Below are 72,089 nucleotides of genomic sequence, written 5' to 3'. Positions count from 1 at the left end.
AGTGACATAGTTTTTAAATTCCTTCAATTTACAGTTTTAAAATGCCAAATGCATTTTCTATTAGTATTCGACCTGACCCCAATTTCCAACTAAAATTCTTTTGTGCACGAGGAAGACGCCCGTTGCCTTTATATGGTGTCATGATGTGTTATGTGCAGGGATATGCGGAATCAGCCAGCAGATAATATTCTGTAAACTTAAGAGATATTAATAAATCTCATTTCTTTTTCCAAAGAAATTACCTCCATATTTCAATGGTAGTCGCATAAAAATAGGAGACTTTTGGAAGACCCAACTGTCATGACAAGAGCCTTGATATCCAACATATATGCTAATAAATTTTTTGAAATTGTGTTACCCAGAGTATTAAGACGTAACCCTATCAATGCTAACAAAATGTAAAAGTTTCAACTTAAGCCTTATGTTTAATACTTACTTTTCTTAAGAATCTTTTAAGTAATACCTATTTACGTTTAATTTAGAGAAAATAATTAACATAAAAGGGCGTGTGAGAAATTATTTCTTATTTTTGGCTTAAAATTCTTTATTAAAATTTTAAAAAATTACTTATATAAAAAATATGTTTTATTGTTTTAATGACTTAATATTATTTAATAATAATTGGGCTAATTGGTCAATAACGGGCTAATTGGTCAATAGTTAAATAATACACTATTTAAAATTTTTTGTTTTCTAAAAGATTTTATTTGACTACTATAAAATTTAAAATAATTGGTCCGTTCGATGATTAATTGTATTGAAGTTGAGATATTGAGTATATCGAAGGGAGATTATTCTGAAAATTATAAAATAATTCTTCCTTTAACTGACGTAGTTTTTACTCTACCTTTGATGTGTTCTTCGCGGACTCATTAAACACCACACATACTCAAAAGAAACCCCTGAAAAAATCCATCTTTAACCAGACTATTATATTTTGGTTAAGGAATCTTACAGTCAATGCAAAATGTCCGCGTTCCTCTTAAATGACCTAATGTGTGTAGAAATGAAATCCCTTGAGTTGAGAAGTTTCTTGTATTTAGTTACAAAAATTATTGCGTCTAAGCTAAACAACTTTTAAAGTAATTTCCTTTGTTATTGAAAACGTTTGATTCCATATATATTTTAATTGCGGAAGAAACGGAGTTACTGAAAAGAGGTGTGGCCCTTCGCTACGCTCATCTTTTCAAAATCGTTTGGGTGAAGGTGTTTTGTTGCAACTTCAGTACATAGAAATTTCAATTCCATTTGGGTGATGCAGAAGTATACAATGGAAACATGGTTTTATATTTCTTGATGATGTGGCATATATATTTATAAATATATGTATATGTATGAATGTATGTATGTATGTATAAACATATGTATAAATATAGGGTAATTAACTTAACTTACTTTATTTAAAACGTAATAAATTTTAATTAAAATGTTTTAAATCAAAGGTTTTTAAATTAGAAGTGTCTAAAAGCACAAAATCATATAATATTAAAATTATTTACACAATCACATATTAAAAATAACAATCACTCTCTCATTTAATTTCGGTTACTCATATAAGTGTAAGAAATGAAGCGAGCGTAGCTTGTAACTAAAGGCACGGTTGCCACTTGAAAATTTTTTTCTGTACCAAAATTGGTTTAAAAAGGTACCATTTCTGTAAAAAGGTCCAAAATTTTTTTGGAATTTCCTTCGAAATTCCATCAAAATTGAAGCACTTCATCTTGATATTCCGATGTTTGTGTGGCGCTCGTGCGATCCTGGAAAAATGTGTGTGATGGGACTGTTATTAATTTCTAATCGAAAAATCGGTTTTTGTATTATATTTCACAACAATAAATAAAGTCTGAAAGCAAAAAGTATATATTATGTGTTGGTATGTGCTGGAGTCAGAGTCACATAATATATTAAACCTATCAAAACAGTTAACGCAACCGATTATTTTGTATTTACATATTGTGGCGTTTTCGTTTCATTTTACAGAAAAGCAGCTTTTGACTTGTTTTCTATACTTCGCTTCAGTATGAATCATAAATCTGTAGTTATATAATATAAAAGTAAATCAAACTCAAAGACACAGATTAATAACCCAACTCAATTCTAGTCATTTTCACTATCGATCTCTTTTATAAATGACAGTGTCAATCAGAGTCAAATCGAAACAATCGGCTGATATCATCACAATTAATCAGCAAATGTACAATATAAACTTTATATTTTATTAACCTAAAATTATTAAAACCCATAAAGCATTGCTACTTGAATAGATCTATTGTGAATTAACATTATCTTTGGCTTAGTTTATACACAAACCGCATTCAGTGTTGTTCAAACTGTTGCTAATGGTTCATCTGTGAGAGACTAAACGGTGGACGCAAAAAAACTCAACAATAAGGGTATTCCCTAAGTCTTGCAAACTCATTGCAAGGTGCACGAAACGCACAGATTGCGTGAACTTGGAATGGACAACAATAAAATACATGCACAAAATTTCTTGCAATTGCTTAACATTTTGCTACACCAAAACCCATGTATATATGCTTGCCAAGAAATAAAAAAGGGAAAAACAGCTGTTTGACATCTGTTGCTTCTCACGTGTACGTAATATGGGTAGTATGCTGCAAAAACAGCTGTTTTATTTTGACGTTGCAATTCTGCAACATTTCGTGCACCTTGCAATGACTTTGCAAGACAGAGTGAATACTCCTAATAAGTGGAAATTGTCGTAACGGCAAATAATAAAAACGGAAAATCCAACTACTATAGAAAAGTAGTCAAGCACCAAAAGAAGTATCCTGGGATACAGAATTATTATAAAATAATAATAATAAAAAAGCAGCCAATGAAATAGCTACACCTAAACTTTCAAAATCGGGTGAAAAAATGTAGTCTACAATGATCTAAAATGATACTTCGGCTACTCTATGCAACCAATTCTGAAAGTGGAAATATTTAAGGAATCAACGTTTAACTAATGAGTGACAATATAAAATCAAACAAACCAGACCAAAAATATCTTCATGTGGACCTATGGTATATCACTTCTTGGAATTGTATCAAAACTTCTAGAAAATATGTTCATCAAGTGTTTTAATACGATAATAACACAATATTTATTTACTGACCACTTTTAGATCACCTCAAAACGCTTTTAACAAGGTCTTGTAATGAATGGAATAGTTGCAAATAAAATTCACTGAAACTAAAACTTTATACTTTGATTTCACATATTATATAAGATAATACAGCAGTTACCACAGTATTTTTGTAGTGTGCATACACCATACACTCAGACTAGAATTCCGCTAAAAAATTGGCTATGACACACGATTTTAAGCTTTGGTGGAAGAAGTACGTCAAGAAGAAGAACATGGCTTATGAGTAACAAATCAGCTTTATTAAAACAGACTGCACAATTAATACAGAATCGACTACTAAAAATAATACAGTGGTATGGAGAACAGCTGTAGGAATGTTTCACTCAGAGACGAAAAGCACAATTAAACAATTCCAGAATAAGGAACTTAGATGTGTTGGCAAAGTTCTGCGGTGCTGTTGAAGTACTGAAATTCTATAACTTTTGAATCAATGAAGATTTCTTAATGAGTTTTTTCAGGAACGATAGTCTAAATTATAATGTCCATATGATTCTGATATTTAAGCAAATAAGGAATAATATATCTTATATTATTTCAACTCTGCCGCATGATTCAAATTTATATTTTAAATAAAGAAATATGATTTTTAAAGGAATCTAATAACATACAATAAAATTCTTATCATTTTATCAAACGAAAATAGTGTTTAAAAAATTTTTTTATGAATTTTATTATATATATTATGATTCATATCAACTAATAAAATTATTACAAATATTAATTAATTAATACTGCAAAGCTTTTGAGACAGGTACCGAGTCGATTTTTAAGAGCGTTTTTGCTTCTTCTGATAAGTCTACGAAAATCGGAAAATATTAAATAAATTTTCATTAGTTGAAGTCCTGTTTGTCTTTGGCGCTATATTCTTGGAAACATTGGTAGACCTTTTTCGTTTGTTTTTTATATCTAGTCTCAAAGTTCCTATTAGTGGAAGTTTGTACGATTTAATAATTTATTTTCCAATAAATACAATTTCGTGTGATGTTGAGGTTATTTTTCTTCATCCATATAAAAATTAAAATATTTTTACTCTACCCCTTCGAGTTACATAAATTACATAGATTAGATTAGTCTATTTTTAGCGCTGCTATCAAGGTTTGCACATTGTAAGACGTAACACCACCTATTACATTTTTTATACATACAAAAAAATTGACTAGTTTTATATCTTGAGCTGCCGTTAAAGCTCGGATCACAACTGCTACTTCTAGGGATAAAACAGTACGGACGCATTTATCGCACTTATGTCTCGGAACTCACTCAACGAGACTCATTCAACATTCCAACGCAAGTGACTGTTCTAAACATCCCACCCATGTTTTCATCTTTGGGAAACAGTAAAAACATTGATCATGTCTGTAATGCATGATCGAAAATTTCCATTATTTTACTGCTATGTTAGTATGCAGAAAATAGAAAGTAAAATATTGACCTAATTACCTGTTGGTAACTGCCAATATTTGAAAACATGCATTTCTGCATAAAGAACTGAGTATTGAGTTAGATGGTCTATGTTGTATGCAGAAAATTATTAAAAATAAAATGGGTTATATTAACAATTTGCATTACGTTCCAAGAAATAGGTTCGTAACAAATTGTTAATAAAATACTAGTTGAAACTAGATACACAACACAACTAAGTGCTATGGATTCCAAAACAATTGCAGGAGCTAATGATAATTTTTTGAAAGAACAGGATCTGGATTATAACAAATGTGTAAGCCAAAGTTAATGGCGTTCAACAAATATTAAGAAATATAAGAAAATAATATGAAATACGATAGCAACAGTTAAAGATATAATTACTTTCTTTCGAGAGTTTAGTACACGAAGACTTTATATGTCAAACATTCCTCTTTTTTGCGATACTCGATGGTCACAAAAATACGGAAGCATTCGAGTTTTCAAAATGCGTTTCGTGGAAATTATTAAATCGTTAGAAAAATTGGAGGTTAAAGGCAATGGAAGCACCAGAAAATCAGCTTTTCAACTGCAGACAACATTGCCGCACTATCAATAGCTAAATATTAAACTCTGCTGGAGCTAATAGTGAATGCTTTGCAATTATCTTCAATTAACGTTATGCAATGCACTCAACATATACAAAATATCATTGAAGTCGTGCAGCCAAACTGATGAAGGACAGTGAGAAAAAATTAAAACAGTGCAAGCATTTTACGATATTGAAGGACTTGATTGGGCGATTGGGGAGGAAGGGAGGAACCTTAGCACACTTAAAAATATATGATAATATCACATCAGAACACCAGGATGTTCTTGTCAGGACATCCTAAATTATTAACTGACGGTTCCAGGAAATTTAAAGTAACACTATTGGTAGAGAACCCTTAATTCTAACCATATCTAGTACTTATTTAAAATTTTTGATGAAATAATCAACTTCTTTTAGAATAGTTTCAATGCTCGCCTGAGATCTCACAATTGATGAAACCTGGTACAAAAGATATAATGTACTTATTTTTTTTGTTAAAATAAGTAATAATAAATATAGTCACAAAAATAATTATTAATAATATTATTATAATTATTATTATTATTAATAATAGTTTTTATCAAAAATTCGGATCCAAAGTGCGATTAACCAGAGACGAGAAGAAAATTTCCATTGTTCGTGCCATCTGTTACGTTAAAATTGTTTTGGATTCTCAATTTATGAAGAAAGAAATGAAACAGTGCCATAATTGTCAGTTTGGATATGCGACAATTAATTGCACTCCCTTACAATGTAAGAAAGCCCAGAGCAAAAAGATGCAAGCACTAACTGCAACCTTATAGCAAAATTCGTAGGTATGTAACAATTCCTACATACATAATGTTTATTTTTTTTTATTTCAAACATTATTACATTGTAAGGTCTCATAAAGCTTATATGGATTGATACTACTACAATTAGTTACTTAATGTGCAGTTTAGTGTAATAAAAAAGACTTTTATTAGTGAAACTAAACTCTGAGAAGACCAAGGAGTTTAACTGTATTTCTTGTAACACTTTGATACTTTGAAGAACTTTGTATATTTAGTGACGGTTCCAAAAACTTTGTAGGAATGGGCTTTAGGTAATAATCACCTTATACTGAAGACTTTGTGGAAAACCTCAACGCATAAAACCATATTTGACGCACAAGCAACACTAGCAGAAAACGTATTACATATGCGTCAACACTCTATTATATATAATTTCACAAGCAATCGGATGTCTCTAGATATAAATATATACAAAAATCTATGTTTCAACGTTTATATCGACGTCCTGAGTGAAATGCCACCTGATCATTAGCAGATTATAGAGATATTAAAAATATGCCAAAGATATTAAAGACATCTTTAGGAAAAGAAACTAGATACGAAGTCATATCCAAGAAACTAATAGGTTAACAAACACAATAAAAAAGAAAATTGCAAATTTCAGCAATGAGACTGTGATGGTTTTATTGACACCCAAATTCTGGTGGTAAAGCGTTATGGAACCTGAGTAAATACTTCAGATTGAAGAACAAATTAATATTTTCATCCATTTATAGAAAAAAATCACAAAACAAACATTAAAACCTGTGAAAACAATAATAATACTAATATAAGAGTACTTAAATCACAGGATATTGGAAGTGGTATTTGCTATTCTCAAGATGCTGTATATGCAATTCATTTTTTGGAACTATTCAAATTTATTCATAATTTATTTTAATATAAATTTAATATATTTCATTGGTTTGTCTTCTAGTATTTTGAAATAGTATATTACGTTATGTTATACTTCACGAGACTGTTGTTGCTATGCTTATTAACGTATCTTAGCTACTAATATGGGACTATCAACTACCAGGAGTTTGATTTACTGGCTTCGGTATAGTATATTGTTTGTTTGCCAGTATAAGCAGTGACTGGCTTCGTTTCGAAGTTAACCACTATCGGACTTCTTCCATATATCAATCATAGCTTACCTAATACTTGCAGCAACGTTTTCTTTATTTAAACTCTCGCTATTACTTTCTTCCTAGATCTGGAAGATGCAGATATATTTAATTTTTTGCGACCCTTAATATGATATTAATCCGGTTGTTACAAGACAAAAATAAACTTGAGCTTAGATAAAACAACGAAAAAATTGAAGTGTGAATGATTAGAGAAACTCATTTCACTAATTGTTTTTTCTATAATATAAAATTCCGAAATCATTTCATAATCTTCCTTACTTATGCCAATACAATTTATCTGACTAACATTACAAACCGTAGGAGGGCAGTTATTATTAGAAATAGCATCCAGCATTAAAACAAAATATTAATTAAAATGAAATAATATTAAATAGCATTTAAATAAAATAACAAGAGATAGATTCAGACAACTCGTAGAATTCTACAAATGTTACTTTCTGCGAAGGTCGCCATCTATTTATAGAGTTTCCTGCGTTCATTTGTCTCTTTTTTTTTATTTTTTTATGAATATGTTTTTGCAGATGCAACTTCAAAAAGCATTGAAATGTCACGCCCGGAAAAGTGTAAAATCATTATTTTTTTTAATGATATCAACTTTACTCTGATGGAAGAGTTACTTGCATTCCATTGAACGGCTTCACTTAGTACAATATGTATTCGTAATTAAACCTTATCCAACATTATCATATTTCAACGATTAGTTTAAAAACTAAACCGACCTGATTAGGATGTTTGCAAAACACAACTGGAATTTTAAGCGGTCAGTAATAGAAGCTCCAGATTGACTATTATAGAAGGTGGATCCCTAGCATAAGCTTTGATTGATCACATTATGCGATACTGAATTTTTTTTCTTTTTTGATTGATTTTTTTCAGCTTTAGGCGAACTTGAAGCTGCCGAGCATAAATCTGCCATCGTTGGCAGTAATAGGTACAAAATAAAAACTTATATATCTAAATTTTCAATAAAATATTTTCGAAAACTGCGGAAACTGAACTACTTATAAAATCAATGAAGATAGTTGTGAAATTAATATACCTGCATTTTATTTTTCTATGTGTTATTTTACGGAATATATTCACCTGATAATAGATAGGATTACAATGCTTACGGTTTTTGTTATGAAATGTTCGCATGTGAATAAAATTGTTAAACCATAAGGCTGAAAATATCTTAACTCTGGCTTCACAAAAAAACGTATTATGTGAACGGGAGTAACTAAATCTACTTGAATACTGGAAAGCCCAAATATACATTCGGCAGTCAAGAAGAACACATCAAATTTGACGGTATCCTTAACCCTAGCAAATTAAAATCTACACTGAACTTCTTACAGGACACTGTGGACTCAATTACCACATGAAGAATATAGGTGCGGTAGATAGTAGTTCCTATCGACTCTATCATGAGAAGAAGGAAACATCAGAATATATTCTACGCAACTGTCCAGCGACGGCAAAATGTAAACTTGATTACTTTGTAAGCGGGACCTTAGTCCCAAATCAAAAAGGTAAAATTAAGCCCACAGCAATGACGAAATTTATAAATAGTGTTAAATTGTTTTAGTTGGGCCTTTAAGCCCATATTAGATATTTAGATATTTTATTATTTATTTAATAATAATAATCTTAACTCTATAGAAATAGAAATGTTGTACCCTTTCTTTTTCCAAATTAAGCTTAATAAAATTTGAATTGTTTACACATACATCACATACACATAGATCAAAATTTCTCTATTATAGTTTCCCACCCTCAAAGCGGATTTTTGGGGTTGATTGCAAATTAGTTTAAGCCTAAGGTAGAAAATATTTACAATCTATAAAACCAATGAGAGGCTGCGATGGTTTGTTTTTGAAATAATACTCGTATATTGAAAACAAAGCATTTAATAAGAAAAACATTCGCTTGTTTACTATTCGTTGCGCACCAGTTCCAATTAACCTACACAATCACCATTCCCCTATCTGATTCATCACATTGACTAGCATCAATCACTTCCTTGCTGCGTGATGTAAATATATTCACATATACTACCATATACTCTAAAATGTTGATATTCCAATTTTAATTCAAAATAATAAACTATTAACCGCATTTACGTTAAATACTTTATGAAATTCAGATTTCAGAAATTCATTCGTTGATCGAGTAATGGTAAAACCCTGACAAAGTGTCAATCTATACATTCCAAACTACACGAGTATATGGACACACTAATTTATGTATATAAATGGATTTAAATCATTAAATAAATATAAATCAACAAATGATAAGATTTGATTAGTGAGTAAAAAATAAGCGATTTTAAATTGTAAACAAAGTTGAAATGCTCTTAATTATGGAAAAAATAGCATTTCAAAGCACAAGGCCTAAATTGCAGACTTATAAAGAGTTCAAAATCATAACATATGGACGTGCTTCAGCGTGCCTACAAATATATATATGTGTAATCGAAAGAACTGCAACTTACTGCACTACGTTTAAAAATGTTCAATATTGACTGATGCTTTTCTGTCATAATTAAAGCAGGTACGCCAGGTTTTTGCTACGGCTAATGCAGTCTTATATACAAAGATAAGAGCTAATCGAGGAAGCACCATCCCCAAATGGCTGCTGATTGAAGCGCCATCACGAAGCGGCTTAGACTTCGCACACTCATTTCTGCGTTCCCCGACTCTTTTGCAATCAACATTTTGTGAATTCATGTGAACGAAGTGTATTGTTGGGACAATAGCACCCGGTAGGCAGAGAGAAGTTGCTATAGAAGCTTGATGCTTTCTTTCTTTTCATCGGCGTATTTTTTCTACCAATGAAAACTTAGCACTTCTCTTGAATTTTTTTTTTGCCCTACGCATGAGGGGAATACTTCAGCAGTATTTTATTTTCTTTAAATAGTCTTACAGTTGAAATGAATGTTTGTTTACATTAAACTAGAACACAAAACGAGTGTATTGCATCTGTTATCAGTAAATCTCTTCATATGACTATTTCAACTTCTTTCTTGAAGAACCGAGATTAATGAAGAATAACTACTACATGAAGCATATATAGTGTAAGCCAGAATCGAACACAGGTAAGAACAACAAAAATTCAACTGCACAATTTATTCATTTTCAACTTTTTGAACTGGAAATTTTTGAATGACCCTTTGAGTACTACAGCGACCTGAGGGAGAAATCACAGCAAATGTGTTTTTTAAAAGTGGCGCTACTTTCTTTCTTTACGTAGTGGTTTTGCTGAGATTTGTAGATGGAGTTATTACTCTACTTTCTTACTCCTACTTTAGGATTTTTGTATCGTTATCTAATTAATTAGTGTGATAGTGTAATTATATAGTTATTATTTCATGGACTATGGTTATATGTTTTTCATGTGTTTCATAGGTTATTCATACTTTATATTTATATGGTTTTAAAAATTATAAATAATACTATGAAATCTTACTATGTTGAACATTAAAATTAAGTTATAATTATTAAGATTATTAAATTCTTACATACTGTATATATACTATATGTTAATATACTATATATTAATTTTAGTACGTGGTTACAATAAGAGAGGAGTGCTACCTAGTAAGTATAGAAAATTGTTGAGGTATCATTTTACTCTTCATAAGCTTTTCTTACAAACCCTTATGGTCAGTACATATTTAAAAGATGAGAAGCAGCCTCAGTTATAGTCCAAATATTTGCTAGCGGTATATGTTGTTGCTAACGCTACTTATAACAATCACATCAACATTAAGGCAGTAATGTTGATTTTGGCCATATGATGGAAGTTTATAAATCATATAAAGATGAGATTCATTTTTTTATTTAAGTATGTGACAAAATAATAAATGTTATTTATAAAACTTATTAGCAAACCATACATTGTAATTATGAATATAAAAACTGGTGCGTTACATCTTCGTATATTTTGTTAAATATGGGACATGTGTATATGCATGATATATTGTATATATATATATATCACCATTGCTGTGGACATGGGTGGTTGCTTCTTCATACCTGAAGCTCTTTAATATATGAAAAATATCAAAGTGGCCGACTGAGACAGTGAACTTCTGATGTTACTTTGTGAGTTCATAATTAAGAAAATGTGGAAAAACCTCAACATTATCCCATATCAATGAATACAAAAAAGAGCGCATAGCTAATGGCATAAAGAAACAGTTACTTCAAATATGTTTATTGCGATGAATTGGGCAAGTAACAAAGATCGTGAAGACAAAAGAAGTTTAAGTGAAGCGACAAAAAACTTAAAGATACCCTTAAAGCGAAAACATTGAAGCATATCTGTCCGAATTGTCTCACAGTGAAACAACGCACTATTCATTATGACGGGCCATCACTCAAAATGTATAATACACAGTGATCTAGATCCAGAATAGAAAACAGTGAAATCTTTACAGAACATCTCCAAGTTGTGTTCCTACTATACGCGTCCAGAAATCACGAAAACGACGTTAAAATTGAAGCTTTCCTGCAAACACCTCATTAAATGAATTTTCCTGTCCCAAAAATCACAATATAAAAAATTAAATGGACAATTAAGACCAAAATTAAAATCAAAAAGGCTCCTGGGTACGATTTGATGACTAGCAAAATGTTGAAAGAGCTACTATAAATAGGTCTTATATTTATCAACCAACTTCTTAATGCTATTATTAGTCAAGAATACTATTCAAGCCAATGAAAATTAAGCCAAAATATTCTGATACAAAAACTAGGTAAGCCTTTATAATTAGTTTCATCATACAGACCTATAAACTTACTTTCAGTGCTCTTCTAAGTATTTAAAAACCTACTTCTAAATTGTCCTAACCATAGCACTCAAAGTCGCTCATTAATTCGTCCTCATCAATTTAGCTTTCGTGCTAAATTGACCGCCATTCGACCGTTGAACAAGCGAAGCTTCTATTCATTACTAAACTCTTATATCAATAACCGAAATTTCATTGTCAAAATATAAGACAATGATACGAAAATTTTCCCGATTAAAGCTGGAGTAGCACAATGGAATGTACTAGGCCCAACTCTCTACAGACTGTTCATAGCTGACTGACCACTCAATCCATTAACGTACACCGCAACCTTTGCTGATGATACAGTGATCATGGCTGAAAGAAAAACCCAACAGTCGCTACTAGTCAGTTGCAAACATATCTAGACAGCATTTAAGTGTGGCTAAACAAATGGCGCATTAAAGCTAACGAATACAAACATGCAAAACGCATGTTACTTCCTGTCGTAAGCACGCAGTGTATACGCAGCTGCGCCGTGCGCATGTGTGTTACTCAGTATGATCTAATGTATGATGCGAAAGAATGGCAATATTGAATATTTTTTGTCGTAGAATTCACAAAGCCGTTAGCTGTAGCAATATATATTCCTACTGTAAAAATCCAGCTGTACAATAGAGTGGCCGCAAAAAATTTTTTTTTGATTTTCATATGTTTCTGCTTGTTAAAATATTCCTTTTGATGATAAATTAAGGAAAATAAAATTTCAGGTCGATCGCATTGTGCCAACCCGTGCCGAGTTGAGCTCAAAGTCGTAAAAGTACCTCAATATAGAAAAAGTCATCAAAATTACTATTTTGCTCGTAAAATATATTACTTACAGTTTTTATTTCAGGAATATTTTTGACTAATTTACATTATTTAAATGTTTTTATGTTATGATATTAAATTCACTTACGTCTGCTTATATTTCCTACATAATTTTTGATACGAAGTAAAAATTGCAACACTGACACGAATTTCGTATTGCGAAAGCTGAGTAGTAACATATATTAGCTATTACAGTTGTTTATTGACTGTCGAATTGACAATGAGAAAAAACTTTAACGATAATTGATCATTTACGTTGCGAAAATTAATCTGAATTGATATGGATTCCGTTTCATCTTTGCAACCAAAATCATCTCTAAAGCGGCTTAGATCCGATGATGATAATATATTTTTAATAGGAAAATGTGAAAGTGAAATCTTTGGAGCAAAATTGCCGTCAATGAAGCAGGTACTTCAACTGCTTTTCTATAAAATTCGTGTTGAACACAAGACCTTGAAACAAAGTTTTAGAAATGTGATTGATTCCGTACTACCATTTTGGCAAAAGGCTCGTATTCCTACTCTAACTGAATCTAATTGCCAAAGAAAATTACAAAAATTGTACGATGAGTGGAGGTTATTACAAAAAAGTAGCAAATCTCCACACGAAAAATGCCGAACCAGAGAAAAAGAGTTCCGTGAAAAGATAGAACATTTTATATTCGATATCGCAGCACCTACAGCTGTTAAAACAATGAATATCCAAGAAGATAAAGATTTCTTGATTCAACAAAGAAAGAAAGGCTGACCAGGAACCATAGCAGGCATTGATAAAAAATTATTACAAAAAGAAAAGCGCAAGTTAGAATTATTGGAGAAACTTGATAAACGTAAACAGCAATATATGGAAGATTTATGTACAAGCGTTCCAGGTAATAACATATAAGAATCAATGATTGACGTTTCTTTATTTGATTTTAATAATCATACATGAAAATATATTTTTCGAATAGCAGCGACAGATTCTAGACTCGATATTGAGCATAGCGATAATAGTGAAGATCTTATGGAATATCCATCGTCCTCGGAAGTAGCAATAGAAGAAAATATTTCAATTGGAATACCAAATAGTAATTTACGAGGAAAAATACATTTCATTGATGATAGAATGCTTGCTTGCATGGATAAATCTAAAATTTCTACCAGAGATGCGATTCATTTCATAAGTGCAACAGCAGCTGCTTTAGGTCATCGCGTAGAAGATCTTGTTCTGAATCGTACAACTGTTCACCTGATGAGAAAAGAATACCGACGCAGAAAAGCGCATGATATTTTGAAGAATTTCGATGTAAATTAGTCAAAGTTTTTACTTTTTAAGTTTTATTTAAGATATTTAATTGCAGATCCCTCAAGTTTTTGTATTTCATTGGGATGGAAAACTTCTACCAGAAATGAAGGGTAAAGAAAAGGTTGATCGACTTGCTCTTGTCGTCACAGGAGAAAAAACCGAAAAAATACTTGGTATTCCGAAACTAGATAACAGCACTGGCAACAAAATCGCACATGCAATTCATCAATTTTTAATTACTTGGAAATTAGACAACTTAGTTGAATTTATTTGCTTTGATACAACAAGTTCTAATACTTGTATTCACAAGAGTGCCGCCTTTTTGCTCGAGCAGAAATTGGGGCGTGAATTACTTTTTCTGCCATGCCGCGATCATATCAGCGAAATATTTCTAGAAGCTGTTTTTGAACTGAATTTTGGTACCTCATCGACTCCAGAAATTTCAATTTTTGAGCGTTTTGCTCGGAAATGGAGAGATATCGATACTAAAAACTTCAAAAGTGGAATTCAAGATGAAATTTTGCAAAACGTGATAAGCATAAGTGACATCGAAATGCACAAAAAGTTTTGCCTTTCTAACTTGAAATCACATCATACTCGACTAGATTATAAAGAGTTATTACAGCTTTCTCTTCTTTTCATTGGTGGAGATGATCCAAATTTCAAACAGTTTCGCGTTCCTGGAGCAACTTCACATGCCAGATTCATGGCAAAAGGAATTTATGTTTATAAAATGTTTCTCTTTCGAGATGAATTCAAGCTGACGGCAAAAGAATTAAACGCCATACGCAATATTTGTATTTTTCTAACTCGCTATTACATACAGTATTGGTTTACATGCCAGCACGCAATTGAAGCGCCACGTAGGGATTTACAACTAATTAAAGATGCAATCCAGTATTTTGATAAACGAGTTTCAGCTGTTTTATTAGAAAAACTCAAAAATCACTTGTGGTATTTGTCAGAAGAAGCAGTTGGCTTAGCATTTTTCGACTCTGAAGTTCCACTGGATACTAAACGAAAGATGATTAAGGCTTTGGAAAAAACTAAAGATGACGATATTGCATGTTCAAAAAAATTCGAAACGACAATCGAAGACATAATGAAGCTCGAAGATAAGGATCTCAGCTATTTTGTTACTTGTAAGACGAAACGGTTTTTTCTTCGATTGGAAATTAGCTCCGATTTTTTAAAGTACGATCCGTCATCATGGGGTGAAAGAGATGATTATTCTTCTGGCCTGCAAATTTGTAAACACCTGACAGTTGTAAACGATCCAGCAGAAAGGGCTGTTAAGTTAATCACTGACTTCAACCGAGCCTTAACATATGACGAAAAAGACAAACAGTATTTATTGCAAGTTGTTGAATATTATCGGCACATGTATCCATCTCATACTAAATCGTCACTACTAAGCCGAAAACATGAAAAATTTTAAAAACTAGAACAGTAAAACAAACAAAATAGAGTACAATTAGGTGAAAACATATAAATAATGTAAATTAGTCAAAAATATTCCTGAAATAAAACTATTAGTAATATATTTTACGAGCAAAATAGTAATTTTGATGACTTTTTCTATATTGAGGTACTTTTACAACTTTGAGCTCAACTCGGCACGGGTTGGCACAATGCGATCGATCTGAAATTTTATTTTCCTTAATTTATCATCAAAAGGAATATTTTAACAAGCAGAAACATATGAAAATCAAAAAAAAATTTTTCCCATACAACTTATGGCCAGTCTACTGTACAACCATCATTGAAATGGTCAAGCAGCTTTATAACATAATCCAATTTTACAAAGACATTGTAGTTAATTATATGATTAATGAGCTTTTCAGTACAGATAATAGGTGTAGTAAAAATATTTATTTTTGAATGAAATTGAAAGCTTATTTACCATTATTATGACTTACAGCCATTTTGAAGGTAATTTCACCACGCTTCTCCCATAAAAGTTCTCGTCCTTACTGACAAAAATTAAGACAATCGATTTTCACAAGCCTCTATGGAAGCGAATTTTTCAAAACAAAAGTCGTTCGCCATGGACTGGAACAGATAGTTATCACAATTTCTTTCTTATTGCTCAAAACTGGCCGTTTCTAGGCGATTGCTTTATTCTAGACAATCCTTCAGATGGTCCAATTGCTGATAGTACAGTTCCAAGTTAAGAGTTTTGTTCATGGTAGATGATTTCCTCCCAGTCCCACTAAACATACAGCAAAACCTTCCTGGCTGCCAATCCCGAATTAGACACCATTTCAGTTGGCTAACCGTGATTTCACCACGACCGTTTTTACTGGTCGTTGTTTTAAGTGATCCAGTTTTCATTACCAGCTCCCAACCGCTTCAGAAATGGGTCGATTTTGTTGCTATTCAGTAGCGATTCGCAGATGGGAATCAAATGGTTTTTTGTACAGTCTTTAGCTCATAGGTCATCGAAACAGTGCTTAAATGACTCGGCAGGTCGGCACCCATACATCGAGCTTCTTTTTGTATCCAGCCAAACGGTTTTCAAATGGTTCCAAATTGTTTCTTGTACAGTCTTTAGCTCATGAATAATCGAAACAGTGCTTACATGACTCGATAAGTCGGACTCGACAATTTTCACGATTTTTTCGAAATTTCTGACAATTGACCTTCCAGTGGATGGTGCATCCTTGTCATTGAAATTATGAAAATACCTTAACGGATTCGGCGAAACCAAAATTGCGCTTGATTGGCTGTTACAGTATCAGGACCATAAACACTATTCGTCTAAAATGTAAAAATCTGGGGTCGATTCCTCAACTGTGAAAAAAATGTTGTGTACACGGAAACCAAAAACTCATTTCTCACCGCAGTTTACGCTTTCTTGTAAAATGCTACTCCTCAAGTTCTAGTGAGTTTTTCGTGTTGAATGTAAAATAAAGACGTGCTGAATGCATGTTTGTTAGTTGTCAGTGAAGAAACCTGTATGTACACTGAATAAACTCAGTTATTAAAAAAAAATAGGTAGACAAAATGGCACACATTATACAAATTATAATGCAATTTTATAATAATTATCATATTAAAATTTTGCTATCGTTCACCCAAAATTTCCCATGTTTTTTAAAAACTAACGACCAAATTTACGGTGAATAAAATTTTACAAAAGTGTTCACTTTTTGACAGATACAAATAACTAAAAACATATATTGCGAAAATAATGGATTTCTTTTTAGTACACCTAATATAAGCTTCCACATTCCTACACATTCCGCATTTGTGGCGATTATATAGACCAACGTCATCTTTTGAACTTTTCATTAATGGAAATGCTTAAAACATTAGAAAGAATTTTGTAAAGCCTGGGGCAAAGCCTTATGTAAAGCCTTTTAACAAGCGCGAGTCATAAATCCAACAACATACCTATAAATGCATACTATGTGCTTTCGTTTATCAGGTTATATACCTGAAATCTTCAACTGTGTACGAATTTGTTTATAAATAAGTAGCAGCTAAAAATATTGACCCAAACGAAAACATTTAACGAAAATAAATTAGTAATGTATATAAGTATGTTTGTGCATACTTTCAATGCTTTAAGCAATTAATCAAGAACGACGAACCGAGCTTCCAGAGCTTGTGGACTACATACATATGTTCGTAAAACAACAATGTTCAAAAACAAAGCCTCACATACACTCTGGAAGCAAAAGACGTTTAAAATCTGTTTTGTTACAATTTTTTCGAGGTTTTCTTATCGGGGCAGGCACTTTCAGTGCTCGCTTCGGAGCCCACGTCTTTTAATGCACAAGAAAAACCGATAAAACTGGGAATGGAAATGAAGCTTTCAGTAAACAACACTACCCAATACCAAACAAGAGTATAAATAATTCTTTTAGTATTTATACTCAAAACACAAACATTTCGAAATTGTTTACACAAAGTGAATATTTTTAAAGAAATTTGGCTTCCATTAAAATGTAGTGAGGTCACAAAGTGCCAATTTCACAAGCAAATGAAGCATTTGAGAATTCTGAGGGTACCGATGAAGGAAATGAAATTTCGTAAGAGACTTTCTATATACAATTCTATTTTGTTATCTCTCATGCACACAATTTAATCTTTTAATCATCATTTAATCATCATTTAATTCATTTGTTTGATTCATCAATACACCCCAAACTGTTTTAATTAATTGTTTCAATTAACTGTTTTTTATTAATAAAGCTGAATCGCAAAAATAATACCCAACCATAATTTATGATAAATATTTAATTAATTCTATAAGTTTTTCAAAGCTCTTTACACACAGTTCTTACAATAATTGTGGAAAGCTATGTGGTTCCAACGTGATCAAAGTTTTTATTAGTTTAGTATTATTTAAGGTTTCTATACTGTGTGATCTAGAACTGACAAATAGTATTAGGTAAATCTTGTTAATTTAGTACAATTTGTTCAGTCGCTGATTTATCTCAAAATTGTATCAAAATTGCATCAGTCACAAACTCATTTATAAAATTTGCCGTCCATTTTGTTAATATCGGTCAAACTTTATATCATTCACAAGGCACCTTTAATATAACTAACGTGAAGTGAAGAATGCCCTATCAAAGATTATTGACCACATCCATACTTCTGTTTCTTAATTTTTTGAAGTTGTTGTGAAAGAAACCTTCAAATTCAGTATAGCAATCCTCTTCTTCAAGAAACTAACTTAGATACTACAAATACTAATATATACTTGTGTCTATTGTAAATACATATGAACATATTATATACTTTAAGTGGTCCAACACGTAACACGTTAATGGTCCAAATATTTCTTATACTCGTATAAATGCTTGCTCACTATAAAATAGCTGAAACAGAGCACCACTGTTCACTGCTTTAGTTACGTCCGACTTATTATTTGAAAATATCGCAGTAGTGTAAGTGGTGATTTCCCAATCAATTGCAACTTGTTTAGGATATGACAAAATATTTCACTTCTATGAAGATCAGTCAACTCCTAACTTGCAATCATATAAAGGTGGACGAAATAGTTTCGGTTTTTGCAACGAAATGAATTACGAGTATTACAGCAATGTATTTATCGTCAATAAACTAAACATCAATGATGCTGTTATAGATCGAATGTTGTCCCTAATTTTGGCTAAGGCTTCACTATGCATTTTTAAACCAGTACCTATGACAATATGTTTCCAGTTCACAATTTGTAAGGAGAATGGGATATATCCTCAATAGAAAGTTGTTTATTAAGTTGCTGAACTTTGTAAGTTAGCTCTGTTCTAACATATAGACAGTGCTTTGTAGGTGATTTAAGAGAAAGTGCCATAAAAAGGGTTATGATTATTGATGAGGATGACTGTGAAATGATTGCTTATGATGGGAATGACACTGTTATTAATCTGGTTGAAGTTCTGATTTTCGATTGGAAAATTCTTTGTTCGATATTTTAAATTCATATGACGAGAAAACTAATGTGAGGACTTCCACCATAGGTAGATGTGGAACGACAACACATCACTACACGAGTTTAACAAATATTTTTCTTTTGAAAATTTTGCCTTTCTTCACGAATTTATATATTCAATTGTTCTGTTAGGTTGAAGACGCGCTACCGAGCTTTTCTTGAAACTTCTCGTTCGTTTTTATGGTAGAAAATCCCTTTAAAGCTATACAGATTCTAATGCTTTTTTATCAGATTAAATGACACTGATAAGTATTTACTAGGAAATTGCGCAATGATATCAGAGTTTGAAATTATTAGTATAAAGATGTACTTTCGATTCTTAGCTAGAATAACTATGTTTATTTTAAAAATTATTTTGAAGAATGATTTATTATAAATCTAACTAGATTTTTTATATATATACCAATACGAGGTGAACATTTTATAAATATAATAGCAATTTTATTTAATTAATGATTATGTATGATTTTAAGTAACATGATTTTGAAGTCAATTTTGGTTTGAAATTTCATAGAATTCCATTATTTTAAATATGGGTGATCATGTGTGGTGATTTTCACCAATTATTTGTAGAGGCCGATCAAGGGTTGCGTGTAATATCACATAGTTGCGAAATATGGATGCACTTTCAAAACAAATTGAATTCGTCAAATTTTGAAAGAAGTTAGGCAATGGAGAAGTCATTCAATTCTGACTATTCGTTGACAATAACGCGCCATTGAAGGTAATACATATGATATAATAAATGAGATATATGGGTATATAAATGGGAACTGTTAAAAAAATGAAGATTTGATATACTAATGAAGATCGTGCTTTAATATGTAATTAGGCACTAAATTGCATTATAATTTTATTTTTTTCAAATAATTTGCGATAATAAAAGTAAGATCAACAATTATCCAGTGGATTTCTTGAATTCTTTCGCAGTCCGTGGTTCGCCACCACACGACTTAAAATTAAAAATAAATTGTTTTGTTATATTGATAAGAAACTTAAATATAAAACAAACATTATAGTTACTGGGACAAGAATGCGTGTCAAGGCGTTAGGGGTCGTTCAAGTACAATATTATGTAATGCGTAAGGGAGGGGTTGCTTTATTTGTGATGAAATGTGAGAGAGAGAGACGTAACGGAATGTGTTCACATATATTTTATTATCTCTTATTACATGATATATATTTGTATTTCACTTCCATATCGAATTAATATTTATTTTGTATTTTATTTTTAACTTTTAATTTTACAAATATCTCATAATTCAAATATTTTTAATATTTATCAAATTTCATGTGGGATTGTTTGTACTTTTTAAATATATTATTGCAAAATCAGATTTGTATTAATATTTTTTATTTTTTGAAAGGCGACAAAATATTTATTTAATTACATGAAATATAATTAAATAACTTAAATGTATCTACACACATTTTGTGGATACAAATAAAGTCCTAAAAACGAGAAATTCTAAATTTTTAGCACCCATTGACGACCCTACCCAGACGACCCCTACCCGTTAAATTAGATATATCCTAAAACAATATTGTCATTTGATTTTTAGAGAGCTCATTTTCTCTTCCTGTTCTTACGCATAAAGTTAAATTTTTTGACTGCTTCAGATTTCACATTTCTTATGAACGCGGATATTTTCGTTCGATTCGTAAATCACGAATAATTATTTATGAAAAACGTCTATTGACAAATGTTAATTACATTTCAAAATAACAACAATAAAATGGATAACTGTTCAAGAAAACAGAAAAAATTCTACTTTTTAACGAAGCTTTAAATAAGAGGAACAAATAACAATTCAGTCACAATTTTTGCTCCCGGATTGTAATTTCAACTGGATTTTGTAACAAAGTTAGTCAGAGGAGCCGAACTACGATCACTTGTGCTGTGTGCCAATTCTACAGCATTTTACTTTTTTATTAACATCCTAGAGATGTTAATAAATTTGTAAACTGACATATTTTTCGATACTTTCCGCATATTTGCTTGTATTTGGGAAAGTGATATATATTCTCACATAAATTTTAAATTTACCCTGAAATATTATGTACAAACAAATTTATATACATTTATTGCAATTTGCGTCTGTCTCCAACTCACACACAATATACTGCATTTGACAAATCAACATAATTAAAGGATGTCTTTCTCTAAAACGACATATGATCTGTTATGTGGATTTGATCCACATATTTATCAATTTAAGTTTGTCTTACAAACCAATAGATAAAGCAACAAAAACGGCTTATAATGTTGTTTATTTTAAATAATAAATAATCTAAACTTAATGTCAACCGGATGTTGTTTGAAAAGGACATTGTTGATCATTTAAGTATCCAAAGGGAAATTCCATTATTTCATTAAATACTTTTGTATAGATAAATTGTATTATTGATTATAAATACAAGGCACCGTATCTAATTACAATTATGAAAATATATGTGAAAAAAAGACAATAGAAGAAAAAATCCCAAGTGTCGGGACTTTCGTCCTTGTATCCCTTTTTGAACCTTTCTGCAAACAACAATAAAATGTAATTAAAAATAATACAATCCACTAAAAATAGCGATAACTGACAACATATTATTTCAACCTTAATAGAAAATTAGTTAAGTTAGTTGTAAGATAATTTTATATAAATAAAGAAACAACTTTCTAGAAAAGTTAGTAATTTTAAACTACTCAATCTGTGTGCATTTATTGTCGAGGGACATTAGGCATAACAGATCACTGGCTCCAGAGTTAACGTAAAAAAAAATTGCGATTTTCACTTTCGGTTGATGAATTTTTATGCTGTTAGCTGGTTTTGACATTTCCTCATAATCCACTTTTCATACCAGGCTTTATACCAGGCCTTGCCAGGCATACCAGAAGGCTTTATATCGCATTCTCTTGCGCAATGGCCTTCTTTGTGGCCAAAGAAGCACAAATTGCCTTTACAATTTTTTTTGTCTTCATTTTTATCTGATGTTGCTTTATACGCAGATTTATATGCATTATTTCATCGAGTGTTGTCTAAATGCGAATTCAAAATCGCCTCTTTATCGACTAGATAATTTGCAGACAGGATTTATAATCTTGGCTGTTATTAGCGGCTCACTTTGTTCAAGATCCATTTCTTTTCAGATTTTATGCTAGTGATGTTATCATTGCGATAAAGTCAATCATTCTTTTTTTCCTTTGCCGTCTTAGATGTAATAAATATCTTTAAAAATATTTTCACTGATTGATCCCTTTTCTCGGAGTGGACAACTTGTATTTTAGATAACATTTAAGCAGATATGTCGCAGTAAGTCAAATATTTGAGTTAGTCTACCTTCAGCTTCGACATTTTTTTCATGCGAAATTTTTGCATTGGTTGCAATTGTGGTGTCGGCCTAAAGAATATACTTACTCGAGAACATCACTATCGCTTCTATTTTACATATTGTAGAAGAGAAATTAAACTAATACGGCGTTTACATTGGCCGAAAATGGCTCATTTTGGTCAAAAATCGAAAATGAGTATCGAATGGCTCATTCTTGCATATAAAATTTCAAGCACAAAAATGAGCAATTTTCTCACATTCTGTATGACGTTCGAATGCATTCCACATACGTTCCAAATGCAAAGGAATCCATTGAACATACCCTAAATGAAAGCTCTTCATGGCATTTTGACAGTTTGAAAAAACTGTTTTTAACATATTTACAAAAAAAGGTAAACAAATGTTTGGTGGTTGCATTTTCTTGAAAACGATGCACTGCTTTTTAGAACTTTTACTTCCCAAAAAGTAATTAATCGAAGTTAAAAATATGTTTTAAGTTTCTAATGTAAGGTTTGAAGGCATATTTAACCTTCATGCAACATTTTTTTGGCACAGGCCAAAAATCAAATCAACACGCAAGTTGAAAAATCAGCTGTTGAAATGAGAACAAATGAAATAGAACGAATGTAAACACTTTCAAATGGCTCATTCAAAATGAGCCATTTTCGGCCAATGTAAACGCCATATAAGTTACATTTAAGCCTATGAATGAAAACATTAAACTATTCTACATTACACATCTTTCTGGTTGTCAACGTTTTAATTAAAAACCAAGTTACAAATTAAAAGAAATTAAATTATATCAGTTTCCTGTTATGTTCAAAGCATGTCTTTGGAGATTTTTCGCATTGAATCACTCTGCCGAAATCTGATATGGCAAGAAGGACTTTAACCAAGGATATGCTCTGAGTTATAGTTTAGGTTCCTACTAATGGTGTTGAGCATAAAGCAAAACATTGGAATTCGTTCATAAATACTTCAATCAGCTTCTTGAAACAAACAGATACAGTTTGTTGAGATCCTGAAATGCATTACAAAATCCTATATTCGTTTCTGTTGTAAGTCTTTTGTTATGCTAAATTCAAAGATCTTCTATTACAAATCTGCTTTATTTACTTTTAATTTCTGATACTTTTTATATCAATAAAATATTTTCGGAAAAACCCTTTAGTGCTTAAAACTAGGCCTTGGAAAAATATTACAGATATAGTTCACTCATATTGAACTTCTATTTAATACTGGATTCACACGAGAGTCTTGTTTGCAATTTTAGCTGTCAAAAGGTTTCATTTTGCATTAAAAGCAACAACAATTGACAGCCAAAATTAAAATCAAAACTCTCGTGTGAATTCAGTATAATTGTATTTCTTAGAACAATGGTTAAATGGTTTGGTTCAGAGAGTGCATGAAAATGAAAAACGCCGCTGTTGAAATACACTCAAGTATGACTGACGCCTCAGCTCGAATCGGGAACTGAACTGAAAACAGAAAATCTATTTTTAAACTTATTTATCGTCTCGGTATACAGGCTTATCGCTTAATTCGAACATTAAGAAATGTTTAGTTTGCTGCATTTGCTGCGTTTGTAAAGCGCGATTAAAGCGCTGGGAATGTAAACAATTTGCTACGTATTGGTAAGGGAAAATTACTTGATATGATCAAAAATAACTATCGTTTTATGTACATGTTATATATTAAATAATCTTATTAAAACAAAATAACGTTCAATTATTCCGCTAAATTACAACAATTTGGATTTGTGTTCTTCTTAAAATTTAGGTGAACCACGTTTATAAATGCAGTATATGAATGCGAGATTCCTATATAAAAATGTACAAATCTGAGTGAATTTGAATAAAACTTTTTCAGATATATTTGTTGTGAATACGCGATGCAAATCTAATTACCAGTCCAGAATTTAAGGTTAAAATAAGCACATAGACTCATTTCTTTGCGCTCTGGGCTACCGCTGATTATTGCTGTTTTCTGAAAACAACATCAGAAGGTGTAGTGAAGATGTGGGCATCAAAATAGATGCAAGCGATCCATAGGAGGTACTGTACGCTCTTGCGTTATTTATAGTATCATTTGAACTGACTTTGCTAAAAGACTGCTCATTATTAATAAACTATCGGGTGAACGTGATTATTGCGTTTAAAAAACAATGATTTTTATATAATGTAAGTCTGGTAACTCTAAGACTTTGAAAATGATTGGCACTCTTATGCAACGGTAACAATAAATTGATTCCGAACTTATAGAGAAAATCTGTCCTCCTCCATCTAATCGTAGCGCACATGCATAATCTTCAGAGTCTTATTAATTTATAGCCAATAGTAATTCAAATATTTGATTTATGTTTGATTTATGTTTCTAGTTTCATTTTGTTGTATTTTAAAATGGAGCTTCATGGATCAGGCTGTCTCATAGTTACCAGCAGAAGAATTCAATTGGAGGAATTACATAACGCTGTCAATGTAGCTGAAGTGTTCTTATTTTTATTTTTAGTTATATATGGTAAAGCTTATTAAAAAGCTTAGACTTATACGTGTGGGGTATATAATTCTCTGTTTCATATACAAACGCACGTGCAGCCTTGAGTTGAAATCAGTGCTCCATTTTCTGTCCTATAAGTGTTATGCGTAATAAACTAAATGCTTTTAAATAAGAACGTATTTGATTCAACCTCATATGTTTTAAATATTACATTTACATTTACTACAAAATTTCAAAACAAACTAACATAGATAATTTATTAATATTTTACAACAAATATACGTTGCAGTTAGTGATGGGTTAATGCTAGAATACTTCGAAGAGAATTGTATTTCAATAATATTAGCAGCATTTCATATATTAAATTTCCTTTCTTCACAGAAAATAACCGTGGTGTTTCAACAGAGTAATGCATAAACGCGGTAATTTGTCGCAATTGCCACTATTATGCTACTGCCCTACCACCTATTGCATTATTAAGATTTTGTCCATTTTACTTTTGTGTAGTCGTTAGACAATATCAACAGATCATAATGGGTATTGAAAATTTCGTACCTACAGTTGTCTTCATACCACTCAGAAGTCAAAGCCAGATACGCCATAATAATTTGTTGCTTAAATCGCTGCGGGTTCTGTATTAAAAAGGTTTGGGAAGTCTGTTATATGCTTGCAGCTTATTTCTAATAATTCCTCCGAAGGAGGAACCACACATCCAAAATCAGTAATTTGACAATGTGCCTATTTACACTATCATGAACGTAACATGAACATGAACTTGAAAACCGGTTACTTATAGATGAGAGAGGGAAAATTTTCTGCATTTCTTCAGCTTGACACGCATACATATGCAATGTTATGTTTATGTTTACCTTTTAATCACGGTTGCCACTTGAAAATTTTTTTCTGTACCAAAATTGGTTTAAAAAGGTACCATTTCTGTAAAAAAAGGTCCAAAATTTTTCTATTGTCTTTTTATAAGAAAATACAATTTATAGAAAATGTACAAAAAGTATAAAACAATACAATATCCACAATAAAGTTGGGTCGCCGAAAATGTACCATTTTTTGAACATGAGTACCAGAGTGCCAAACGGAAAAAAAAGTACCAATTTTGGTACTAAAGTACCATAAGTGGCAACCGTGCTTTTAATACTGAGTACTCTCAATTTCTGTGCTCTACACTACTACACACAAGCATTTTATACGTTTACACAAAACAAAACAAATTTCACGCTCATGAGAGTTCACGATAGTGTGTACTGAACTGACAGTTCATGTTGTCATCAAGTTCATATCACGTTCATGATAGTGTAGATAGGCCCAATACTTCCATAAAATATAAATTATTTTGATATTTTGAGGTTATTTTGAGATACGCGCGTATTTCAAAGCGGAATACGAGGAAATTAGTTTTTGAAACTAGAAGAGCAATATCACAGGCCATCGAAAATGTATGTGACTTCAGTAAATTAAAATAAGAATAAAGTAATGTTGATATTTACGTTTTTGATGATGAACATAAAAATTTGATGAAAATTTCGTTGAAAGGCAATGAAATTGTGAGACAATAAACTCATGGAATATAGAACCGATGGAAAAAATCAGTGAGCGAACTGCGACCACGATTAAAATCATTATACTAGCGTTTCACAGTGGATAGAGCTTCATTGCCAAATGTGGAAATAAGTTGATCGATGTACTTTTGTCTTGATGATGCATGTTGAAAGTCATAATGATTTATAGATTTTTGTCGCTTAAATGTGCTCATCCAAAAAGAAGTTTTCACAGAATGTCTGTATAAAGCAATGCAATATAAATACTTCACTGTATTAGATCCTAACAAAAACTACTAGCAAATACCGCTTCATGAAAACACTCTCAAATTAACACCAATCATAACTTGTGCCGTTTTACGAGTTAAAACATATCATCGTTCAAGTTTCCTCAGCAGGCCAGAGTTAAGACATATGATGCTGGTATTCAAAAATAATCCAACTGTATTCCAATTTCTATTGGCGGAAATTAAATAAAGGTTAATGAAAAAATATATGACTACATTCATGTAATATTGAACGGTAGTATTTCATGATGAGATAATATAAATTAAAATATCTTTTTGCATATTACAAAATAAGACATTACATATAAGTAAATGTGAGGTTTTTAAAGAAACTTTAACGTTCCTTAAGGTCAGGTGGCATAAGTCACTAACCGCTATGATAATTGTTACGATTGGATAAAAATTTGCGGTAGACAGATCTACAAGAAAATCCATATTGAAGAATAAAGTTTGAATTACCATCTCATCTAGTAATAACGGCATATCGTGTTAATGGAGATTACGAGTTTCATACTAATGCTAGTATATTACTCTAAGCAGATGTGTTAATGCAGAACTAGAGTGATCATTGAAAACCTATAGTTTGTTATAATAGAGCTCCTGGAACTGATATGAAGAAATTCCATAGATACAAGTTGCGTAATAGTTGAGGCGCTGGAAAGATTTAAGTAGTAGGTTTATGGTAGGGAAGTAAAATTAGTAACAGATTTTAAAGCCATAATGTAATGCAAAGTAATGTAAAAGAAAGAATTAAGACCACGAATTACACGATAGTCTTTGTGTATTCAAGATTTAGACCATAAAGTTGTGCATCGTTTAAGTGGAAAACTGGAAAGTGTAATCGCTTTCCAGAGAAATAAAGAGAACGACGACTGTATAGTGCAGTATTCGCATCTTTTTTGTAAGGTAGATCGGACGTATCATATAAGTACAGATAAAATATACAAACGACTGAAATTATATGTGAATATCAAATAAAATCATATAAAGCCCACACCTATTAACATGAACTACTAGATAGTTATCGTAAATTTATTCACTCAAGTCTGTCATTTAACGAGCTGCTAAATTACTCAGTCTCGAAAAATTACTCACATCAACGAGTACCTCCTCTCACTCACTCGAAAGTGGTTGCACAACCCCCATCTGACATCTTAGTCTCTGGCACCCTCTCAGACCTTATCCTGGCCTTAGGCCATATACCCCCCTAATACCTATCCCATTACCTCGATGAGTGGGGCTTTAGTCCCTCCATCATCCCCTCTACAACAGCGGAGCTCATGGCCTCAGTCACAGAGTCTACTACTACCACCCCCAAGCTGCGCAATAATCCCACCCCCTTCAGTATAACTCTATCTCCTTAAATTATGCCCATGCTTTCTGGCTTATATGATTTTAGTTTCGCCTAAATATTAAGTTTCTCGTTCTAATCTCACTCACTTGATTACTAAAATTGCAGCCTCCGCTGCACGAGGCTGCAATTTTCCATGCTCATTCCTAAGAGGTGATTAAAGTCTCACACTGTGGCTTTCAATGCTTTCCACCTACTTCACAAAAACAAAACACTCCTTTTAGACTGGGAACGAGCAAGCATAACTATTATAAAGTTTCGTCAATTTTGAGTTAAAGTATGGAATTTGCTTATAGTTTACCGGTAGACAGGTAAACTATACGCTCAAAATTTCACTTTGTTTTTATTATTGCAAATTGTCGAAAGAACAGTTACATATCTTTTTTGTTAGGAATGACACTAAACTGCAAAACATTTTTTGCGTTTTCTGAAAATGGACGAATTTCGAGTTGTACCTTTTTTGAAGAGGGTGTGCGACATGTTTCTAAATATACGTATATATCTAAATATGTTTATTTATTTCTATATCCGTCTTATAGTTAAGCAAATCGAGAACCAGTTCAAAATTTGCAATTATATTATTAAAAATATTTATAAATATTGAATTATTTATGTATATATAAAATATTTAAAAAAAAAACTAATTTAATAACAATTAAATTACAAATATTTAATTGTAGGTTATAATTTAACATCAGTTATTTAACATCAGCCAAATTTGAAGCTCAGAGTGTGTTTTAGATGAAAGATAAATATAAACGTTAATTGTATATTTTTTATTTATCATCATTATTTATCAAAATTAGTTATTGGTATAAAATAATATTAATTAAGTTTTATTAGCTTTTCATAATATTTTGTTGTAATATAATATCAATTGAGTATTGAGTAGATTGAGTAGATCAATTGAGTAATTGTAGATTTTCCATTTATGTAGTTTCAAAAATATTTCGGTTGTTTTAATTTTTTGCGACTGCCTCTCCATACTTAGTGTTTTTGAGCACATTTTTTCTGTAGATCAAGTAAAAACCTTTGATCGTACAACTAACATTAGATCTAAAAATTTAATTGACTGAATATTTATTACGAAAAATATTTACTAATTATACTCACCACGAAAATTGCTGGCGTGCGTGTGCACCCTACCATATCAACGATCTATTTTTTTTTTTGTGAAACGCAAATTTTTAAAGAAAGTATTGCTGAAAATCTAAAAATTGTGATTATTTCTCAAAGAGAAGGGATGGAAGCGAAAACATCGTTTAAATACATGCATGATTTTATTTTCTAATATATTTTCTAGTATATTTTTCAAGTATATATTTGTTTTTTTCTAGGACGTATTTAAAATAGTGTGGACTTGTTTGATGTGTAATAGCAAGCGATGACAACAATTGTTGACAACAATTGTTGATGTGTAATAAGCGCTTCAGTTATGATAGAAGAGGGCGGAGTTTCAATTATTTAAAGGATATTCTGACTGCTCAACATTAGTTGAAAATCCTGAATAGTTTGAAGATGACTATGGACAACATAGGATGTAGTTATTTGGTTTGAAGATACCCGTTTTGCTCCCTAAAGATTGTCTACAGGTGAATGCAAAATTAAATGGACGAAATCTTAATAATTTTTTTGGTGCCATGCCACCAATGTTTATTGGATAAAAATTTCATTAATATATTCATTAATATTATATATTAAAATATATTAATATTAAAATATTAAAATATATTAATTCATTAATATATTTTGATTTCGGATTGAAATATCTTGGCTACTCTCTTACGATAAATTTATATTGTAATAATAAATAATAATAAAATATAAAATTTAAATTTACCGAAAGTTTAAAATTTAATTTACGATGTAGTTTTGTGATTCTATATAATAATGTTAAAGTTTTTTAACATATAACTTTAAGTTTGATACTTGCTTTATAAACAAATCATTTAGATAATCTTGATACTACTTTGGCATCCTCACAGTAGTAATAATGGGTACGTAATCATACAGTTCGCATACCAACACATTCAAACATGTCCTATTTTTAAAAATAAGTTTGGTTTCATAGACGCATAAACAATCCGTTTCTAAACAGTTATAAATCTGCTGAGTTTGTTGTATTATGAATTAGAGAGCAACTCCATTCATAATTACTCTCTTCTGTACTCTTCTGTACATATATGGTGTAGCTGATATCAGCCATACTCCTCACAGTAGTAATAATGGGTACGTAATCAACAGTTCCTACCAACACATTCAAACATGTCCTATTTTTAAAAATAAGTTTGGTTTCATAGACGCATAAACAATCCGTTTCTAAACAGTTATAAATCTGCTGAGTTTGTTGTATTATGAATTAGAGAGCAACTCCATTCATAATTACTCTCTTCTGTACTCTTCTGTACATATATGGTGTAGCTGATATCAGCCATACCATAGAAAAATTTGCGTCCATCTTAATTCTATTCTATAATATTTATATTCAATGCTTGTAGTGATGATTGCCACATTGGAATGTGTCGAAACAACATTTACTAAGGGAAAGCACCCTCTTACTTTTAAACTTGTTGCATTAATTTTGTATGTATTTTGTATTATAAATATGACTGCATTTACTAAGGGAAAGCACCCTCTTACTTTTAAACTTGTTGCATTAATTTTGTATGTATTTTGTATTATAAATATGACTAAACCCTACATGTTTATCGAGAATACCAGAGTTAATGATTTAAAAACAATAGTATGAACATGCTAAAATATATATCTCAGAACTGGTAAAAAGGCAGAGTGTCAGCAACTTGTACTTAACGTAAGGGTAAATTTAATTAAAAAAAATAGGATAAAATTTCAAAAAAAATGCACTCAGCGAATGAAGTCAATGGCTGTCAGTAATCATTTTGCGCAATTAGTTTCAACATTTTATTATAGACCTGAGTTTTATAAAGAAATATGAGAGCATGTGTCTATATTTTAGCTTCAAGCTATTGCTGTCGCGTGTACAGCAATATACACAAGTACAAACTACAATGCCTCTGTGACGATAGTGGGGTGGGTGCCCTTATCTATAGACTTTTACTTTCTCAACAAGTGATAATTTGTTTGAAATTATTTTTAGTTTACTGATTCGGAATTGTTGAAAGAGTGAGTAAATAATTTGTTTTTGTTTCCATCCACACCCGAATACGTGGCTGCGTTCGGTTATCACTCTGATTTCTCTTGTCACGATTGACCATGGGTGCTTTAAGCAGTTGCTGTTCAATCACACTGTCACTAATGGCAGCATCAAGTCTAAGTAGAATCGGGCGCTGATTTGTGCGCTGAAATCTAGAAATAAACTTGACTTCAGACTGATCGAGCAGCGATTGAACGCTTCTTTCTCTTTTGGCTGTGAAACTACAAGCAACAATAATTTTTCTAAGTGCGGTACAAATAAATAAATAGAATTGAAATCCTATTTAAACTTTTAAACACTTTTGAAGTAAAAAATTAAAACTTGCAAACTACACATTTATAAACAAGTTATTTTCAATATTATTTAAATAAGCATGCAACCTCAAACTGAAACTGAATACATATATATATAACAAAAAAAGCAAATATGAGCACTTTATTTCGTTGTAAAAACTATTTAAAAATGTTATAAAACTTGAAGACGTAGTGAAATCAAACAAGATCAAATCTTACCAAACCTGCCCAATCTAAAAATACACAAACTACAATATTTTACTAATGTTTGTCAGACAACAAATGTATAAAAAAAGGAATTCCAAAAATGTATGTATATACGAAGTAGTTATGTAGTTATAGTGAACCGAAAAGACACCAGCAGATAAAAATAAACAAAAACAAAACAAACATCTTACCGTATCGCCAAGATAAAGTGGTCGCCAATGGAAATACTTGTAACATATCTAACGTTAGCATACTGAGACTAAAAATAGCAACCTAAACAAAAGCAACAAAACTGAAAAGCTATTTGAAAGAAATAAACCTAAAAATAAATGAACCACGTACCAACAAACACGTATCCACCAATCTGAGTATCCATCTATCTATATTTCTATATATTTGCTTGCAAGATAACCCGTATTTCTGTGTAAATGGTATTATTTAATTTGACCTGTTTTTGCGATTCTGATTAATGTTTTTCACGTCTTTTAATTACTAAAGAAGCCAAAAAATAGGAGCCACGCGCAAAAGCTGAGCAATTGTTTAAAAATCAGATTAAACATTAAAAACAAAGAGCAAAACAAATAAACATATAAACATATAAACAAATAAACAAATAAGAGCTTCCGACAAGCTAGACATCATCAAACTTCCACAACAACAACTGAAAATGTAGTAGTCATCATTAAAGTATGCTTACTATAAAAAATAACAAAAACACTTTTCTTGCCCAGAGCTGTGCTGGCCGTCGTCCATCTGTGGTCGGTAAGCCAAGAGATTAGAAGCAAAGTTTCATGCTCGCATAAAACAAATATCCTCCAACGCAAGCAGCAGGAAAGAAGAACTTTACGCGTTGCTTCATGCGAATCATTATCCTATCTTCTGGGTTTTTACATTCGGAATTCACTAATAATGATACTAACGCTTCGAGTTGTGTTATTGAATATATTTTAAATTTAAGAAATTAATTAAAACAAACGAAAAAAATTAAAATTAAAATTAAAATTAATAAAAATTGTGATTTGATGCCGACATCGTTAGTCGAAGCAATAATTAAAAGTTCCTGAATGTGATGTGATGTTTCCGTAATATTATAAATTTATACAATAACCACTAATTACTTTATATGTTTTTAACAAAATATATTAATTCAACTAAACTGAAAGTGATATCAATAATTAGAAGAACCCAGAAAGCACAGAAAAATACTAGACACAAACTGTGACCTTAAGAACATTCGCTCGTGAAAATTATGTGCAAAGAGCTTCCTCTAATCAGAATCGAGATTTTATTCAAAACAAATAGAAGCAAAGGTAAGGGAAAAAATTATTTAAAAAATTAATTTCTACTTAAACCATATTTAAAATATTCCGCACTTAAGTCTTATGGCAAAATAATAAAATTTAGATATATAGATATTTGGACTGTTACTAGGTAGTAGTCTTTGGACAACTTAATTTCTGAGGAAAATGAAAACAGTTTCATCTTCGAATTCTCGAATATTCGAATTTTCGAATTTTGAAACTAATAATATAGTAAAATCGCATTTCCAAAATAAGTGGAATAGCCAAAGAATTCTAATCTTTTTTTTGGGAATTTTTCAGTAAACTCAAAAGTTCCTGATGTATGTACGTTTTACAAGTAGATATAAAAAATAACGATATGCTAATTCATACAATAGATGTACATATATGTAGGTACAATTAAAGTTACTTCGAACAAAAGTTATATATAAATTCCAATCTCATGCATAGCCATACTTCACATAGGATAAATAGTCTTAAAATATATACAAGGTTTCTTAAATAAACGTAAGAAAGTACAATCATAATTGAGATTTTGATTAGATTGCCATTTCATTATATTGCTTGAAACTTTCCATTATGTGTGACTTACAAAACTATTTAAACGTACTCCATTGAATAACTTACTGTAGTAAAGTCTTTTGATGTAGTTTTCGACCTCTTGTTTGAGTTTGGGGATTGTTCACATAAACATGATCGTTTGTGTAATTCTAAAAAAAAGTTCAATGCTCACATATTGCATGATCTTTCACCAAAATGCTGGGAAATTTCCAGCGACACAGAGCCAAAACAGGACAAATAACGTGGTTTATGGCTTATTGTACTGCCTGCCTTGTACTGCCATGTTTTTCAGATCCACGTTTTGAACTTTATGGCAAAATAAATTTGTAATAACGTGACTATAGCAAACAGAATTGATGGCTTATGCCACACATCTGTCATTTTCAGAACAGTACGAGTACAAACTCCTCCACATCAAATACCACAACATTCAATGCCTTTTTGTTGTTGCAATGGTCTTTCGAGAGATGCTTAAGCATATTTTCTGCCTCATATGCGTCAAGTTTTTTGTTGGCAGATTCACTAACCGCATAATGAGCCCCAATATCTTCAGAAAATTCTATGCGAAAACTCATCACTATTTTTACAGTAAATTTTCACAATATTAGCATTTTCACTGGTTATAAAACTTTGTGATATAGCAAACATTAACTGAAACATGTGATGTCTTGGAAGATAATACGGTTTGATAAGTGTTACTGAAACATGTATATGAAAATGTATAACCCTATTTATTTTTTCATCAAACTTGAACATTTAGTTCTACAACACCAAATATATTTGGATGTCCAAATTTACATATAAATTAGCTAGTGGTTCACTTAATTTTACAATTAAGGAGTTTTGTTGTTACATTTAATTTCGGATCAACATACTAATCATCCAAATCTCTAATGAATATAGTACAGCTTTATTCTAGATATGGCATATTTATTTCTATATCAAAATAAAGAAGGCTAGTAAAAATAAAGTAAAAAAAATCCAAAACGATAAGCGAAAAGCTGAGCGCATGCTGAATGAAATATTACATGGATTTGTACTAGAAAACATAATCGTGTTAGAGCACAGGCAGACCATAGGCCGCTATTAAGATTCTGGTAAGCGCACTACATGCGTTCTCTTCAAAAAAAAATTTGTCTTTATTTTGTTTTGAGCTACAGTCCGCTTACCCTGTGAGGGGCACAGTAATTCAAATATATGAGTTGTTTTTCTAACAATAACTATTTCGGAATAATTTGAAGATAAGAACTTACACAAGGAAATAAAATAATACCTCTGAAACTTCAAAATACATTTGATCAAAAAGTATTTTAAGAATATTTAGTTCGAACTGGTTAATAGGCTAGAAATTTATTAGCACAGCGGAAATATATGTAATATTAGAATTTGAAAATTTTATTGGCTATCATCAATGACAGCCAAGAACCCTTTATATATGATTATCAGTTACTGACAAACAAAAATTTTTATTTTGAAATTTAATCTCAGAATCGTCTTGTAGCATAAAAATGAAATATAAATAAGTATTGATATGATATAAATATCAAGAACTTTAACATTAGACTAAGAAAGGAAAAAGTTTTCATTAAATTTTTCTCGAATTGTATTCTATTATATTTAGCTCTGTTAAGTATTATGCTATAGTATTCATGAAAGCATATGTTTTTACATGTTTATATACTTTTTAGATGATGTCCTCAAGCTTACTTTTTGCACCCAAATTGTTGGGATTAATAGCGTTTCTTTTTGCGTTAGTTCTGCTAATTTATGGGCCAGTCACATCGGAAGCAAGTCCACTTATTGCAGATGATGGAACTAATATAGAATTTAAGCGATATTGCAGCAACACTCTCTCAGATGCCATTCGAATTATTTGCGGCGGACGATTTAATTCGCTTTCACGACAATTTCGTAAGTTCATTCATTATTTATTTTATTATTTTATTAAATTATTTGAAATTTTTTTAAAATGTTATAAGCAAAGAATTTTTTTAGGAAGTTCTATTCATGCCATCATTCGCTTAAACAGAATAAGCGAATGATGGATTACAGTATTTCGGTTTTGATGTTTTTCAGTACAATAGTTTCAAGGTTCCCTTTTTTATATTTTATATATATATGTGCATCCATTTATATAGATTAAATAAAACCGAATTAAAACTGTTTTGTCCTACTAAACGCTTGGCCTGCTTAATCCACTAGTACAATGTACCTCACTAAGACATTTGATTGGAATATCTATATTAAGCTGTTATAGAAAGTAAATAAAGTACGTGTATTTACTTTCGTTCATGTGTTATTTATTACTGACCGTTCTTTGCACTTGTGTTTACTCTTGTTTACAACCCCTTAAGTCGGATTAAAATAATATGTATGTAATTATATATTAACTGTTATACTTATATTTATTTACAACCTCTTGAGTCAATTATCTATTACGTATACTTATAATAATATTTATATAAATAAGTATATAATTGTAGTAATTCCAACCTTATTATTATTTATCTATATCATATTAGAAGCTTAGACTATCTAGATTAGTTTTGATCTGAATAGTTTTTTTCAAGTCACTTAAGATCTGCAGCGCCGTCTAGTCCACTGCTCTTCATAATATTTTCATGGAACGTATGTCATACTATATGCATCTATATTTCTTCACTTCAGTGTCAATATTAACTTCCACAACCGCCACAGTGTTCCATTAGAAATTTAACTTCCACAACCACTATAGTGTTTCACTAGAAATTTTCTATAGAATAGAATATTTAGATAAAAACTAGAGATAAAAATATTGTTATTTCTTTTCGTGGGCAAATTATTAACTCGTCAGAGGTTATCTAGGTTACCTAGCTTACTTCAGTAGTAATTTGAATTGTGTATGTTAATTACTGTGAAATAACAAAATATCATGAGCATTTTAAATCGTTTGTATCGTTTTCAAAAGGACACTTAAGTCTCCAGTTAACGTTGAAATATTTTCTGCACCCATTCAATGTTTACAACCAAGAGCAGCAGTTGGTGAATCCCAAAGTATTGTTCGGAGTTCCTTTTTATAGTTTTTTAATGGGCGCTATAGTATTTGATTGTGATTTTAGTTTTCTAAGTAAAAATATAAATTAGCTTTGTTAAAAGTTGTTCATAACTAATAAAAGGAGAAAAAAAAATCAGCAATAAACAGGTTGTTTCTTTGAAAGAAAAAAATTGTATAACTTTTTTCTAAGCACTAAATGAGCTAGAATTTATTTAAAATGAAAAACAATTTAATTCAGTTTAAAATAGTGTATCAATAAACAAAACTATAAAAGTTAAACATCGTAAATCAATCTGGAGTCCAACGATATGACAGCAATATTGATATCATGCACAACCCTACTATCTATTAAAATCTTCCCAACTAAATAATTTATATAACATATAATATGCATGTATATAGATATAAATATAAAAGTATATATATGCAATGTCAATACATATATATATATATGTATGAAATAAAAATAAAATAATACATTAAATAGAGTATATCAGGTTTGTCGAGATTTTTGGAACACTTTGAAACGTCATAGACCTCATAAAGTATATATATTCTAGAGTTCATTTCGTCTTTTGTCTGTCTGTTTGTCTTTCTCAACTATTTGAATAACTCTTTGCACACACACTTTTAGGAATCAGACTGTGATCATATGTCGGACTGGTCATAATCGGATATCCTATAACTGCCATTTAAACTAAACGATTGTTCATTTTGTTTGACGTACCCTTTTTCAGTTATCCGCGAAAATCTGTTATAATAGTTTTCTCCCAGCAACCCGTTACATTGTCCGCAAAATTCATATTTCTATTGTCAATCTATATAATACATTATGTCTAATGGAAGATAATACTAATACGAATATTTAAAGGTACCTACGTCATTTTTTTACAAACCGGATGGATGTTGGCAAAAAATGACCTCATGATCTCAAATTTGGCTGCAATTTTTTTATGAGCTCCTTTCATGAAATAAGAGGACCCGTATCTCGGAAAAAAATTTTGTAATTTTTAGATTTAGTTTTAAATTTTACTGCAAAATAAAAATTTTCAGGAAACCATTATTTTTGAAAATGTTTAATATTTTTTTTTCTCCCGCAGAACACATCAAACACATATCCACTGAATGATTTTTCAAAGAATATACTACAAATATTCTTATATTATATTTTTGATTTCGATTAGTAATAGAATTCTACATAAAACTCAAAAATTTCAGGTCGATATTGTCCTTAGTAGTACTTTTAAAACTTAATTTATCACACCAAACACATACACACGATTTTTCAGTAAAAAAAATAAAAAGGAATATGTCACACAAATTTTTCTTTTTTCCTTTTTATTCAGACTAATCAATAAATTTTACATAAAAAATAAATATTTCCAGTGTGATATTGTTTTTAGAAGTAATTTAAAAAAATTAATTTATCAGGCCTCCTTCACGTTACTCATACGCGTCATATTACCACCAAATCAATTTTCCAAGTAAAACGACAGAAAAATATTTAAAAAATGTTTAAAATGTTAAAGCTCCTATAAGAAACCTTTCGTTACGAAGTTGTTTTATAAAATTAAGACTTTAGTTTAAAACTGTATTATTAGAACCGCAAAGAAATTTGGAATATTAAGTAGTTGAATTCTGCATATTACCTTGACACAATGTCTGTCACTTTAATGCAACGTTGTATTTAATTTTTATATTGTAGTAAATATCTGTTTACGACTTTCGTCTTATAGTATGAAGGAATTACAATTGATAAAATAAAAAATAATTATTTTATTATTATGTTGAAGCTAGTTGAGTTAGTGTATTAATAGAAAAAAATATAAGAATCCTTCAATATTAAGATGAATCCGAAAGCTCAAGCAATCGGCAGCAACATAAATGAAGATGATCGTTTTAGGTGAAGACATCTAATCTAAAATAAAAGAAATTGCACCAAACTGAAAAACAACAACAAATTTATCAAAACGACTCAAATCGCGAAATTTCGCATTAAACACGCGAATGTAAAATAAGAGATATTGGAAGAAATATAATGGACACCATGTAAGCAAACCGGAAAGGCTTGCTTTTCCGAGAAATTCGAGAAATTCGAGATAGAAATTAGACTGTATTTTTCACTTTATAAAAAGATAATTTGTTACAATATCTAGAACTAAAAATTATAGCTATTAATATAAATTTTATGATTCTATGAAATTATTCGATAAAATACTAAATCGTCCGAAATCCTAATTAGCGAAACGATAAAATTACCCAAAACAAGATGATAATAGGGCATGTTCTACTAAAGGCGTTCCTACATTTAAATGTAGTAACATATGCAACTTAGGCAAAGTACCTATAATGCATGATGTAAATAGGCAGGCACAGATCTTCAAGACTATGAATAGTAGTAACATATGGTATATCAATATATGTTATGGAACATTGCTTTTAGTTTGACTGCTTATTATAACTGTTAAGTTAATTGCTTATTCAATAAATATTTTAACTGTAAATTAAATTATATTGTAGACCAGAGTGTTTTGCTATGTAAAGAAAAAATAGTCTTGAGCCATAATAGCCATAATATAGTTACTTACACTAATAAGGTATTGTTTAATTTAATGTATTTATTTATAAAAAAATTTGTACTGTTATTATATGAATAATATTATATAGTTTGAGAACTGAACAATTATGTTTAGTATAAATATATATTGTTCCTAGAGGGGGAAACAATATATAAATAAAAAGACATTGATTGTAAGTCACTAACTGATTTTATTTAAAATTTGCAAAGATATACAATAATTACTTAACTTAATTTATTATTTATTTCGTACAAACTGATTACCAAGCGGCAGGTGTACCGAATATTTACTTATGACTTAATTCTGACCTCTTTATTTTTTGTTGATTCGTCAACAAGAACAAAAAAGATATTTCTTGGAAGCATATATAATCCTATCCTGAAACTAATTTATGCTTCTGAAAAAGATGAAATAACTATATAAGATGGTTTACTTTCATCTTAGTGGGAGACACATGGAGCGTCTTTTGTAGAATTTAAAAGTCCTCTTTATGGGTCATTGTTTTCATTTATGTACATATTGTGAAATAATATTCCACTATTACAAGAACAATCAAAGAACGATTCATTTGTATGGATATAACACAAAGAAAGTGGGTACCTTACATTTAGGTTTTTCAAATTTTCATTGGTCATATCTTTCTTTTTTTTAATCTTTTTTTATACCTTTTAAAGGTATAAATTTGTGCAAACTATGGTATAATTTTTACATATGATTGAAAATGAAGCTAGAAGTCCTATATCGGTTGCTATTTGGCGTATGGCTAAAAACACCCGATTCAGAAAAATTAAACTGTTTTGAGATATATTTTGAAATTGGCTTATGTAACAAATTAAATAATGCTATCCAATGCCAGTAACTGTAACAAAATAAAGCTGTGGTTTATAAGCTCGTTCTAATTTAAGTACGGCAAGTGCTTTGGTTCACTAATTAAATAAAAAACTCACAAAAAAACAAAACAAAAAAAAAACCTGAAACTAAAGCACTGAAATTTTTTGCTACTTGTGGATAAACACGATTAATCATCGCTTCTAATTTGACAGACACGAGTTCTAAGCCTGGCGCTTGCACTCCAAACAAATCATATACGGACTATAAACTAATTAAATTCGATTATTTCCTAAGATCACTGATGATGAATACTTGGCAATACTCGAAACAGCGTTGTATGTTTTCCTTTCTTTCTTTGCTATTCGAAAACCCTCTAATATTAATATTTATTTTACATTGATTTATTCATTCATTATTTATTTATATATATTTAAGATATAAATTTAAAACTAAATAATTTTTTGTGCTAATGCAGCAATAGCTGCTATTATTTCAATCATGAAACAAGTTAAGTTTAGTAAATAATTATTTATGTATAAATAATATTAATAACGGACAAAAATCTTGCGGCTTTCCAAAACATTTGTATTAAGCAGCTGTATTTGATTTCACCACGAATGAAATACAACAAAATAACGAATTACCTCGAATTACAAATGACAACACTATTTTTGAAAGACTTTTGTGCTAGAATAGCTAAAATCTTACAAACGGTCTTCTGCTCGATCTTACAAAGATCTTATGAAACACTTTTAACGTTCTTTCCCAGAATTGTCGTGTTAGTTTGTCCAGTTTGTGTTAAAATCAAACGAAACTAACCCATGCTATAGATATGATTTTAATTATTCATATTTTCTATTTATTATTATGTTCAACAAAGAATAATTTTTATAAATTTTATTTTACAGCTGATAGCGTTGGTACGGGCACACTTAAGACCAGTACCCTTAAACGTCTTGTCCCAGATGATCATCATCGCCCATTAAACACGGGTCCTATTCATGAATGCTGCCGGCGCCCATGTGGTTACTCAGAATTAAAAATGTATTGTGCTCCCGAGTAGACACCCTGATACTACCACAGACATTAATTTAATGCAACTCGAATTATTGCATCGAAATATCAATCATCTCAATAACCGATCATTAACGAATTTATTTTATCAATACGACTAAGTTTGAGTAGTTTGACTAATTAAAGAATTAATCGTAAATATTAATAATTATACCTACGCTAACTATCATTATAATGTTTTTTGTAAGAATGCAAACAATATAAACTTTGTGATAAACGTGATTTATTTAAAACATTTTTAAAACAATTTATGGCATTATCAGTCTCTGTATTTATGTATATCAAATTTACAAATTTTATTTAAAAATTATTTATGTGCCAATAACATATGTTTCAAATTATGTAAAATTCAGAGTTAGAAAGACTCTTATTAAATATAATAAATAAGTTATAATTCATACGTATTTCGCAAATGTAATTTTTAATGAAATGCTTATTATATTAGTTCATTAAATTAAATTTTAATATAATTTTTGAATTAATGGTGAATATTTTTCTTATCTAAATAATTAATTTTTTCTATTATATTAGCTGCAAAAAATACCCGCAAGTCACGAAAGAAAACGTGAAGCAACAATAATGCTCTTTAAATCTTCTGAGTTAGATTTTATTTGCAAAAAATTTTACATCTTAAGATTTAGTGCAGCCAAATTCAGAAATGAATCTATTGTGAATGTTCATGGGAAATACGTTACAAAATGCTAGCCATCCGTTAAAATCATATGAACATGTTTTTTACTAATAAATTCAAATACATGAATAAATAAATTAGTTTATATATATATAAGATAAAAGTGCTGACCATTGCCCCACTAATATTAATTTTATTTTGATTTATTTAAATGAATTAATTTTAAGTGTTTACAATTTTTACATTTCATATTGTACACAACATAAAGAATATACTATAAAAAACAGCATTAACCATATTGTTGTGGATATGGAATTTATGTAAACTTAGAAATAGTTTTCTAAAAACGTTTCCAAACTGACGTAGATTGTATTATGTATGTGGCGTCTATGTGTCTGACCTACAGCATAATCAACTTGAACATTGTGTTCGAACATATCGTTCGACCATATGAGTAATTGAAACAAAAAATGTAAATAAGTAGCTTAAATAAAGTAACACTGGCTTCTTCAAGTTTAAGCTTGATAACATTCACATTCAGCTTGTGTCCAAGCTTAAATATCTCGGTGTTGTTCTATCCTCTAGGCACATTTCATACCTCATGTTGACTACGCCATCCGCAATGCGCGGTTTAGGTACACTCAACTTAACAATGCCCTTCGCAGGCACAATCAACTTAACTGTAAAATTAAGCTGCTCTGTTACAAGCAGCACATTCGCCCCTTACTAACGTACGCTTTCCCTATTTGGTCTGCAATCCCCTCTGCCCAGATGGAAAAAATTCGTCTTTTCGAGCGCAAGCTCATTCGTGATTGCTTCAACTACAAACGCAAGCCTGACGGCCAGCACTTTTCCATTTCCGTCCTTTTTAACTCTGCCAAAATCACTCGCACTGATGAGTACCTTCTCTCACTCGCCCGTAGGTATCTCATCAGGCTCCACAACCTCCCTCCAGATATCCTTACTCCAAATAATCTACCTCTTGACCTTCTTCTGGCCTTACGCCATAAACCCCCCCAATTCATCTCTCATTTTCTTGATGAGTGGGACTCAGATCCCTCCGTCATACCATTATATAACCGTGGCTCCCTGGTCAAAGAGTCTACCTTTAGCACAGTCTCGCTTTTGTCATAACTCCACCCCCTTCACTATTACCAATTTTCCTTATTTTAGGCTCAAGATTTCTGACTTAGATGAACCTAGCTTGCTAGGTGTTAGGTCTCTTCACTCTCTTCTCTCTCCTTCGTCTACTGGAATGAAGTTTCCTCATTGTCGTGGAAATCTTGTCCTTTCATTTCTTATACGACAGAAACCTTAACACGTGGTAACTATATTTGGTAAGCTTGCAAAACAATCGTTATAATGGATATCGAAAGGGATATATACTATAACATTTTTTTAACATAACAAGCAAAATGAAATCTAATCAGCAAGTGCCGATCCAACCGCAGCAAGATGCAGAAATCTCAAGAGTTGCAGTTAAAATTCCAACCTTCTGGCGAGCAGAATAAATTTAAATAAATTGAGTCGCAATTTATTATTGCAGGGTTAACTCAAGACTCAACGAAATTCCACACCATTTTAGCAGCCATAGAAAGCAACATTTAAGCGAAAATTCACGACATTATTATCAATACACCAACTACAGACATGTACAACATATTGAAGAACATATTATATTAATACGGAACGGTTTCTGATGAATTAATAAAACAGATGTGGATGTAACGCTTGCCGATAATCTGCAAAAATTGGCAGTAATGGATGTTAAACTTGTGACGGAACTGAAGTAGGTGAAATAAACAGTGTTATAAGCTCGCAAACGCCAAATATTCAAACTTTGGGGAAAAAACAAACGAACTAACACTGCAAGTATCAGCTTTAGCAAGATCAAGATCTCAATCACGGTCAAGGAAATCCAACAAGCATTTTCGATCACCAAGCAAAAGCAAACCACTTTGTTGGTACCATTTTAAATTTGGTGAAAGTGCAAAAAAAAGTGTACAACCATGCACCTTTGCGAACAATAAACAATCAAAAATTGCCCAGAAATTGGTCGCCTGTTTATTTGTGATAAAAAAACAAAAATCAGGTTTCTTATCGACTCCGGAGCAGATGTATCAGTTTACCCGGTTTCAAAAGCTGAAAAATTAAATACATATGATGGCTTAACTTTGTATGCAGCAACTCAACCACTAATTAGAACATATGTTAAGAAGAAATTTATAATTAATTTTGGTTTTAAAAGACAACTAGCATGGAAATTTATTGTAGCCGAGGTTACAAAACCCATTATTGGTTCTGATTTTATCTCACATTTTGGTCTCTTAATTGACGTTAAAAACAACAAATTGATTGATCCTGTAACTAAATCAGAATAGACTAAGTGTTCAAAACAATATTTCTGTTACTTCAATTTCTTCAACAGAAGTAAAATCAGTTGTTCAAGAATATGTGAATTTAACTAAATTAAATTTTCATACGAAAATTAAACACAATAATGAAATAATAATACTGGGGATTTGTCGTCCATCCAACAGCAATTGGTGCAGTCCCATTCATATAGCCAACAAATCAAATGGCTAATGGAGAGTCTATGAAGATTATTGCAATCTTAAAGCTAGAACCATCCAAGACAGGTATATTGAACCACACATTCATGATGTCGGATCTTTTTTTGAAGGAAAGAAAATATTCAGCAAACTGGGCATTGTTAAAGCGTATCATCACATTCCAGTAGCTGAAGAAGACATTAAAAAAACTACGGTCACTACGCCATTTGAAAATTTTGAATTTACAAAAATGGCATTCGGTTTATGCAATGCAGCACCTACCTTCCAAAGATTTATGGATCAAGTAATACAATGTTTAGATTTTGCATATGTCTACATCGACGATATTCTTTTTGCATCAAGTGACTTGACAGAATATACTTAACATCTAAAAAAACAATTGCAGCGTGTACGTATATTTGGTTTAACCATAAAATTAGAAAAATATGTATTTAGTATACCTGAAGTAGAATTTTTGGTATATTTAGTCTCTTCTATAGGTTTACAGCCACTACCTGCAAGAGCCAAGGCTATGTTGGAATATCAATTACCAAAACCGGTATAACAGTTCAAAAAATTTTTGGGTATGTTAAATTTTTATAGGAGATTCATCCCAAATGCAGCAGCATCACAAGCAGCATTACATAGCATAGCTATTTACGCAGCAATTAAACACCTTCTGTATTTTTTAGAAGATCGACAGTTCACAATTTTTACTGACCACAAACTTTTAATTTTTGGCGTCACCCAGACAGTTAAGACATCTGGATTTTATTTCGCAGTATACCATTAATATTTAGTATATACAAGGCAAAAATAATATTATAACAGATACACTATCAAGAGTGACAACTATATTATTGCCAACACCGATCAATTATAAACAACTAAATGCAGAACAACAAACTGACGAAGAATTGTAATGTTTTAGAAAATCTTCAGATGTAGGTCTAATATTAAAAGCAATTACCGGATATTGATTGTGTGTATATTGTGATAGCTCAACGTTATAAATAAGGCCATACATCACTTCTTCATTTAGGAGAAAAATTTTGGACGCAATTCACTCACTAGCGCATCCTGGTGTGAACGCTACAATCAATTTAATAAAGCAACGATATATATGGCAGTCATTAAAAAAAGATGTGGCAGATTGGACAACACAATGCATGGCATGTCAAAAGTCAAAAATTATCCAACTTACTAAAACAGCAGTCAGCAATTTTCAGCTTCCAACGCAACGCTTTAGCAATGTACAAAAAGATATCGTGGGTCTGTTACCAGAGTCTCAAGGGTACAGATATGTTTTCACTTGCATTGACAGATTTACAAATGGCCAGAAGCATTGCCCATAGAAGACATAACAGCAGAATCAGTTGCCTAAGCCTTTATGCAGACATGGATGGATTTTACGATTTGGAGCACCAAAACAAATAGTTCAAACCAAGCTAAGCAATTTGAATCGCAACTTTTCCGAGAATTAACCAAACGCGTGAGTATTAAAGTGATTCATACGACTTCGTATCATCCACAATCCAATGGACTTATTGAAAGATGGCATAGAACATTTAAAACCACTTTAAAATGTCACGAAACAAGTAATTGGGTTGAAGCACTACCATTAGTGTTACTGAGTCTAAGATGCAAAGTACTACAAAATGAGAACGTTTCAATTGCAGAGATGGTTTACGGAACTACACTAAAACTTCCTTGAGATTTATTTGAACCTGATAACCTGATAACTTTCTACAACAGAATGGATGCAGAAATTTAGAAACAACGTGAGCAATTTACAACCAGCTGTTACCACGCACAACTCGAAGCAAACCGAATTCGTCCATCCAAATTGCACAAATGTGCTTTTGTATTCGTTAAATGTGACGCTGTTAAAAAGCCCCTAAAGAACCCCTATAATGGACCATATGAAGTACTAGAAAGAACGTAAAAGATATTTAAAATATTAATCGACGGTAAGGAGATGTTTATATCAACAGACAGACTGAAACCAGCATGAATACTGGCAAAAGAGTTCATTTCGCACTTTAGTTTCACTAGAGGCGGAGTACTGTGGCATCTACATGTCTGACCTACAGCATAATCAACTTGAACATTGCGTTCGAACATATGAATAGTTGAAAAAAAATGTAAATATTGTAAATAAGTAGCTTAAATAAAGTAACACTGGCTTTTGGAGTGTAACTAATTACACATGTATATTATTATTATGAAAAAAGGTGGGTTTGTATTTAATAAAACTTAGAGCAATAAAACGGTTATTCAAAACTGTAGCCAACTATTTAATTATTTATGGGGATCCATCGATCGCGAACGACTGATCGATCAGAAGTTGGATCCTGGTATTGAGTTAACCATGGCTCAATTGAAGAGGCAGCTTGAGAAGCTGGGGCTTGGCACAGGTGGGCTGAAGGAAATGCAGAGTCGCTGCAACTTGTCGGTAAGACAATAGAGGCTCAGAAAAAACTGTTAAGTAGGAGAGTAAAAGGATGGAAGGATGATAGGTTTAGAAGAGCGTATCCTAAGGACCGGGTTGTGGAATCTGCATTGAGTAATGGCTTAGAGAGTAGTGAAAGGGTGAGACAAGACCAGTCAGCGATGGTGAATATCGGCAAATATGAAGGCGATTACTTGGGAAAAAACTAGATGCTAACATAAGATGCTAAGATAAAAAATAAACGAATTGTGGATTATGGAAGCCATGGGAATATCGAAACCAATAGATTTGTGATTGGGAGAATATTCATGGGTCCGAATGAAGTTGGCAATGTACTAATTCTAAATGAAGAGTTTTGGAACGAACGCAACAATATTTTAAAAGTGATGCCAATTTGTTTCAACCAGACTTAATGTTGTTTTTTCACAACTCTGAAAGAAAAAACTATGGAATTTTTTTTTAGCGTAGAATGGAAAACATATACAAAAGGTTTGAAACAAATTATCTTTTTTCGTCCGAACTAAAACTAAAACTTGTAATGTAATTTGTAGGATATGGTGGTAACGCTGGACCAATGATATAAGAATTTGAATTTTACATATAATATTTTATCTTTATGCAAATATACTATATTAAAATTAAGCGCACATATGTTACATATGCAGTGAATACTAACGATTTCAAAAGAACGATGTAAAGGTATCTTAGCGGCAAAATGCTTCTAGTTGCTGAGAAAGTGTCGCGTAACGTATTGCAATCTCAAATGTAATCATTTGATGAAACAAAATATTTTGTTTAAAATTAGGTTATTTCTTCGTAATCGCACTTGAAACGTTGACATTAAATTGCAGCGCATTATTTTTGTGTTGTTTCGGAATTTAAAATTAGATATTTTTTCACAAAACTGTTCTTGTGAAAAGCTATTTTCTTTAATCTAAAATGTTACCTGCTTTGTGTTAGTGTATTGAAAGCATTTTTCTTTACTTAATTTTAGTTTAATTTTTTAATTCTCTATGTTTGGATGAACAAGAATCCTCAGAATAATCGATCTTTCACAAAACAAATATCATCTGTATCCATTCTTCTTTTAAAATAAGCAAGCTAAAACTTACTATCTTCAAAGAATATCTCCAAACAATTTCAGTAAGGAGCTACCATTTAAAGTTTCCTTGTGTAGCGTAGTGTAATAAATGAATTAAAATGTTTTGAACAACTGTTCCCACTACGCTATATGTCGAAAATACTTTCATTTTGATTTAACGTTTGGAATTAGGGCAGACTCAATACTTCACAATTTTTCCAGTTGCACATTTCAAAATTCTTATTTAAGTCTTAGGACTCAAAATCCAATCCAATCTAATTAAATTTAATACGAAAATTTTTTATTAATCAGAAGAACTGAGTGCGTTCTTTTTGGAAAATCAAAAAGTACTGCTCAAAACATTAATTCTATCACTGGAGCAATGTGCGTTAATTGCAAAGAATAGGATCCAGCCGGTAATGGTTGATACCCTTACAACCTGAACAATTTAAGAAGTTGGAATTCCTATTTTAACAGTATCACTTGCAAAGATGCCTCTTGCCTAAATAACAGAACGGCTTCAGCCAAAACTTTAACAGAATTTGTGTTGCTAAGACAATCATAAAACATACCATATGAGCAATTTAATATGTCAGATTACACGCAATGGTGTCAAATTGGAACCAATACAAATAAGTACTTCTTACTAAGGAAATTTGAACAATTCACAAGACATCGGACAAAGTATTAAGAATGTTCAATTGCAAAAAACGTGTTTTCAGAAAAAAACAATTATTACTGAAAGTACTGTGATTCTTATGGTTTAATTAAATAAAGTAAAAATAATTGTCAATATTATATTACCATTTGTACTGTTAGTGATATAATGTAACGAGACGGTGTTGAAGTGATGCAGCAGGCAGCAATTATCAGTGAATCTAAAAAGAACTATATTGGCACTCTTTGCTTAAAAAAAGGGAACATGACGTTAGATAGTAAATGATCGACCATCACGGTTATGCAGATGGCAGATGTTATTTCTCGATTATGCTACGGACAAATTCATATGAAGCGCTAATATGGTGGAAATGAATTGTGAAAACCACTACTGTTAACCAATTAAAAAAGAAAAACTTTACATATGCACAACTGGTTGTTCAAGGACAACCGCGTCAACACAAAATACCTTATTAGACATTATAGCGCTAGAACTCAAAGTAGCATACGTCTCCCTTCACATCTGATGCTATAGACAGAGGTCAACTAGGCAAGAAAAGAGAGTAGCAAAGCACACGTCATAAAATAAAAATATACCAGGATATATTACTTATTTTTTAATAAAAAGATATTTATAATAAAATATTTATATTTAAATTTTTGTTAACAAAGTAATCGAAAAATATCTTTCACTATTATGTCTTCGACACAAATTTCAAAACAATACTTACCTGATGTAACCAATATGCCAGTATATTTTTTTACCCAGTAATTTCCGAAGTTCGGTTTCTGCATGCAACCGGTAATATGGGAATACGCGTAATGTAACTAATCACAGGTTTATAGTTTGGTGGAAGCATGGATTTGGTCACTGTCAACTGATAAAATAGCTGTGTCCGATAACACTTTCATCCGTAGGGGGAAAATCCGCAGTATATAAAAGATAAAGCTTAGGTCATATATGCTCCTATATCGTGAAGTACTGTAATTTCGATTCCATGCCTAATGATGATGATGCTTAAGTTTTATTTGAAACAAAAACTATCGCTCTCTTCCTACTTAAGACCAATCGCCCGTAACGCTTTTCCGCGATGCATATGCGATGCAAATAGTGTAGTCATTCATTACGCTTCTTCGCGACGCTCAGGTAAGTGACCATTTTCAGATGACGAAAGCATCGTCTACAAGTATTACAAGAGCTCATCGTGATTAAATGAATTAATAATTTAATTAGCAGGTGATGTTCACGCTTGCTACGCATGTTTGCACATGTTTTTGAGCAAACATGTTTTTATTGTATTTGTTCAAATATGGGATTTTAAATAAAGAAGAATATGTTTTATTTTCTTTAAAATAAGCGGTGTTTCAAAATAAATGTACATATATTCTTTTCGGTGGGATGGAAAGACAAAACAGAAGTAGTAAAAAATATCAAGCATTATTTTGACGGTAGCAATACAGTGCTGTCAAAATGAATTACATATTTTTAGTATAGCTCTGAAAAATTTCCAAGGTATGGTTTCTATCCATTTTTTTGGAACGTGCTTAAAACAATTAAAATAGGTAATAGTGTTAAATTTAAGAAATGTACGTTGATGTAAGTGTCACAACTTAGTAACCCTTTTATGTAAATAAAAGAATTGCTTGACGAAAATTGATTCATCCTTCAAATATTGGTTGAATGGAGTTTCCTTCTATATATTGTAAGAGTCTCAACTCTTTGAAGTATATTTTTTAAAATGTAAAAAGCTATCTCGACTGCACTGATGTTTATTTATTTAAATTTTGCTGAAGAGGAATTGGGAGAAATTGAAGATGACTTTTTTGTAAACACAGAAATACTCCATGAAATAGGCGATATCGATAGCACGCATGTTATTATGAAATATTTGCAGAAACAATTATAAACACTTCTTATCGTCTATAATAGGGCTGTCCAAAGCATGTGACCCGCGGCTAGTCTTTGTGCGGCCCGCGACATGTTTTTAATCTACTACAATTACACAAATTTTCTTTTGGTGTACTGGTAAAACTGCATTATGTTATTTTTATGGAATACCAAATAAATGAATTTAAATAAATAAATTAATAAAACTAAATTTAACATTATAATTGAATTTTTATTTTTGTTGAAAACAACTATTAACGTATGTATTTCTTTTTGTGGCCCTCCAATCTGTACAGTAATTTGTATTGGCCCGCGATCACATCTCGTCTGGACAGCCCTGGTCTATACTATCATCTATAAGTGTTGTGTCGTCTGCATACCTAATGTTGTTTATAAATTTACAATTTACCTTAATATCTTTTTCTATATCGTTTATGTAATCCTTGAAGATTGCTTCTGAATAACTGTTGTAAGGATGGAAATTTATACTAAATTTCCACCTACATAAACGTGCACTGAAAACAATAACAACACGAACTAAAACACATCAATACAACACAGTTTTCTTTTACAAAACGACACACTTTTTATATTTATATTTAAACCTGGAAAAGTAGACTCACTGGTGATAAATGTTGCAAATATCTGGAATTAAATAGGTTAATTAATATTTAAAATATTTATTCAAAACAATTTACCAAAACCTAAACCGCTTGCAAGCCTTAATAACATCTTAAACTAATCTGAAATGATATTGAAATGAAATATAAAATATAATTAAGTAAATAAATAATAAACTCACCTTATTTATTGTTAATTATGTTTTTATTTTTTTTTTAAATTTGCATTTTATTTATCGTAACAAACGAAATAAATAAAACCACCCCCGACCGAATGTAGTTTAAAACACGTTTTGTAAGAATCAAAACAAAGCAGCGTTAACATAAGAAAACAAGAACTGCCAAAAATATTCGCCGTAAGAGAAACTTAAAGAGAAGTTAAATGCACAAGTTGAGTACCGCACAAACATGAAATAGAAAATCAGAACGGCAAAAATTAAAACAAGAATTACGTGAGATCAGCTGTAAATAAAATGATGCGCTACACAAAAGCTCGGTCGAATGGGTATATAAGACGCGCAATTTTCTTATACGAGAGACTTGGCATATGATCACTAAGGCACATACACCTAGTAAAAAATAAAATAAATTCAAGTCCAAAACAAACAATAATTCTACATCAAGAATTATTATACAAAGTCGAATTATATTATCTCAAGTGGTCGAATTACGTCTAGTGAAGATAATATAATTTTACAGAATATTTATACAAAGGATAATTCCCCATCAGGAATTATCAATACAAAGCTAAAGCAATTCAAATCAATAATTCTACATCAAGAATTATTGCACAAAGTCGAATTATATTATCTCAAGTGGTCGAATTACGTCTAGCGTAGATAATATAATTTTACAGAATATTTATACAAAGGATAATTCCCCATCAGGAATTATCAATACAAAGCTAAAGCAATTCATATCAATAATTCTACATCAAGAATTATTGCACAAAGTCGAATTATATTATCTCAAGTGGTCGAATTACGTCTAGTGTAGATAATATAATTTTACAGAATATTTATACAAAGGATAATTCCCCATCAGGAATTATCAATACAAAGCTAAAGCAATTCATATCAATAATTCTACATCAAGAATTGTTGCACAAAGTCGAATTATATTATTTCAAGTGGTCGAATTACGTCTAGCGTAAATAATATAATTTCACAGAATATATACATGAGGGATAATTCTATATCAAGAATTATCGATATTAACCATATTTTTCCCCTTAGAAAACTCCAAACTAATAAAGTGAATTACCACATCCGAATAAGTCTTGGAAACACTACAGAGCATCCTGTTATATTCAAATCAATACCGGTCATTTGGAAGATTTAAGCAGTTACTTATAAAATTAAGCCAAACTTAACCAATATTTGTTAATTGTAAAATTTTATCCAACTAAATAACTTTAATAATAAATAATTTTATTCTACTAAATAATAAAATCCAGAAAACATAAACGTGTCTCTGAATATTTTGGTTTCAATTAAAAATTTATTGTAACGATCCTGGAGAGACTGAGCATACCTCGGCAAATAAGCAACGACTCAAAGAAAGTGTCGTTACACTGTTGAACACCTCTGTGTTAGCTTCAGCTCAGCAGTTTGGTTCCATTACAAATTTCTTATCAGTCTTATATCCTTATTCTCTAGGCCCATATTTTCTATGATTTGTATGAGCTTATCATGTTGCATACGAGTAAAAGCTTTTTCATAAACGATGAAGCAGATGAAGATGTCTTTCTGAACATCTTTGCAATTTTGTAGTAAGACTTGGAAGCTGAAGAGAGCCTTTCATGTTTCCATTGCTTCTTTAAAACCAAACTGAATGTTGCCCATCATTTTGTCACATTTCTTAAATATCGGGTGTGTATTATTTTCAAGACTATTTTTAACAAACTTATAAGTGCATATTCACTGCATTTCACAACAGGAACAGAAAATGAGCTTCGATCAACAGTAATTGAACTTTAACGCATTTACAGATGGAACGGTTGATCGTTGGCGATCGTGCACCAGGAAGAAGCTCTCTTGTTTTTCGTTGACACTAAGCAGTGCTGTGCAGTAACTACGGAAAAAAATTAAACTCTTGTATTTTCGACGCTTGCTGGTGGAAAAACTCTAGAGATTCTTGGACTTAGACAAGGAGGTAGCTGATGTAAAGTTAAAATTTAAAAAAAGGAAAAATTTAATTTAATTTTTATAGTTAACTTTATTAAAATTATAATATTAAATATTTGTTATACATTGAATTTTATATTAACGTTGCGTTCAGTTTTCTCGTAATTTTACGAGAAAAGAAAAATTCTAATTATATTTTTTTGTTGAAGTGAAAGAAATTTTATAATTACTACAGAATTGAAAATTTAAATTTCATGTGAACAAGTGTCTCTGTATATACAATAAATTTTATATTGAATGTTACAAAAGAAAAAAAAAGAAAAATCTTAATTCAACAATTAAGCCTAGGATCGTCTGTTAATCATTAGGTCTAAAATCCCTTTAGTTATCCATTTTGCTTTAGTTTAATGTTTTTAGAAGCCAGGTTGTTTAGTGCACTTGCAAGGATTTCTGTAGTTTGATTTCAAATCTCCAGATAGTTTGAGTTTTGGTGATCTGTATTAGTAAATTTACTGTTAATTTTATTAAAGATATTTTGGTGGAATGTAGGATTTTCCAGTTGTTCTAAAGCGTATCATCTAGTAGCCTTTCGTTTCAGAGATCAGAATCAAATGATCTTTGTTTTAAGCAGGTTATGGTCTGACGGAATGTCGGCTCCTGGATAGGTCCTAACACTGATGACTGATTATACAAATCTTTTGTTTATCAGTTACTTTCATCATCTTCAGGTGGCGTCCAAGTGTAGAATCTACTCGAATGTAAGCATAACCATGTGTTCGTTATTTTGAAGTTTTTTTGTTGGCAGAATTGAATGAGTTTGTCACTCCTGTCGTTCCTTATTCCAAGACCATGCTGACTAACTAATCCTTAAACGGCTGCCGATCCTTCCGGATTCTATTTTGGAATTAAAGTCTTTAATGACTTATTATGTTTTAGTAGTTCGGATATGTCTGTGTAGAACTCATTGCTTTTTTCTTCTGTGGATTCTGATGTGGGAGCGTAGACTTGTATGGTGTTCAGTGCAAAGAGTTTTGTATTGAAAATATACATTGAAGAATAAAAACGGAGATGAAAATGTCAATAGATTTTATTCTGGCAGATAAAAACTTGTAGGTTATATATATATTCTTTTATATATTAATGTTATGTTGTTAAATAGTTTTGTTTTGTTTTTTTATATTACGATTGTTACCACAATATAAGTAAGCAATCATAAAAAACCATTATTTTGTGTCAATTTTCAAAAGCATTGTTCTGTCGGAATTCGGGATGAATGCCGTCACTGATACTGCGATGTTTTTTGAAAGAACGATTCCGACTCCTTTATTATGTCTGTTAGTGTTTTTGCCTGAAAAATATATAGTTTTGTGTTCGGATTGAAATTTACCTGAGCTTGTTTCGCTTACTCCTAGAATATCAATGTTGAGTCTTTTCATTTCTCTAATGGTAATAAGAGAAATAAAAATAGTAAGAAAGCAAGCAAAAATCGTAAAGCTGACTCATCCCTAGAAGTCGAAACCACAAATAATTTGACTAAAGAGAATACGTCCAACTTAGACGCTCAAACTAAAGCACCAAATACACAAAAGCGTCCACCGTCTATTATACTATCCGGTAATCTGGAATATAAAAAAGTCCTTGAGATTCTTAAAATTAATGCCACGATAGAGTTTACTACAAAGTCGCTAAACAATGGCATCTATAAAATTAACTTAATTGATGTTGACGACTATCGCAACATTACAAAGACGTTATCATCTCTAAACTTTTCAAGGCACAGCTATGAAAACAAACAAACAAGACCAATTCGAGTTATAGTAAAAAACTTGTACCACTCATGCGAATCAGGTCTTATTATTGAAGATCTTAAAATACAAGGGTTTAATCCCTTGAGTGCAATCAATAAACTTCAATGACGTAACAAATGCCCATTAAATATGTTTGCCCTAACATTCGATACCAATGACGATATCAATAAAATTTTCAATATCAAAACCATATTGAATTGCGTTGTATCCATTGAATTACCGAAAATTTCATCTCAAATTCCTCATTGCAAATCTTGAAAAACGTATGGTCATAAAGAAACTATTGTGGGAAGGAACCGAGATGCGTTAAATGTGCAGCTAAACACAAGACAAAAGAATGTTTAAAGCCTGTTGCTCTACAACCAAAATGCTGCAATTGTGGTGAGTCTCACCCTGCCAATTACCATGGCTGGATTGTTGCACGCAAACTCCAAAAACTTCGGAAACAGAAAACTGGAAAATTTCAAGCCCATCAGAGTAAAATAAATCCAATTGAATCTAATGATAGTAACCATGACTCTATAGTTAAGAACTCCATTATTAAAACGAATTCAAAACCAGTCAGCCAGCTTGAATTCACATAAAAGAGCTCTACTGCCAGTTCAAACTTAATACCTAGTTCATCAAAAAAACCAACATTTTCTGAAATCACTAAAGGCATTGCTCCTCAAAATATCGAACAGGATCTACTTAACCAAATTTTAACAAAAATCAATTCACAAGAAGATAAGAGTCTGCTAAACTTAGAAGAAAAAATGTCTAAACTACAATGATGAGTAGAAATCTTAAAATAATGTTGTGAAATGGCAACGGTCTTTTAAAACATCAACATGAGCTGGAAGCACTATTAATAACAAAAACTGTGAATATTTGTTTAATTGCCGAAACACATTTTAACAATCAGTCTTATATTAAATTTCGAGACTTTTATCTCTACCATACTTTACACCCTAGCAACTGTACGCGCGGTGGATTAACCATAACACTAAAGCACTATGAAGAAGAAAAAATTGCCACTGATGAATTCCAAGTAACAACTGTAACATTTGAAACCGCAGGAATCAAAGTTTGCTTATCAGCCGTTTATAGTCCACCTAGACATTCAATAAAGTGTATTCAATACGTATCACTTTTTCAAAAACATAACATAACAATTGAACAAGTCCACAGAATTGCAAGTGAAATCCACACTGCCTTCCAGGAGAAAAAATATTGCACTGCCATTTTTCTGGACGTTGCTCAAGTTTTCGACAAGGTTTGGAATGAAAGCTTACTTGTGAAAATTAAATTAAAACTCCCTGAAAACATGCATCGGTTATTTCTTTTTTACTTAACTTCTAGAAAATTTCTTTTGAATCAGAACTCTTTTACTTCAAGAGCAGTTGTTCCTCAGGGAAGTGTTTTTGGGCCGTTTTTATATTTACTATACACAGCCGATCTTCCTCTCTTTACTAACCACAAAATCTCAACTTTTGCAGACGATACTGCAATCCTTAGTGTACATAGAAACCCTAAAATGGCCTCTCAGAATTTGTCACTTCATCTGTGTCTTGTTGAGGAGTGGTTGGCCAAATGGAAGATAAAAGTAAATGAATCAAAAAGTGTTCAAATAACGTTTGCACTAAGAAAAGATACTTGTCCACAAGTTACGCTGAACAACACTCCAATTCTGCAAGCAAACGACGTAAAGTATCTTGGCATTCGTCTTGATAGAAGGTTGACTTGGAGCAAACACATAGATAGTAAGAAAACACAAATGTAATTAAAGTTTAATCAGCTCTATTGGCTTATGAACTCAAATACTAAACTAAGTTTTGATAATAAAATCTTACTATACAACTGTATCATTTAACCTATATGGACTTATGGAATCAATTTATGGTGTTCAGCTTGCTCTACAAATATTGAAAAGATTCAGAGAGTGCAAAACTTCATCACACGTAAAATAACAGGAGCCTCGTGATACGTAAAAAATTTCAATATCCATAAGGATTTAAACATCCCACTAGTAAAAGATGTTGCCCGAACATACATAGGCAAATATTTTACGAAGCTTAGTGTACATCCCAACCCACAAGCCAGACAGTTGGTTCCAACACTTAGAACTTCACGTTTGAAAAAGAAACAACTACTAACCTGCTGATTTTGATTTGAGTTTATTATTATTATTATTTAAAAAATATATTTTGATAACTAAATTATTGCTAAATTGATAAATTTATTGATACATTTTTATGCTATTACTATTATTATCAGTTTTTAAAAGATTATAAATAACCCACAAGCTACGGCTTTAAATTTTTATATTTAGTTTAAGATTTCAAAATTTATTGTTATTTTCTTATGTTAAGAAGGATTCAATAAAAAATGAAATGAAAAAAAAAAATAACCATCGTTTTATCATGGGTAGTGATTTTAACGCCAAAAATATAAACTGAGGTTCTTGATTAACGACTACTACAGGAAGAGAATTGATGAAAGCCATTGAAGTCACAGGATGCAGCCATATATCAACTGGAAGTCCGACTTATTGGCCGACTGATCAAGAAAAAGTGTCTGACTTGCTGAATTTCTATATATATAAAAACATATCCCACAATAGCCTTGAAGTAGAAAGTGGCCTGGAACTCAACTCGGACCACTCGCCAGTTTACTTAACATTATTTGAATCTGTCACCTTAAGTCAGCAACCATCTTTCCTAACCAGCCAACTAAGCGATTGGAGTTGTTTTCATAAGTCACTAGATGAAAACATGGATTAACAGCTTGACGATGAAGTCCACAAATTAACGCAGACTCTACAAAATACAGCATGGAATAGTACTCCATTCTCCGGTTCTAAATCTCATCCCAAAACCTATCCAGCTAACATTCGGTTTTAAATATCAACAAAACGCATGCTCAGACAAAAATGGCAAATAACAAGGTATCCACCCTACAAAACAGAGCTAAACAGATTAACTACATACCATATCTGTTAGGTTATTACACACAAAGAAAAAACACGTCTTAACTTCCATACGGTTTATTAACAATGAAAAGAAAAGAAATATAACAGAAGAAGGAAAAATAGAAAAAATATTCAATTAGGGTGTTTGGTTTGCAGTGTTGCATTTACTAGGATTCTTCAACAATACCTAAGTACTCAAATCAAGCTATATAAAAACGAGTCTCTAAAAGTACATCTCAGCAGTCTTACTTATGATAAAAACACCAATTATTCCTTGTAGAGATGCACGAAAAACATAAAGAAGCCGGTTATACAAAATTCTTCCATTCGAACTAACGATGGCAACTGGGCCAAAGATGATTGCGAAAAATCGAATGCATTTCGCGAATACTTAGCTAACGTTTTCATAATAGAAGATATCGATAGCAGTTATCTTGATTCTATATATCTTCCTTTCTCACCAATATGTAGTAAAATTCCATACGTTTCTGAATTAGAACTTATAGAAATTATTAATTCTGAACTTAAATTAAAGATATCGCCTGGATTTGATATGATTACCACTGAAATGTTATGTCAGATATCTGTCAAATGTGCCAATTATGTGGCATCCCAAAGCCGGGAAAACCTGCGCACGACGTCTCATCATATAGGCCTATATCACTACTGCCAATCATGTTCAAGATACTCGAGATAGCAATTTTAAAAAGAATAAGCCCTGTCATATCAGATAACAATATTATATGAATTCACCAATTTGGCTTTAGAAAGAATCATTCTACATTTGACCAGATTTACAGAATAACAAATATTATCGAAAAATTCTTTGAAAACAAAACGGTATGCTTTGCTGTCTTTCTCGACGTATCACAGGCCTTTGACAAAGTGTGGCACAGAGGTCTGCTACATAAAATAAGAATGATCTTGCCAATGAAGTATGCAACAATTTTAGAATCATATCTTTCTGAGAAATACTTCAGAATTAAATGCGAAAACATATATTCGGATATATGTCCAATAAAAGCGAGCGTTCCACAGGTTAGCATCCTTGGCTCGTAATTATATCTTTAATATACACATGATATTCCGAGTTTAAATAAAACAGCAATTGCAACTTTTGCAGACGATACAGCTCTACTGTCAGTGGAAGATACCGAAAGCATTGCAACAACGAATCTTCAAGCCGCTCTCAACCATGTGCTAGAGTGAGCTAATAATGGAAAATAAAATTAAATACCTTGAAAAATGTGCATGTTGTGTTCACATAAACGCCAATTAGAAAATACAACAAATTCCATTAGAAAAATGGCCAACAAATTCCATACGCAAATACAGCTAAATACTTTGGCATGACACTTGATGCGAGATTTCGATGGTGTGCACACGCCAAAACGAATACGTCAAGAACTAAATCTTAAGTTCAACTCAATTAAGTGGCTACTTGGACGACATTCCATTATGTCAGTCGATAACAAGCTAATAATATACAAGCAGGTACTACGTCCAATTTTGGCCTACGGATCTTAACTCTGGGGTTGCACATCTGAATCAAATAGGCAGATAATACAACGATATCGAAACAACATCATAAGAATAATTACCAATGCTCCATGGTATGTCCGTAACAGCGACATTCATCGTGACTTGCATGTTCCTACAGTTGCTGAAATAATCAAGCTTCAGGCCGAAGCACATAAGAAAAGACTTGAAGTTTACTGCAACACAGAAGCTTCATCACTCCTTTAAACAGAAGACCCCTACGACGACTTATGAGAACCAATCCGTCTGATTTAATCAATTAAATTAAATATTAATCATTATAATATAATATTATAGATAAGGATTAATATCGACAATTTTAAGTCCCCGATATAAAAACATTGCTAATTAGTTTTTTTATTTGTAACTAGGCGCAATTGAATATATAATAAAAAAAAAATTTCTTTAATGGTGTTTATCAATTTACCTTCTTCATAGAGGCTTCTGACATTAAATGTTCCAATTTGTAGGTGTTTTTTTGTATTACCTTCGGGCATTCTTAGCACCCTCTTTTTGACAGAGACTGAGGGCCGTTAATTTCTTGTGTCTTCCATATGATTCTTCGTAAGATGATGACATCAGTGCGTTCCGGTTGCTTTTTGAAGTGTTTAAAGTTTTCCTTTTAGATCTCAGCCTCCCTTAACAAAGGGAAAAGAAGTTGTTCCTACTTTATTTCTTTTTATAATTTGTAAACAAGTAATATATCAAATAGGTTATCTCTTTATTAACAATGGCAAAAATATACACACGGACTATGACTCAAACTCTAGTTTTGATGAGTAATGTATGCAGCCTCATTTTAGGATGACTTTCGAGCGATTGGTAGCTTTTAATACTTCTAGCCATTTTAGCCATGAATGCCAGTGAAATCTACAGACTTTATGACTTAAGACTTTATGAAGCTTGGTAGGAACCAATTCAAATTTATGTAACTTTGATAACGTTTATGGCGGCTATATAACATCTCTGTCTAAAAATGTTAACGTCAAAAAAAAAAATAATCAGTTGTCAGCAGAAAGATAGTATGTAGAGAAAAGCGACAAGCGAAGCACGAACATTAGTACCGGTAGCGAATATTAATTTTGTGTAACTTAGTGTTTGTAATTATATATCTTTTAAATTTAAAAATATACACACAAGCGTCTAATTTAACATACATCTATACTTTGAATCAATTCAAAATTAAATTACAACAAAAAATAATCTTCAGTTCTTTATTATCGTCTTGGAGTTTGCTGTTTTTCTCTTTTGACCGAAACCTGCGGAGAGCAAAATACATGTAACTAATTGATTTTGTTAGCTTCGATACTACATCAGATGTATTGGTAGCATAAAAATTTTTGTGTTCATAACGACATAATTCAGACCACCTAAATTTTACACTCTTTTTTGCAGTACATAATGACACCATAATGCCGGCGAAATAAGGAATGAATTTGAAGTAGTAATTAACTAATCCAATAACTACTCGAACTGTACACAAATTACTGGGTATTGGAGCAAACATAACTGCTGAAATCCTATATTTATTTTGAGACAATTCTTTTTTGTTAATATCAAAATCCAAATAGAAATTTTTTTTTTAAATAATAATACACAATTATTCGCCTTTAAACCTTTTTGATTGATTTACTATATTCTTCGATAGTATCTCCTGATATAACAATATCATCTAAGTAGTTGATGACCCTAGGTACACCCCGCAATATTTATGTTTTTCTGCAAAATAGCTGCGGGCTTGAAGCTAAACGACAATCTGGTTATATGGTTACTGATAATCTGGTGTACTCCAGGCGTATAATTTTTGGTGCTATTCTTGCATTTAAAGGTGGATTATATGCTTTGATCATAGATAACGGATATTTTTAACTGTTAATTTTTAACAGTGGTACTAAGGGCGTGCCGCAATCTGAATTTTCTATTAATTCCAGACAGCAGTCTTTACTGAATCGTTAATATGATCTTTAAGTTTCTTACGTCAAACCAATGGCACCGACCTAGGTTTGCAAAAAACAGATTTTGAGTTATTTTTCAGACTTTTATTCTGTCCTTTAACTGCCCCAAAGTGTTAATTTGCATCCTAAAAACTGACATAAAGTCTCCACCAAAAACAGGTGACTGTGACTGGCTATGACACTTAACTATAGCACGAAACTCACCTAAAATCCGCACATCACCGCTATTGTAGGTGACGAACTAATTATTGCATTTTCCTAGTTTAATGGTACTATAAAGTTGATAAATATGACCTTTCGATATTAATCAGAGCAAATACGAATTTAATATTATTCGCTTCTGCAGCAATGACGAAGGGAGTTGACTTTAGATTAGAATCACTATCTATATTGTAAATGAAGTAAATGAAAAAATAGTTAAGTACAAATTGCTTTAATAACTAAACTGTTTTAGGTATTTACAATATTGGAAAAGTCATTATGTTCTGTTTTTGTTTGCAATATTTATAACTTTTTACTAAAACAAACCCTGGTTGTGTTCCACGTGTGGACAATTCTAGCATTTGCAATTTTTAAGTTTTCAGCTACGAGTATTGCTGTAGGTTTTATAAATACTGGGTATGTATATGTTCTTATTTAACTCATTAATTAGCAGGCAAGTTCAGACTTAAAATTTTATGGTGAAATTTTCATAGTAAATAGTAAAATAACACAAGTTTAAGTAAACGAGAAGAGTTTGATATGTATTCGAAAGATAACTCTTACTTATCGTCACCTAAAAATTAAAATTTATATTGCATTATTTCATCATTGTATAGCCATTACATTCGTGTTGAACAATCTTAATTTAGTGCGGAGTGAGATGTTCAACGACCTCCACAATTTTTTGAATATGGTAAGTGCTTGTTTCGATTTCGTTAGGCAGTATTCAATGTCGCGTTGACTTCCATCGTCGATCACAATTAAACTGCCTCTATAGCAGATTATTATTGTACCAAGACATTGGGACAGCAACGTGGAAGATCACGAAGTTAGAGGAAACCAAAAGGGACTATAGATTGGTCAGTTTTGTGATCGATAAAGCATTCCTGGCTACTTTGGCGCTATCCGCATATGTCCATATTTTATATACGCATTACTTGCTTGTAATGAAATGCTCCATTTCTCGAATTTTGATTGAATAATTTCTGTTTTGTCGTCCTGTGCGACGCTACTACTTATAACGAGGTATGAGGCAGCTTGTAAGGATGGAAATTTTTACCAATTTCCAACCTACATATAACTCGTGTGCAGTTAATACCTGAAATAAAAATTGATTAATTTTTATATAATATTTTAAAAGTAAATAACTTACCATAAACCCACCCCCGCATGCACGTAACTGCACCAGTTGAATAAAACCTGAGATTACATTGAAAATTTAAAAGAATGCAAAATATATTCAAATAAATAAATATTGTACCTACCTTATTTATTTATTATTTAAACTTGTACTTTTAATATTTTTAATATTTATTTTATTTTAATAAATAAATATAAATATTTAAAGCCGCCACTACCGACACTAAGCTAAACACGTTTCAAAACAAAACAAATGCACAACACAAGAAACGTCAAAAGAAAGCTTTTGTGCAAAGAGCTTTGTGTTAAAATTGATGCGCGCGCATATTAACTACGGCGAAAGCGCAAAACAGCAACGACGTCAAAAATCCAAGCCAGCTGTAAACTAAGCTTTGCGCTACGTTAAAGTTTGGTCTGATGCGTATATAAGAAGACGCATTTACTTAGAAGAAGGCAGTCAGTGATCAACACGCAAAGTGTTCAGAAGCAGACAGAGGCTCGTTATCAACTTTCGAAGACAAGAGAACGCACCAGGGACTTGGACAGTCAAACACAACATACAAAGTCGGTCGCAGAGCTAAGTATAAACAGAGACTTACATAACAAATATTCCTTTGATTTGTATATCCCTCCTACAGCCACCGTACGTAAGCGTGAACACGTTTATATCCTTTCCCAGTAGCAAATATAAGCGTGAACACGTTCATATCCTGCTATTAAAATCTAATATAAAGCGTGAACACGTTTTATCCCTCCTACAGCCACCGTACATAAGCGTGAACACGTTTATATCCTTTCCCAGTAGCAAATATAAGCGTGAACACGTTCATATCCTGCTATTAAAACCTAATATAAAGCGTGAACACGTTTTAGATCCTTTCCTACTTACTAAGCCATATATATATATATAGGCATGAACACGTCTATAGATAATAACGTCTATAACCCGTAAACTTTTCTTCCACAACAGGTATAATAATTTTTATAAATATCAAATATAAATGAATAAACATTGTTAGTTTTAAGACAACTTAATAATAAATAAATCTTGAAATCAAACACCGTCTTTATCCTTTAAAAATTTATTGTAACGACCCAGGACCAACCCCTGAGTAATACCCCGGCAAACAGAGCGACGAAAAATTGTCGTTACAAGCTTAAACACCGATGAAGGAGGTGAGTTACTTTTTTATTTTATAGGTATTCAATAATTAAATAGGCTATTCTATTCAAATTTAATTATGGTAATAGGCCAACTGTTATTACTAAAAACAGGTAGAAGGTTTTACACATCAGCATCATTTGGAAGTAATTTTATGAATACATCAAGAAATGGAAACATTCCAATCAACATTTCTCTTCAGATTACATGATTCTAGAACTTACTTAGTCATAAATGCGTTACCTCTACTTTGAAAATATTCAGAAATGTTAAGAGAACAAACTGTATAAGATAAAAATTTTATAAGCTGTTAGTAAGCTTGTGACAAATGTTTCTTTGATTCTTGAAAGAATACTGACGATCTAGACAAACAAGTCCAAGATCTTACCTCAGTGCTCAATGCAGCATTGCAACTTGCCAGTCCCCCTACTCAACCTAGTAGGAAATGTAATGTATCTTGACAGAATAGAGGTTTGATTCTTTTACAAAAAAATGCAGGATGCTTTTGAATAAAGGTTTACTAAATAGAAATGAGTGAGTGGTCAAAATACACGATCTGGCTGCAACAATATGAGAAAGAACTACGTAAGTCTAAGAGAACCTGCTGGCATACTTACTGCCTAGAGATCAACAATAACTCCGAAACCTCTGGGCTGCTAAAATCCTATTTAAGACCCCATCTGTTCCTAAGCTACTTAAAGAACTGGATGCTCCAACAATAGTAGTGAATCGTTAGAATTACTATTAGATATTTTTTTCCAAGGAACTTCTGCTTCGACAAGTGCAAGCATTGAATGCTCAAATCTCAATTTATTCTATCAAGTTAAACTTACAGACACTTAATTAGGCAATTTTCTGGTTACTTTTTTTGATATTAAAGGAGCTTTTAACAATATACTTCGAAAAGCTATGACAAACGGTTGATAATGCGCTCTTTAGCTTTTTTATTATTCAGTTAGAAATTTGTGAATTTATTGAACCAACTATGGGTTCATAAACAGCACACAGACAGGAAACCAGAGGTACACCCAAGGAGGCGTACACTCTCCTCTCCTCAAAAACAAATTCCAACTAAAATTGACTGCATCTTTCTCATTCTTAATTTTGACAGTGTCGAGTTTCCCTTGAGCGACATATGGCTGTTGGGAGGTCTCTCTTTAGGGGAAGATCTAGCAATTCTTACCGAGGGTTCTAAAACAAGTAGTTGTACAGAGAGTGGAATTTTCACGAAAGTGAACGATTAGCCAAAATAGACCACGTAACATTAAGTCATTTTTCGTCCTTCGATTCTCCAATATCGTTTATTAGTTAAAGCCAAAATGTGTTTCGTTCACATAACTGCATCCCTTGTTAGTGCAAGCAGCTCATTTAGCTTGAGGTTGGCTGCTAAGTCATCATTAACCTAATGGTGTCCCAAGAGAGTCGTCCTCCTGATTGCCAGTGTTGAATATTGCCACAATCTATGCACCGCTCCCTCCTTTTCTTCTAGACAAGATGGCAAGTGTCTTTATCAACAAGAGCTATCTTTTTGAGGTGATATTTGAAGTTTCCATGTCCAGTGATTAATGAGGTCAACCAACTTAGAGTGCTCCGCGGCTAGCACTCACTGACCATCGGTTGTAATATCATAAGTTTAGCCTATCTACAACCACTCGTTTCACTCCACCTGCTCAGATGAAGTGAAAGTATCCACTTATTGACAGTCATGTTGTAGCCCAATGTTATTCTGGACTCCATAGCTTGAAGCATGAAAGAAATAAGGCCGAATGGCCTGAATGACTTTGCTTCTGTGTAACACTTCTTTTCTGGCTTTCGTAGAATAGTAATCCTTGTGAGCAGGTCAATTCCCCACCACAACAGTGCTGGAAGTATACCATCCAATCCCGCTGACTTAAATGGAGCAAATGCAAGATGGCATTCCTAACTGCATTTGAGTTCACTATCCTTTGCGCTGTTAATCTTTTCTCACTGTTCATTCCCCTTTTGGGAGAAGGCCAGTGATCATTATATTTGAAACTTCCTGGAAAATGGGTTCCCATGAGAGTGTTTAATGAGTCTCCTTCCATTGCTGTCATGCTTCTATCCTTATTTTGGATAAAACCAAATCTTGAAACAGGGTCTTTGGTAACTATCCATTATAATCTATTTACTTCAGAGATTCCCTTCATGCTCGAACAGAAACCCCGCTACGACTTCTGTTTAACAAGACATATTGTAATATCTTTGCGATAAGAATATATATGTGTTATCGCACGCTCTCACTTTGTAGGGTTAAATGTAAAACACGCAATCATTTGTAAGAGAAAATAATAGAGAATAAGATAGATTTTAAATTATGATCTGAGTAAGCTTTGAGTAAAAAGCTTTATTTGTAAGCTCAGACTATTTGAATATAAAAGTAGGCGCATTGCTCACTTAGATTAGATTCTTGTACGGTTAGAACATAGTTACATGCAAATGCTATTCATTTAATAAATATTTATTTAAAACTTAACCGGACTTTCAATGTCATTAATTGGCGCCCAAGCAGGGACCTTGATAAAAGTGTTATTCGGAAGTAATCGAAGTGCGGTTTGAATAAGACATTTGGTGAACTGTAAAGTGAATCACAAAGTTTATGAAAAATTAAAAGTAACCAAAAAGTTTTGAATCACAAAAAAAGCTAAATTTAATAATAAAAAATCGTACGGTCACAAACACTAATTTCAAGGCATTAAAATAATTTAACGAGAAAGTGACTTTATATAATCAGCCGCTTCAAATAAATTATTCATTTGCTGCCAACTGGAGCCGAAGAAAAGGATTCCTGGACAGCATAGAACCCAACCACCAACAATCAAGTATTCTCATCATCAGGAGAAACGTGAGTTAGGTTTAAAAAATTTTTTCTTGTATAAAAAAAATTCAAATTAAATTATTGTCATTGAATTGCCATCGTGAAGAAAAAACGAACATAAATTATATTAAAAATTTTGATTAAGAATATTAAATATTATATTATTGAATAATATAATATTAAAAACATTAAAACATTTTGAAAATATTTTTTTGCAAATATATTGAAATTAAGACTATATCGAAATCATATTGTTAACCACCTTTAAGTCTGGAAAAACTAATAGCAAAATTTTCAAACATGACTACAAACGATAACGCAACTTTCACTTCAGACTTAATAACACGTCTTATAGCTGCCAATACAACGACGTTAAAATTAGAAATTGACGGTCTCAAGAGACAATTACAGACATTAGTCGATGTCAACACCGTAACGGAATATAAAACTGAAATAATAGACGAGACTATACGCTGTGATGAAACTTTAGACGCAATCAAAAGTCTCCTTCAATTTAACGGTGAAGACGGCTCTTACGTGAGCTGGGCGTAGTCGCAAATAATTCTCTTAGTCTATACACCTGCGGTAGTAGAAGATACTTCACCGCTTTAACCATTCGTCGAAATAAAATAACTGATGACGCTAATGACGTATTGACCAACCACGGCAGGGTTTTGAATTTTGATGCAATAATCATTAGATTAAACTTCGCTTACGCGGATAAGCGACAATACATATAATCGAACAAGAAGTAAATGTCCTAAGACAAGGCTCAACGACAATTTTGGACTACTATAACGAAGTAAACAAAAAACTAACAATGATGATAAACTAATCTATAATGACATACGATAATAGTAACCCTTTAACCGCAAAATAAATAAAAAGCATCGTAAGAACGCTACACGAATATTTTTAACAGGATTAAATCCTCCCTTATCTACCGTCTTATTTTCACTGTCTTCAGAAGACCTTCATAACGCTTTAACCAAAGCCCAAGAATTAGAATCAAACCAACTACGTACTAACTTCGCACTTATGTTTAATAGAAATGCGAACCCAACTCAAGTAAATATGGTAGACATCAAAATAATCTGCGTTATCCACAACGCCCTCAAATCCCGACTAATAACAATAAAAGTTAGTTCCCGAAACCAGAACCAATGGAAGTAGATCCATCGATGAAAAATAATCAGGGACCAAGACCACAGTATCAACAACCAAGACCACGGTATCAACAACCGAGATATCAAAGCAATTTCTATAACCCAAACCCTATACGTACCCCATTTAACCAAAACTCATGGAAGCCAACTTTTAATCATCGCCAAGGACTCCCTAACTTCGTTCCCAATCCACAACCTAATCAAATAAGTCAGCCACAGAAACGTCCATTAGAGAGTGTACAGCAAAGTGCACAACCTGTAGTAAAAAATCAACGTATAAATAACATTCAGGAGAGTGCTTTTTTAGGCCAAGGCCCGGTCTTCCCTACATCTTTAGAACTAAACCTGGAGGCCAACGAGTCCGTATACTAATAGATACAGGAGCAACTAACTGTTATTGCCGACCAGGCATATTGACGAATAAACAAGAATTAGCAATTCATAAACGAGTAAAAACAATAAACGGATACATCATTATAAAATATTACTATGAAGCAGAAATATTCGGAATCAAGACAAGATTTTATGAAATATCGAATTTAGAATGCAATATATTGGTAGGAATCAATGTATAACATAACTATAGATTTTAAGAAACAAGTACTGAGATATAAGGAACTTATGGAAAAATTTATAATGGATGCGAACGATACTGAGAAAACTCCAACAAAAGTAACTTCACATTCTGTAAATAATACATATATAAAACGTAATAAAGAATTGAGTAATAATAATCAAAATAATCGTAAGGTTAACAATAAAGTAAACACTAAAAGTAAAAACGCTGCAAAGCAGCAAGAACAGAAAAATCATGCAAAAATAAAGCAAGCAAAGCTAAATTAAACAATATTGATGACGATGACTCAATCGAAAACGTGAGACTAAATATCAAACGACAAATTGAGAAAGGTCATGGCAATATCGATATGAATTTACCTTTTAGAACTGATGTCAGAGTGGAAATTAGAACTACTGTTGAAACTCCCATATGGAGTAAACAGTATCCTTATCCCAGTAAATCAGTAAATTTTTTTGTTAACAAAGAAATAAATAAGATGCTTCAAGAAGGTATAATCAGGGCAAGAAAGAGACCATTTAATTCACCCATATGGATTGTACCCAAAAAAGGGACAAATACAGATGGTACTCCTAAACTGCGCATGGTAATCGATTTTAAAAAAAATCAACGAAAAAACGATCTCGAATAGATATCCTATCCCAGACACTAATTTTATCTAAATTGGGAAAGTCGAAGTACTTTTCAACAATTGATTTGGAATCTGGATTTCATCAGATATTGATGAAAAACGAAGACATCGAAAAAACTGCATTTTCCGTTTACAATGGAAAATACGAATATATACGAATGCCATTTGGTCTGAAGAATGCTCTAAGCATATTCCAGAGAGCTATGGACGATATATTAAGAGAACATATCGGAAAAATCTGTCATTTATGTATTGAAGATATCATAGTTTATTCACAGAGCATTGAACAACATAAAAAAGATTTATTGAAAATAATACAACGTTTAAAAGAAGCAAATACGAAAATTTCATTGGAAAAATCAAAGTTTTTGCAAAAAGAAATTGAGTTTTTAGGCTATGTTGTTGTCCATAATACTATAAAAACAGACCCAAATAAAGTAGCTACTATTAATGAATACCCATTACCACATACTCTTAGACAGCTTAGAAGTTTCTTAGGTATGACAGGCTTTTATAGAAAGTTCATAAAAGATTATGCTTTTGTTACAAAGCCACTTACGAAATATTTAAGTGGAGAGAATGGCAGAGTATCTACATTTAGCTCGAAGAAAATAGAATTAAAACTAGACGAAGAAGCAATTAAAGCCTTTGAAAAACTAAAGAAATTATTAGTAAATCAAATGGAACTAAAACAATCTAATTACGATTCAAAATTCGTGTTAAGTATTGTACTTTTATTTTAATGAAGTACACAGTTTGAGTATATTTTAGCTACTGATTTTATTTAAAATAATGTTGTGTTTTTATACAAAAATATTTTAAGACTAATTTCTACATCAAGGTTAAATTATTATGATTTTAATGGACTGTATTACATTTGTCAAAAAAGGTTAAAAAAGGTTAAAAAAGGACGGAAGTCCCAACACTTGGGATTTTCCTCCTATTGTTTTTATGAATATATTTTATTTTAATAATTTAAATACGGTTGCTAAAAAATGTTACTATTTATCTATATTTTTCCTTAGTACATAATTCTAAGAATTTAAATGATAATATAAACTATAATAATTAAATATATGGTATAAATTCATGTTCGTGATTGAACAAGTATTGACGCGTCGAATGTTGGTGGGGTACTTACCCAAAATGGCAAGCCCATCATCTTTATTTCTTTTATATATTGAATCAAACGGAGCAGAATTATGCTACAAACGAAAAAGAATTATATAAGTTAACAACGCAAACATTGATGCGCTTTAAATTTATTAGTATCAGCAAATAAATATTTTTTAATAAATATTATCTTACTCATTTTAATAATTTATTCATTGTAAAATACTAACAATAAAATAATTTGTAATTAATTTCCAGATACTACGTCAGCATAAGATCATATTTCTTTTTTTGGATTCTTATGCTGAAGTACGTGCCATACTTAAAAATCAATAAATACAAAATCAGTTTAATAAAGCGCTACAATTGTTACAATAACAATTGTAAGCCGGACAATTGTTAGCTTATACAATAGTGTGGGCACTAAAATCATTACGAAACTACTTATACAGGGTCTCAGATTTAGAAAATCATATTGATCATCAACCATTAATATTCGCCGTATCTACGCGAAATCCTAACACCAAGATAAAAAGATGGATCGCCTTCGTTGAAGAATTCGCACCAAAAATTATCTACAAACCAGGAACTACAAATGTAGTGGGAGACGCCCTCTCACGGCAGTACTTAAATAATCTTCCAGAAAATTCTTCAATCACTTCTACACACCACTTCGCAGAGAGTAGTGATAACACTACCATAAAAGAAACGACCAAACCACTAAACCAATTTAAGCAGCAGATCCTATTATCAAAAACTAGATATACGATACATGAACAAATTACAAATTTCGATAAAACACGACATATTATAGAATATGATCCAATCTGACAATCCTGAAGTCTTTTAACAATCCTGAAGGAATACCTTAAATCTAAAGTTGTGATTTCAATCCATTGCACACCTGAAGATCTTTATGAAATTAAGAACCATTTAATCGATACATTCACTGACATAAAATTCACGTACACTAAAAATTTTCTAATAGATGTACTTAATACAGATGATCAAAAAGCAATAGTAGAATAAACACATACAAGTGCACACAGAAGTTATAGGGAAAATTTAAAACAAATATTTACCACATATTATTGGCCCAAAATGACCCAACATTTTAAAGAATTCATAAAACATTGTGGGATTTGTAATAGGAATAAATATGACAGAAAGCCTCAAAAGGTGCCAATTGGCGGGGCACCAATTCCCAAGAAGGAGGGAGAGTTAGTCCATATCGACATTTTTTTCGCGCAAAAACTTAAATTCATTACTTGTATTGATGCTTATTCAAAATATCTGTTCATTAAACAAATTGAAGATAAAACAAAACTCGATGAAAAAGTTTTGGAACTTTTACAGTCATTCCCAGAGGCAAAACAAATTACCTTAGATAACGAACCAGGGTTTTCGACACCTCAGTTTAAGTCATTAATGGAACGAATAGATATTAAAATTTATTATTGTGACCCACAGTATAGT

General features: G+C 31.5%; 1 protein-coding gene across 2 annotated transcripts; it reads left to right on the top strand.

Annotated features, from left to right (window-relative positions):
* The first annotated feature begins 17,922 nt into the window (after window positions 1-17,922).
* Window positions 17,923-41,791, top strand: LOC119662469 (insulin-like peptide). 2 transcript variants are annotated; one of them, XM_038072103.1, is made up of 3 exons: window positions 17,923-18,056; window positions 35,699-35,921; window positions 41,363-41,791. In XM_038072103.1, exons 2-3 carry the CDS (start codon window positions 35,699-35,701, stop codon window positions 41,515-41,517), a joined length of 378 nt encoding a protein of 125 aa, XP_037928031.1. In that variant the 5' UTR covers window positions 17,923-18,056; the 3' UTR covers window positions 41,518-41,791. The 2 variants fall into 2 exon arrangements, with proteins under 2 accessions (XP_037928031.1, XP_037928024.1); XM_038072096.1 differs by lacking the exon at window positions 17,923-18,056 and adding an exon at window positions 31,711-33,458.
* Window positions 41,792-72,089: the final 30,298 nt, after the last annotated feature.

This window comes from Teleopsis dalmanni, chromosome 1 (genome assembly GCF_002237135.1).
Source record: "Teleopsis dalmanni isolate 2A chromosome 1, ASM223713v2, whole genome shotgun sequence".
NCBI classification, from domain to species: Eukaryota; Metazoa; Arthropoda; class Insecta; order Diptera; family Diopsidae; genus Teleopsis; species Teleopsis dalmanni.
The sequence above is the reverse complement of the archived record's forward strand: the minus strand, read 5'-3'. Positions and strand labels throughout refer to the sequence as shown.

Excerpts from the sequence above, each read along its gene's own strand:
- LOC119662469 (XM_038072103.1), top strand. The coding sequence starts at position 35,699 with ATGATGTCCTCAAGCTTACTTTTTGCACCCAAATTGTTGGGATTAATA. Across the intron at positions 35,922-41,362 it reads TTCGCTTTCACGACAATTTC|CTGATAGCGTTGGTACGGGC; the intron begins GTAAGTTCATTC and ends TTTATTTTACAG.